We start from the raw sequence: 72,089 nt of genomic DNA on the forward strand, positions 1-72,089 counted from the left end.
TTCTTGTTCTTTGGAAACCGACTCTATGTTCCAAAGTCATCTGGGCTCAGGAGGCACCTTTTGAAGGAGTGCCACGATTCTCCGTGGGCTGGCCATCCAGGGCAGCATCGTTCTTTGGCATTATTGGAGAGAGGATTCTTTTGGGAGAAGATGCGGGAGGATGTAGAGGAGTATGTACATATGTGCATCATTTGTTAGTAGGACAAATCAGATACACAGAGGCAAGGAGGTCTGTTGCAGGCTTTACCAATTCCTGAGACCATGGATGAGTGTCTCGATGGACTTCATTACTCAGTTGCCACAGGTACGAGGGTATAATGGGATAATGGTCATGGTTGATCGTTTTTCCAAGTATGTTGTCTTTGTTCGAACAAAGATGCCATGTGGAGTCGAGCGGATTGTGGAGTTGTTCTTTAAGAACATAGTGAAGTATTGGGGGATGCCATTAAGCATCGTGTCAGACCAAGATCCGTGATTTACAAGCAGATTTTGGACCACATTGTTCAAGTTAGTCGGAACAGAGTCGTTGATGAGTTCGAGTTACCGTCCGCAGACAGATGGACAGATCGAGAGGATCAATGCATTGCTGGAGGATTACTTGAGAACAGTGATTAGGGTCTGTGGCCCAATCATACAAACCTCTCAGGGATAGTGAATAACCATAGGCTGCAAACTCTACAGTTCAACATTAACAAAGATAAGGGTATAACCGAGAACCAGGAAAATTACAAATGTGATTACATATGCTTGAACAGAAGTAGACCTGTGCAACCAGTATTTTACTCTCCTAGGAAAAACTCTTGCTAAAACTAAAGGAATGTTATCATGCGGTTAAGAGGACATAGTAATAAACTGGAATAAAATCATAAGCATTGGGGGGTCGACATACAAGCCCTGGAATCGTTATCGATTCTAGCTTGTGGTTAAAGCAAGCAAGAGACGCGAATGGGTTTTACTAAACTATCGATGGGTAGAAATTTCAACAGAGTCTAAATTAACAAACTGGGTGTATACAAGGTGGACAGCCGGAACCCCATCGTGGCCTAGGATAAAACCCTAGGTTCCATATGGGAGGTTGTGCGTCTTGAGTAAACCAAAGACAAACAAATTCAAAAAAAAAAGAAGCAATAAGAAGCACGCCACCAGAAAGGCAACACTCCGCCAAGGGAGACCGAGCCGTTAGGGAATTTCTTACCACTAGTTTTAGAATTGAACCCAAAGGGTTGTAAATGTTGAACATATTTCCAACCACGGGTAGACAACGGTGGTTGTCGGTGATTCGTTATAACCCTGAGGAAACTTGAAAGAATATCACTACAAGGAAAATGCTCTAATGATTAAAATGCACCAGTAACGACCTTTAAAATGGAATATTTCGGTGATAATTCGACAGAACAGAGTTTGCTGGTCCTAACATAAAACACGTATAATAAAACCCTGAATCTTGGAATAAACTTTAGCGTGAAACCATATATAAAATAAGTATTACAGCTCCGTCGTTGGAAATAGTAATACGATTGTTCATTACTTAAATTTGATACAGAATTTAGAAGTCAAGTCAAAAATCCATGCTGGAAACCATTATGGACTCGACTTATGCCGAGTAGAACTTGAATAAGGAAAAACATAGTTCTGAAACAAGTGCCATATAAACTAGAAGGGAAAACGTAACCCAAGTATACACCATAACAGTATACATAGATTTATTACAATTTACAAGGCAGATCTTAAAAGATGATCTATTAATACAATAGATTTCAATCAAGGCAACTTTCGCCTGAAAATACAATAGCACGGCCAAGCCTCGGCTAGGAGAGCCTATGGCTTCAAACTTTTATATTATCAAAGACCGCAGAGGAACTCTGTCCCAGACATGGTAAGAATCCCTCTCTGCAGCTAAACCGGAAGAATAGAGAAGTGTTTTTACAATCCTTGAAAATAGCAGACCTGAGAGCAATGAACTCTCCTCAGACAAGCCAAACCCGAGTTCGGGTGCTTACCCGACGTTCCACACTGGATGTGAGAAACCCAGGTAACCGCAGCCGTACTCCCATGCCAAATCGGCCTCCTCTGGCTCCACCCTCCATCTTCCATCAAGAAACCTGTAAAACCAGAGGGAAGACTGTTAAGGTTTGGACAAAGCATTGTAAGCATAGAAACCAAATTTACAGAGACAAGAGTAAGAAAATTGTTTAAGATGCTTTCAGAATAGTGTGAAAATTACCTGGAGGTGGGGTAGACCAGCTCCGGCACTCGAACCCTAGTTGCAAAAATTGGTTCGCGCACAAGCTAAACGTGGCGGGAAGCAGACGAAGCGAGAACGAGCATCCATGCAGAATGAAGGAAATGAGCCGTGTCACCGGATAAACCATCACAAAACCCCAAGTCAATGCTTGACCCTTAGATTCATCACCCACAATCCTGACCGTCGATGGCTGGAGGCACCCGAGGTACATGATCACCAATGGATGCCAGCCCTTGCCACGCCACCATGACCAAGCAGGAAATGAATGACGGGCCAGGTGGAAAGTGCAAGTGAAGCCAACTATGGGTGGAGTACCAACGTACCGGGGCGATGGTACCATAGAATATATGGGAGAAACAATACAAACAGTGGAGAAATAAATGCATAAGTCAAACTTATTGTTGGAAAGGGTTTCTCCAACTGCCGGTTTCGGCAGCTTGAAAAGAATTGTAATATGAACATTTTTACATAGTGCTATTACATTAAACCATTGGTCGAAGGTTCACACTGTAGGATTAACAGGTAAAAAAAAAAAATTACTACGACATATTATATAGAAGGGAGATGTGACAAGTGGTATCAGAGCCAAGTTACAAACACTGTGGCCTTTGGGAAAAACTGAAAGCTGAAAATTGAAAAAAACTGGAAACTGATAGATAAACAGAGTGTATACAATTATTCCATTTCTGTTGAGCAGTTTAAGAAGAATAGGTAGTGCACTGACCCTTTTGTTTTGTGAATTGTTGTTTCCTGACACTTTTCTTATGTTAAGTACAGAAACAGAGTACCGCCAGCATGCGAAGAACAGATAGTGCATCACGCAGGTTCGTGGGGGTCAGGGACCTACAATTGGTCCTGAGAGCAATCCCAAGCTATGGGTACAGCTCAGGGAGGAGGCTCGCAATACAAACCAGGCTATTTTGGAGACGGTGTAGGAATTGAAAAATGAAATGGCCCGGTTACGTGAAGATAATGCACGACTAACGATGGAACAAGAAAGAATTATAAAAAGCCTGTCTGACAGACAGAACCAGCCGCCAGCTAATCCCAGTGCGGAACAACAGAGAATGTCAGAAGAACAAAACCTGAAGGGTTGGAAGAGAGGGAGGAACGATTTGATAATGCATCTGAACAACAGACCTCAAAAAGGCAACAGATAGAGTTGCAAGGAGAGTTTCATAAGATTAAACCGCCACACTTCGACGGGGAACAGGAGGAAGCAGCTGAGGCATGGTTGATTAATATGAACAAATATTTCCAGTTATACGAATATGATCACAACCTTAAGGCACGGCTGGCCATTTTCCAACTGCAGGGAAAAGCTACCCTGTGGTGGGAAGAAGTTAAGATCGTAAAGGGAGTAAGCGAACAGACCATAACTTGGGAGAAATTTCAAAGGTACTTCAAAGAAAGATACCTGACCGAGCGTTTTTACGACGAAAAGGCAAGGGAATTCCATGACTTGTGGTTGGGGCAGCAGACCATGGACAAATTTATCACCCGTTTTACTTCCTTGCTTCATTATGTGCCTTATATTAGAGAAGAAAAAGCTAAGGTGCAAAGATTTGTTAGTAGTTTACCCCTATATATGCAGGAAAGGATTGAGTTTGACAATCCAAAGACAATGGACGAAGCTATCCGTAAAGCCAGGATTTGTTACCAGTAGAGTAAATAGAAAGGAGAAGTTCCAGGCAAAAGATGGAATGAGAAAAGAGGTAATAAGTCAGCTGGAAACAGTAAAGGAAATCGCAGTGGTGGAAGCAAGGGAATTGGCAAGGGGCAGAATAACAGAACTATACAGAAAAACTCATTCAAATCCAAGCCAACCAGTGAGTCCAGAGTCGGCGAACAGCCTGCAAGATTGGACAGCGAAGGGACAGCAAGACCCCCAGTATAGTGTTGGGGTTGTGGAGGGCCTCACTACGTCAAAAACTGTCCACAGCGAAAGGGAACCGAACAGTTATCCCAAATCCATGAAGCATCGACAGTTGGCGATGTAGGACGTAGCATACCAAGGATTAATGCAGCCCTGGACGATCGTCAAGTGGAGTACCAGCCGACCATGGTGGAATTTGAAGGTAAAATTTCAGACCTTACTGTAGCTGTTTTAATTGACCCTGGAGCCACATTAAGTTATATTAGTCCTAAGGTAGTAGAACATTGTAAACTGCAAACTGTTAAATTCAAGAATCTGTGGCTAGTACAGCTGGCTACAGGGGCCAAGAGGCGAGTGCTGGCAAAAGTCAATAACTGCTCTTTAACAATAGCAGGGCAGCCAGTAATGGCAGATTTAAATGTACTCCCCCTTGGTTCATATGATGTTCTAATCGGTATGGACTGGCTAGAAAAGCACTAGTCATTGGTCAATTGCAAGACAAAGACTATTTATTATAGGGATGAACTTGGAGCTAGGCAAGAGATGCAAGGAATTAAGCGGCCAGTACAGGTTCGGCCAATAACCGCATCTCAGTTAGCGAAATGCATCAGGAAGGGGTGTCAGATTTATGCCATCCAAGTGGGCTATGCTGACTCGAAGGATAAAACAGCCACATTGGATAACATCCCTGTGATACAAGAATTTGCGGATGTGTTTCCAGAAGAGATTCCCGGACTGCTGCCTAAGAGGGATATAGACTTTACCATCGAATTGGTACCAGGGGCAACACCGGTATCGCGAGTGCCCTATAGAATGAGTGTACCTAAGTTGACAGAGTTAAAAATGTAGTTACAGGAACTGTTAGATAAAAACTATATTCGCCCCAGTGTGTCTCTGTGGGGAGCCCCAGTGTTATTCGTTAAGAAAAAAGACGGGACCCTTCGCATGTGTATATATTATCGTCAGCTGAACAAGCTGACAATCAAAAACAAGTATCCTCTACCTCGGATTGATGAACTTTTCGATCAAGTGAAGGGTGCAACAGTATTCTCCAATATCGATTTGCAATTAGGTTACCACCAAATCAGGATTAAGGAAGAGGACATAGCTAAAACAAATTTTAGAACAAGGTATGGGCATTACGAGTTTGTGGTGCTACCCTTTGGGTTAACTAACGCCCCTGCAACTTTCATGTGCTTGATGAACAACATATTTCATCGATATTTGGACAGATTTGTGCTGATATTTATTGATGATATACTGATATACTCCCGCACTATGGAAGAGCACAAGGAGCACCTCAGATTGGTGCTACAAACCCTCCGAGAACACCAGTTATATGCTAAGTTCAGCAAGTGCGATTTCTTCAAGGAAGAAATAGAGTATCTGGGCCATATAATCACAAGGGAAGGGATCACAGTGGACCCTGAAAAGATAAGAACCATAATGGAGTGGCTTGTACCGAAAGATGTAGTAGACATCAGGTCCTTTATGGGGTTAGCCGGTTATTACAGACGATTTGTGGAAGGCTTCTCAAGAGTGGCATACCCCATCACTTCTTTACAGAAAAAGGGAAGAGCATTCAAATGGACCTCGGAATGTCAAAGAAGCTTTGAACAGCTTAAGCATCTGCTCACCACATCACCCATTTTGAGCATAGCTGATCCTAACAAGGACTATGTGGTGCGCACTGACGCAAGCAAGGAGGGCATGGGAGGTGTGTTGATGCAAGAAGGGAAAGTAATTGCTTATGAATCAAGGAAACTAAAAGAGCATGAGCAGAAGTATTCTGCTTATGACTTAGAGTTGGCAGCCGTCATACACGCCTTGAAGATGTGGCGACATTATCTTATGGGAAGGAAATTTTTGTTACTGACCGACCACCACAGCCTGACCAATTATTTTAGCCAGCCCACTTTAAACGCAAGGCAAGCACGGTGGGTAGATTTCTTAAGCGGTTTTGACTTTGAAATCAAACATCTGAAGGGGAAAGAAAACCGGGTGGCCAACGCCTTAAGTCGGAAAGTACAATGTTTGTATGAAATTTCCTTCAGCGAATGGAAAAGCCCCTTCGAGGAAATGATAAAAAAAGCAGCAGAACAAGATGCTGAATACCAGCAAATAAAACAGCAAGTACAACAGTCTACCAGTGAGAAGAATCAGCAAGGATATGAGATGGATGATGCTGGAATGATGTACTACAAAAAAAGGCTATATGTACCTAATCAAAAAAGCATTAAAAAACTGATTCTGGATGAATTTCACATCAGTCACTATGCAGGACACCCAGGGTATCAGAAAATGATCACTGCGCTTCGAAAAGAGTACTATTGGCTGGGTATGAAGAAGAATGTGGCCGAGTATTTAGTACGGTTTTTGGAGTGCCAACAAATTAAGGCAGAGCATCAGCATCCAGTAGGGTTATTACAACCCTAACCCATTCTGGAATGGAAGTGGGAAACCATTTCTATGGATTTTATAATAGGGCTGCCTAAGACAAAGAAGAATAACGATTCTATTATGGTGGTGGTAGACAAGTTGAGTAAAGCATCACATTTTATAACTGTGAAATCCACCTATAGAGCTATACAGATTGCCCATATTTTCATGCAGAATGTGTTTAAATTGCATGGACTCCCGAAGACGATAATTTCAGATCATGACGTGAAATTCACATCGGCCTTTTGGAAGACATTATTTGCAGAATTGGGAACACAGCTGAACTTCAGTACAGCGTATCAACCCCAGACTGATGGACAAACAGAGCGGGTGAACCGGTGGTAGAATACATGTTAAGAGCATATGTAATGCAGAAACCAATGCAGTGGGAGGAGTATTTTCACTTGGTTGAATTTGCATACAACAACGGGTATCATACCTCGTTACAAATGAGTCCCTTTGAGGTCCTGTACGGGCGGAAATGCCGCACACCCTCAAGCTGGGGTGGACCTGAAAACAAATTAAGGTTAGGGCTAGAAATGCTTCAGGAAATGGAGGAAATGGTGAAAAGGGTACGCTCTAATTTAAAAGCTGCTCGGGATAGGCAAAAGAGTTTTGCTGACCGGAAGAGGAGGTTTAAAGAATACCAAGTCGGTGACCATGTTTATGTGAGGATCTAAGCAAGGAGGAGTACATTGCAATGGAGTGGGTGTGCCAAGTTGGCACCCCGATATTGTGGACCATTCCAAGTCTTGGCAAGAATTGGGCCGGTGGCTTACCAGCTCGCCCTGCCAAGTCACATCCGAGTCCACAATGTCTTCCATGTCTCTGTATTAAAAAAATATGTTTATGATCCTAAACATGTGATCAAATGGCAGGATATACAGGTGAGGATTATTTCCAGTAGACCAGTCTAAAAGTTTACTTTAAAAGAGACTGATTTGGAATATTGCTTGTTGCAGGTCGAACCAGAAGGAGAAGTCTTGGTCGAGCCGCTGAGCATTCTCGATCGGAGAGAAGTACAGCTGCGGAAGCGAGCTATTACCCAAGCTAAAGTGCAGTGGTAGAACTTTGGGCCTGATGAGGCCACTTGGGAAGATGAAGAGCTCATGAAAAAGGCTTACCCAGAGCTGTTTATGAACATCAAACATCAGGACGATGTCCAATCTCAGGAGGGGGAGATGTGATGTCCCGGGAAAATGTAAATATTTGATTTTTCACTGTGGTAAAAGACAGAACTAAATATGACACTGTTAGCTATTTTAAAAATTAATAGTATTATTATTATAATTTTGTTCTTTATATATATATATATATATATATATATATATATATATATATATATATATATATATATATATATATATATATATATATATATATATATATATATATATATAAGAAATGTTTCTTGGAAATGCTGGCAACTTCTGAGGAGGAAGTTGGGAAAAAGACAGTTGTTGAAACTGCAATCAAACTACCTCCCCTAACGGGAAGGCTTCCAGAGAAAAGGAGGGGAGGAGGCAAAAATCTGCGCTGGAGGGACAAGAAGAGAGGAGAGAGGCTAAGTCTGGTGATGACCAGATAGCCAAGCACTGAGTGTGTTCTTGCTGAGGATAGTGATCCGACAAGAGAAAGCTAGGGGGAGACTCTAGTCTTGAAAGATGAGTCTCACGGTTGGGTGGTCAAAGAGAGAAGCAGCAGGAATCCAGGAAAACCTCTGAGGAGTCTTATTCGCCAGGAAGAGACCAAGTAAGTAGGAAAAATCCCTTGGATATCTGTTAAATAATTTGCTAAATTTCCCTGGTGGGAAATGTGTTAAATATTTTATATGTAACTGCTCAGGAAACGGATGAAGGGGTCTGGTTTACTTGATTACTAGCAGATAACTATACATAGACAACGTTCTCTTACCTCTATGTTAAATTCAAAAGAAGAAATTAGAAAATATGTAGTGGTAGAAATAACCTTGAGTGAAGGAATTCAAGAATAGTGATTAGGGTCTGTGGCCTAATCATACAAACCTCTCAAGGATAGTGAATAACCATAGGTTGCAAACACTACAGTTCAACAGTAACAAATATAAGGGTATAACCGAGAACCAGGAAAATTACAAATGTGATTACTTATGCTTGAACAGAAGTAGACCTGCGCAACCAATATTTTACTCTCCTAGGAAAAACTCTTGCTAAAACTAAAGGAATGTTATCATGCGGTTAAGAGGACATAGTAATAAACTAGAATAAAATCATAAGCATGGGGGGGTCAACATACAAGCCCTGGAATCGTTATCGATTCTAGCTTATGGTTAAAGCAAGGCAAGAGACCCGGATGGGTTTTATTAAACTATCGATGGGTAGAAATTTCAACAGAGTCTAAATTAACAAACTGGGTGTATACAAGGTGGACAGCCGGAACCCTATCGTGGCCTAGGATAAAACCCTAGGTTCCATATGGGAGGTTGTGCGTCTTGAGTAAACCAAAGACATAGAAATTCAAAAAAAAATAAGCAATAAGAAGCACGCCACCAGAATGGCAGCGCTCTGGCAAGGGAGACTGAGCCGTTAGGGAATTTCTTACTGCTAGTTTTAGAATTGAACCTGGAGAGTTGTCAATGTTGAACGTATTTCCAACCACAGGCAGACAACGGCGGTCGTCGGTGATTCGTTATAAACCTGAGGAAACTTGAAAGAATATCACTACAAAGAAAATGCTCTAATGATTAAAATGCACCAGTAACGACGTTTAAAATGGAATATTTCGGTGATAATTCGACAAAACAGAGTTTGCTAGTCCTAACATAAAACACGTATAATAAAACCTTGAACCTTGGAATAAACTTTAGCGTGAAACCATATATAAAATAAGTATTACAGAGCCGTCGTTGGAAACAGTAATATGATTTTTCATTACTTAAATTTGATACAGAATTCAGAAGTCAAGTAAAAAATCCATGCTGGAAACCATTATGGACTCGGCTTATGCCGAGTAGAACTTGAATAAGGAAAAACATAGCTTTGAAACAAGTGCCATATAAATTGGAAGGGAAAACGTAACCCAGGTATACACCATAACAATATACAGAGATTTATTACAATTTACAAGGCGGATCTTAAAAGATGATCTATTAATACAATAGATTTCAATCAAGGCAACTTTCGCCTGAAAATACAACAGCACGGCCAAGCCTCGGCCAAGAGAGCCTATGGCTTCAAACTTTTATATTATCAAAGACCGCAGAGGAACTCTGTCCCAGACATGGTAAGAATCCCTCTCTGCAGCTAAACCGGAAGAACAAAGAAGCGTTTTTACAATCATTGAAAATAGCAGACCTGAGAGCAATGAACTCTCCTCAGACAAGCCAAACCCGAGTTCTGGTTCTTACCGGGCGTTCCACGCTGGATGTGAGCAACCCAGGTAACCGTGGCCGTACTCCCATGCCAAATTGGCCTCCTCTAGCTCCACCCTCCATCTTCCATCAGGAAACCTGTAAAACCAGAGGGAAGACTGTTAGGGTTTGGATGAAGCATTGTAAGCATAGAAACTAAATTTACAGAGACAGGAGTAAGAAAATTGTTTAAGACGCTTTCACAATAGCGTGTAAATTACCTGGAGATGGGGTAGACCAACTCCGGCGCTCGAACCCTGGTTTCAAAAATTGGTTCGCGCACAAGCTGAACACGGCAGGAAGCAGACGGAGTGAGAACGAACATCCAAGCAGAATGAAGGAAATGAGTCGTGTCACCGGATAAACCATCACAAAACCCCAGGTCAATGCTCGACCCTTAGATTCATCACCCACAATCCTGACCGTCGATGGCTGGAGGCGCCCGAGGTACACGATCACCATTGCATGCCAACCCTTGCCACGCCACCATGACCAAGCAGGAAATGAATGATGGGCTAGGTGGAAAGTGCAAGTGAAGCCAACTGTGGGTGGAGTACCAACGTACCGGGGTGATGGTACCATAGAATAGATGGGAGAAACAGTCCAAAGAGCGGAGAAATAAATGCATAAGTCAGACTCATTGCTGGAAAGGGTTTCTCCGACTGCCGGTTCCGGCAGCTTGAAACAAGAATTGTAATATGAACATTTTTCACATAGTGCTATTACATTAAACCATAGGTTGAAGGTTCACACTGTAGGATTAACAGGTAAAAAAAAAATTACTACGACATATTATATAGAAGGGAGATGTGACAAGAAGTGAGGCTGAGTGAATTCTCGGAAAATTGTTCTATTAGAAGATGCCCTGTAGTCATATTTCCCACCTATAAAAAGTAAAAGATATTCAGTTACGATTAAACATTTGATAATCCTAAATTGTAAACCCTTTCAATAAAATTCAATAAAACAAGGAAGGCTTACCTGAGACACATGTGTCTACCGCAGAAGGAAAGACCTTTTAACCGAGATTTGTCACCAAGAAGAAGGAGAAGATGCACAAGGGGTTTCTTCCATAGTCGATCCCAAAAATCTTACACAGTTGGAACGAAACAAAAGTTAACAAAGGCACTGTAGAAGGAATGACATGGAAGGCCAGTAAGGGTTCAAAGAACGAGTAAATCCAACATAATTTTCAGAGCTTCATACCACCTTGAGACAGAGGAGGAATGAAGGCCACCAGCAACATTGCAATGGTTAGTTACCCTAACCCTACTTCGATGAAAGACGATCGTTGGATCAATATCTGGAGTTTCCTTCGTGGGATCACGACCAAGTGGCAGTTGGAAAGTTGGCTCATTTGGATGTGTGCCTCGGAGCATTGAAATCCATCCCGATCATGAGTTACATGCAACATTAAACCAAATCTGCTAAGATATTTACATTATTGGTATGAATCATATTTCATACTGTACCTAATGTCAAACAATTTAACTGCCATTACAACCTAGATGATTATATATATCGCATGTTGTATAATTGCCATTAATTATACATATCGCATGTTGTATAATTTATGGGTTAATATATTCGGATGGTCAAATGATTAATAGTTAAAGATTTTTTTTTTTTTTTGTTATATGTTACACCTCATGCATTTAATTTAGATGAGATTCCATGATGAAAAATTTAATATGTATATATATCGTTAATTTATAATTCATTTATGCATTTGTATATATTTTTAAATTTTTGGAACATAATTTGTTTCTTTATCGAATTAAATTTTCTTAATATTTTTGTAACTATGAATGTAATGATAGGTCTCTTGGTGGCCTACGGGGGACGATGGAACCGGCGCGCTCTGCAGCTAACCGCGAGGGTTTCGGTTAGGGCACTCTGAAACCCTACCTCTTCAACCTGCAGACCACTCTCAGCAACTGTTTCGTCCTGCTTACCTGGCCCGACTTTTCAGGTTACAACTGTCGTTTTCAACATGGATCCGGTTACTGTCGGTGATGTTATGGACACGGAGGAGGAAATCGATTTTACCGAAGACCCGCTCTCCTCTCAGGTTATTTTCGACCGCCCATCCTTCGCATCGTCGTCTGCTGGTCCTGGCCCTCTGCAATCCGAGGCGCACCTTTCCCCGGTGGTCTCTATCCCAGTCCCCCCCCCTACTTGTTTACCTGAAGGCGTTGTTCCCTCTGAATCCGCTGGTCTGGATCTTCCCCCTCTTTCTCCGGGGACCCTCCGCTTCTTATCATCGGTCATACCCCCATCGCCTCCCTTTGATTCGCGTCCCCTGTCATCCTCCATCCCGGCTCCATCCTCATCGGGACCGCCTCTTCCATCGACGGCTGGTTTTTCTGCGCTTCTCCATTCTCCCTCGGGATGTTTTGAAACCCCCGCTGTCAAAGTCAGCTCCTCCAGGTCGAACCCTCAAGACTGCTCCCCGGACCCCTTGGTAAATCACCCTTCTGCGCCGCGCACGGGGAAAAAAAGAACAAAGTGTGTCAAATCTACTTCCAAGGACATCACTATTCGGTTCGGAGAGACCACGGCCATAGGAGAGGCAGCAAATATGGCAAATACTATCCTTGTGGGTCATGTCCGAGGGCGAGCTTACTCTGCGACCCGGTTAACTCAGTGGGTGAAAGAGATCTGGGGTGGGGTTCTGATGGAACTCCCTGAAGTTCATATACTCCCTCGCAGCTGGTTTGCTCTACATTTTGCCAAGGAAAATTATACGGATCTTGTCTTGGCCAAATTCTGGCATATAGAGATGGCGCCGGTACTGCTCAAGCGTTGGAGTCCTCTGTTCGATCCCGAGCGAGAACAGATTGGAGCTGGGCCATTATGGGTGCGACTGCCTGGTCTCCCCCTCCAATACTGGAACGAAGAAGTCTTCATCCGCATTGGAAATGCTCTGGGGACCTATCTCGACCACGATCGCACCTTCGTGGAATCTAGGAATAGAACGCTCGCTCGGATCCTGGTTCACCTAGATACCCGCGAAGGCCTGGAGGAAAAGATCACTCTTCAATGGGGCAGATTCACTCGAGTACAGATTCTTGATTATGAAGGCGTTCCTTTCAGATGCCGACGCTGCCATAGGGTAGGGCATGTCTTCAAGGATTGTCCGCTCAACCAGAGGCACGCTGATGCACCAGAGTCCACCATCTTTACTCCGAGATCCATCTCTCCGGCTGCTCAACATGCTCCGGCCACGAGCATTCCCACATGTGCTACTCCTCAGGCACCGGGTGTTACTCTTGGTCGTGCAACAGCTCCGGTCACCAGATCTCGGGCAGCCTCAGCAGCCGCATCTGCAGCCCCTCCGGGTAATTCTCTCTTCCCTCCATTGTCTAATTTCACATCGACTTCATCTATTACTCCATCTTTGTCTGCTGCATTTTGTTCGATGCCATCCTCCTCTGTCATTGCCCCTGCTGCTACATCCTCTCAACAGCTCCTATCACCAGCATCTTCCCCCTCATCTTCCAGGGGCTCAAAACACTCATACTTCCTGCGCCCGCGCACTCACTCACAGGGATCTCACCCTACCTTTACCGGCTTGGGTATCATAACACCTGGGCTGTCCTCTCTGCCTACTCGAGGGAGAAAATCGGATCTTACTAAGGCTATCAGAAGAGCGGGGGCAGAGGTAGCCATTGGGCGTCAATCCACTATTGATGGGGTACTTAGAGCAAAGAACACCCCTGGCCATCCTCCCCCATGAAGTGTCTCTCCTTCAACTGCAGAGGCCTGGCTAGTGCCTCAAAGAAACTAGCCCTCAAGCGATTGATTGAATCCTCTCCTGTCGATATTATTCTTCTCCAAGAAACTCTTGGACCTGCAGACTCCATATCGGCCTCTCTATCATCTATCACCCCGGTTGGCAATTCTCGGCCATGGATGCCTCTGGTAGATCGGGTGGCTTAGCTATAGGATATAATCCTGTATCTATTAGGGCTCAAGGTACTTGGGGGGGTCCAGGCTTTCTGGGGCTCGATCTATTCTCTGCAGACTTGGGCACCACCCTCAGGGTTATCAACATATATGGACCGTGTCACCAGCGTGAAACTTTCTGGAACAACCTCCTGGGCCTATCCATTCTATCAGCAGAGAACTTAATCATTGGGGGGGATCTAAACTTTTCATTGGGTTACGGTGAATCATGGGGAGCCTCGGCACAAATTGACCCTATTACCGCATACATGACTGACCTTTTGGAACGTCATGACCTGAGTGATGTCCCCATGATTAAACCTCTTCCCACCTAGAGGAACAGAAGAATCGGTGATGCTGCCCTGGCTCGTAGACTAGATAGATTCATGATGAAAGGATCTCTGCTTCAAAGGCTTCATCACTACAAGCAATGGGTGGGATCTGGTGGCATATCAGATCACCATCCTATCTATCTGGAAATAAATGGGCCCAATAAAAAACCCAAAGCACCTTACAAGTTCAATCATGGCTGGTTACAGGATCCCTCCTACATCAAACTTGTAAAGGACTTCTGGCCCCTCAACTTGATAGATAGAGCTGACTCTCTGGCTAAGGGCTTTTGCTCGAATCTATCGCAGATCAAGGAACTCACTATCGAATGGGCCAGAAATAAGCACAGGCAGGAGAACTCAGCTCTCTTGCATATTGAAGCTGAGCTTACCTCTCTCACAGATGAAAGGGGTTTGGGTTTCTCATCAGAGGCAGATAAATCTCATTTAGTGGAGCTGGAAAATCAGAAGCAAAAAATCCTTAGGGAGAGGGAAGAATCTGCTCGACTGCGCAGTAGAGCAATCTGGCTTAAGGCTGGAGATGACAACTCTCGCTTCTTTCACAATTATGCCAAGGGCAGAAAGGTCAGCAATACTATATGGAATCTCCCTATGCCCGATGGTGGAGTGGCTGATACATTCAATAAACTCTCTCAGATGGGATCATCCCACTTCAGGAATCTATACAAGCAACCTCCGGGTTCCAACATTGCAGATATCATTAACATTGCTGGACACTTTCCCAGGTTTGTAAACGAGGAAGAAGCAGAGAATCTTTTCGATCCGGTGACCCCTGAAGAACTGGAATCCACCATTAAATGGTTTAAGAAGGAGCGTAGCCCGGGGCCGGATGGATGGACCATCGAATTCTACATTGCATTTTATGAGACGATCAATCAGGACCTTCTTCGGGTAGTAGAGGAATGTAGGATGACGGGATCCCTGTATAATGCTATCAACTCCACTTTCATTGCTCTGATCCCTAAAACTGACTCTCCCTCCTCTTTTGATGAATATCGTCCCATCTCACTCTGTAATGTACTCTATAAGATCATCTCAAAAATCATTGCAAACCGCATTCGCCCCATTCTGTCTCGCCACATCGCCCCTCAACAATTCGCCTTCCTGGAACACCGCCAGATTCATGAAGCTATTGGGGTTGCTCATGAGGCTTTTCACTCTATCTGGTCAAAACACCATAAAGCCATCATCTTAAAAATTGACCTAGCCAAAGCATTTGATCGGGTCAGCTGGCTCTATATCAAAATGCTCCTTATTCATTTGGGCTTCCCTCACCGATTTATCACTTGGATCATGGCTTGCATTACCACTCCCTCCTTCAGTGTGCTGATTAATGGATCTGCATCCCAGTTCTTCCACTCTGAACGTGGCCTCAGACAGGGGTGCCCTCTGTCTCCCCTTCTCTTCCTCATTGTCATGGATGGCCTCAGTCGTCTTATTGCCTCAGCCAAGAGAAATGGAGATATTTGTGGTCTCAAGATAACAGAGGACTGTTACCTCACCCACCTTTTATTTGTGGATGACGTTATGATCTTCCTTGATGGTAGTATCCGGGACTCCCGTTCATTCTCAAATATTATCTCCCTCTTCTCATCCGCCACTGGGATGCTGGCCAACCATTCAAAATCATCTATTATCCTATCCAGAACCTCTGTCCATGAATCTCAACTGGCACTTCAGCTTTTTCCTTACAGCATTCACCCCCTAGATCAGGGCCTTAAATACTTGGGATATTGGATCAAGCCTATTAGCCCAAAAATAGCGGACTGGATCTGGCTAGTTGCTAAATTGGAGAAGAGACTCAATATCTGGAGCCATCGATACCTCTCTCGAGCAGGAAGACTTGTCCTGATTAAATCTGTCTTGGAAGCTACCCCGGTCTTCTGGATGGCTTTGGCCTGGATCCCGCGCAGCATCCTGACCAGACTACAGCAAACCTGCAATAGGTACTTATGGAATGGGGCAAAAGAGAAACGCATTTTTGCATGGATTGGATGGAAGAGGATTGCCATTCCAAAGAAATGGGGTGGCTGGGGGCTCAAAGATCTCCCTTCCTTCGCACAGGCTCTGGCAGCAAAGATGGGATGGACCTTAATCACTGGAGACAACCTATGGACTCATATGGTATACCACAAATATATTTGGCCCCATCATTTAATGGATTGGATCCGGCTCCCGACCTGGCCTAAAGCAGGAATATCATCAGTTTGGAAAGCACTACTTCATGCTATACCTCTTATCAGAGATAACTTGATATGGAAAATCAATGATGGCACACAGGCCAGAATCGGCCTGGATCCTTGGAATGGAAGCGGAGGCAGGCATATATTGCCTGAAGCCCTCATCCGGTACCTGCACACACAAGGGATCACTTATATAGCTGATATAGCTGATCCACAGCGCACCACCATTTTCGAACAGCGATGGAAAACTGTAGATCAGATCAACATCCCACCTCTTTGGCACCAAGATTGGCTGTCTTATATCAGTGCCTTATCTGAATCGCACATTAGAATCAAGCAGGGACCTGATGAGCTTATTTGGTATCCTTCGGAGCACGGCATTTACACCCCTAAAACTGGATACCTATCTCTGATTTCACATAAGGTCCCGGATTTATTATCTTTCTGGTGGAACTCCATTTGGAAACTAACATCCCCACCCAGGCAGAAGCTATTCTTTTGGTGCATCCTTAAGGGTGTAGTCCCCACGGGGGAATACCTCATGAGACGTGCGGTCCATGGACCGTCTTGGTGCATCCTGTGTAAACAGTCAGCCGAATCGCGCACGCACTTATTTCTTCAATGCTCTGTACTGTCACACATTTGGCAAGCAATTTCCACTGATATACAATACACCGGTAAATGGGAGGGTGTTGATATAAATCAAACCTGGGAGACTTGGTTCCATCAGCACAGAAACTCAAAACTGCAAAGCTTGCCCAATATCACCTGTTGGTACCTCTGGCTGGCTCGAAACCGTTTGACTTTCGAGGATAAACCGGTTCATTGGCCGCATCTAATTGCTAAGATCATATCAGCCTACAATGAAACTCCTGAGCCACCGCAGCCAAAGGCCCGCCGACCCCGTGACCCTCCACAAATCAATCACAACAGCCCATGGGCTTATTTCGATGGTGCTGCCCAACAGCAGGGATGTGGAGGGGGCTTTCTCCTCTTCATAAACGAACAACATTTCTATAAAGCAAAGCTGGGTTTGGGAGCTGGTTCTAACAACTTCGCTGAGCTCATCACCCTCCGTCATCTTCTTCATTTTGCATTGAGCCACAATTGCTTGCACTTAAACATATATGGAGATTCAAAGATTGTCATAGATTGGTTCAATAATAATTCTGCTTGTCATTCACACACACTCAGCAGCATATTGGATGAAATTAAATTACTGAAGGATCAGTTTAATGACATCACTTGCACTCATATCTACAGGGAACACAACAACAGTGCCGACCAACTATCCAAGGAGGCTACGACACTTCCCAGAGGTGAGTGGATGATACAGGAGCAGCGAGGTACAAATGCATATCAGTACTACCACCGCCCATACATAGATGCACAGTATCATAGGGCAGCCAGCCCATGAAATCTGATATGAACAGATATTTTTTGAACAATTTTGTATATAGCTGATAAATATTATAACTGATAGCCCTGCGTGGCAATATGTATATATGACAATATAGAACATCCTGCGAGATGAATTTTTGCTTTTTGATAGACAGTAATAGAAACTACAGCTACCCACATGTGTGGTGGAAGAACATATAGCATATGCAAAACGCATCTACAACATGTAATTTTTCCAATCAATGAAAGATTACGATTTTTCCAGTGGAAAAAAAAAAAAAAATTAAATTTTTAAATTACATAATTATTATATTAAAAACAACTATAGTAATATTTTTTTTCAAAACTATATTCCACATGAATATCATGGGTCAATACCATGACATTTTTTCTTTAAGTTATTTTTTATTTTATTTTTTATTACGTTAAGAGACACTCTACAACCTAGCATGGGGTAGATGTCAAGGTTAAATTTTTAACATTTAACATTTAATCTAATTTCAACGTCGACAAGTATAGAGGTAGATGTCTAGGCATAATGTTTAACATTTATATATCGACTAATTAAAAAATAATAAAAGGTTAAATGGAAATGTTGTAGTGTAAAAATTTAAACCTTTGCTAAATTAATAATAAAATGTAAAAATAATAAAGTTCATTATTGTAATTTTATTTTGTAGGGTATGTTAGCCCCTCTAATAGGAAAAGATCCATAAATAATTATAAGTTACGTTGGTCATGCTAAATTAATAATGGTTGATAGACAAATCATGTGGAGTGGATAAGTAAATTGTTTGCATAAAAACTTGCATAAATTTTGTTGGGTAGTAACCACTTGTACGTCTACACACTTACCATTTTACTCCTATATAAGTGCACAAGAAAACATAAATAATGTTGACAAGTAACTCCTTTACATCTTATACCTATCCATTTTTTACGCAAAGACTTTCTTAAAAAATCACTACACAAATATCTAAAAATGATTCCATAACCATATTTAAATTTAATTAATAAGCCCATAAAAACTGAATACTTATAATAAACTTACAATATAACAAGTTTCTTAACCATGAATATCCACCCTTACTTTAGCATGGATATTTTGTTACAATACCATGGGTCAATACCACGGCTTACCAATACTACAAGTTAGAGAAACCATAACTCATTTACAATAAAATAAAATAAAATGTAAAATATTTTAGACATTACAGATAGCATTGATTGCATAGAATGAAAATTCTCCATCATATGGATGGATGGGGGAGAGACACTGAGAGAGCAGGGAGAGAGGGGGGGGAGAGAAGAAGAGAGGGGGGGAGATAATGACAAAGTTGGAGTATGGAGATAGAGAGAGAGGAGGGGAGGGAGAGGAAGAAAAAAAACATAAGGAGATAAAGGTAGAGAGAGAGGGAGAGAGGAGGAGAGAGAGGGGGAGACATAGAGATGGAGTGGGAGAGAAGGAAAGAGGGAGGGAGATAGTGATAGAGTTGGAGGGAGATAGTGATAAGAGTTGGAGGGTAGAGAAAGGGGGGATGGGGGGTGGAATATAGAGGGATGTGGGAAAGAAAGGGAGAGAAGGGAAGGAAAATATAGGGAGGGAGGGACAGACTAGAGTACCAGAGAGACAAATGGATCCAACCTAAATATGGTATGTGTGTATATAAAAATTAGGTTAGATCCATCTTAACACTAGATCTACCAAGGACCGAGAATGATCAAATCTCTTAACATACAAACCTATTTTAAAGTAAAAAGATATTTGATAGTGAGTAAAATAGTTCCAAACTAATTTATTTTACTAGAATTAAGATATTTATATTACATTATACTAATCTTTTGTTATTTTTATTTGTATTTTTAAATAATTTAACTTAATCAAAATATTTTTATTTTTATTTTCATTTATATTTTTAAGTAATTTAACTTAATAAAAATATTAAATATTGCATTACAATATATCTACCAAACTGAATTGGAAAGGGCATATAATACCATAAACTTTCATTATAACTAATTTGAAATCAACTTTATTTGTTTTCTTCCTAATTTAATTACACCAAATAATACTCTAGTTACGTGTTTTCCTTATATGTCGGGGGACGACGGGCACGTCAATCTCAGAAACCAAGTGGGCGTATTTGACATTTAAAATATCGCTGGGAAGTTTCTGAAGAAATTGCAAACTTTTGAGCTTTATTCAAAATGAAAAATGAAATCCGTGTAGAAATAAGAAGTTAACTACATTTTATAATGAATAGTTTAGTTTCGAAAATAATAAAATGAATTATATTCTCTATATTTGATGGGTAGCCGGTGAGAATATACGAGCATAATTATAAAGTGAAAAATCCAATTATAGTTCAATTATTATTAAAAATGTATCTATTAAAATCTAATTCATAAAAATTATTGTTTTGGATTGCCACTAGTTAGAAAAGAAGATAAATATTATTATGGTTCATTAAAAATAATATTTAGAAACAAAAAAAATCACTTTTATAGTAAAAATGAGAATCAGAAAATATTAAAAAATTAATTAATAAAATTTAAATGAAAATAGTATTTTATATATATATAGATAGATAGGTAGATGTAGATATAAATATAGATATAAATATTTTTCTGGAAGGTAAAATATTTTTTAATGTTCAAGGAATTATAATATTAAAGTTTAAAGTCATTGCATTAATATCTAGTTTATAGTTAGGGTAATATATTTTAAGATTGTCTTTAGAATGTAGTGCAATGGTTAGGTAGGGATGTTTGGTCTGCACAAGTCTTGTGATCTAATCTCATGCTAAAAAATTAGTTGATATATACCTCTTTTAAAATAAAATATATTCCAATAACTATTAAAAAAAGCAAAAATAAATAAATATACCCCAATAAAATTATATATATATATATATACTCCAATAACTATTAAAAAAAATGAATATACTCCCATAACTATTGATAAAGAAACAAAAATAAATGAATAAAACAAAAATGAATATACTTGTTTTTCAAAACAAAATATACTCCAATAACTATTAAAAACAAAAATGAATATACTTATTTGAAATAAAAGAGATATAATTAATATAATTATATTAATGTGATTACAATTAGAATAGATGGAAAGATTTGATCTCCACAAGCCTTGTGGTTTGAAAGAATATATTTCAATAATAATATTAATATAATTACAATTAAAATAGGTAGAAAAATTTGGTCCCCACAAATCTAATAATCTGAAGAAATATATTCCAATATCTATTAAAAAACAAAAATAAATATACATATTTACTTCAACAAAAATACTAACAAAAAAAACTTTCTTCAACAAAAATACTAACAAAAAAAACTTTAAAAAATTAAACTAAAAACAACTCGCTTGGGAATACATGTGGAAACTTATGCAATCCACGCCAGTGTGTGTCTAATATTTAACGTAACGTGGAGAGTGGATGGGCACTTGCCGAGGTACAGCTAGCCAATGTGAGCATACGGGTGCATAATTCATAAGAATACAGGAGAGCGCCTGTGGGCACTTCAAGGAATCCTCAGTGTTATGAGTCTCCTAATCACATACAAGTTTATCTGAACGCCTGGGCCATTTCGGCATTCTTTGGTTGGTATAAGTTTTCTCTCACGTCATTAGATATTTAAAAAAAAAAAAAAAAAATTGTCAGTGGATTGGAATATTTAATTTTTTTTTGAAATATTCAAAAATATTTTTAATATCAAAAAATAGAATTATTTTTAAAATAGTTATGTTATTTAATTTTTAATTTAAATTATTATAAAAAAGTAATATATGAAATGATTTATAGTTTTTTAGATAAGTAATATATAAAATGATTTATAGTTTTTTGGGATAAGTAGTATACAAAATGATTTATAGTTTTTTTGGGAATATGTTATTGATAAGTCATGATATTGTAATAAAATCTATTTACAACTTAAGAATATTCATGGTAAAATAGGGATAAATCTTTATGAATAAAAATCTTGTCCCATTTTTTTTTCAAATGTATGTAATATTTAACTTACTTATTTTTTTATAATTATTAATAATAATAATTTAAAAAATATATATATAAATGAGTTCATTGTAGTGATAAGTATGTCTATTTTGGAATATGATTTATAGAGTTTTAAGTCAATAATCAATAATTAATTATTAGGTGGATGGTAGGGAGTTAACTTTAGAATATTAGTATTCTACACAAATTAAAGGTTCAGATTTATCTCCAAATTAATTATGTTATTTTTGTCTTTTTAATTAAGTTGATAAATTTAAAAAAAATGTGATCGTATGAAGTGAGTTATGGTCTTTTGGGTATGTGGTATTAATAAGTCATTCAAATTTAACTTGTTTAATTTATAGAATTCATGTTCCCCGAGTTTTCACAACGCTGAATTTATTTATACATTCAAAAACATATTTAAAGAACAAAAAAATGGCAATTTTGCTTGACAATGTATTCCAAATTCCGGTAAAAAAGTTATATCTTCTATCAATTTAACTTTACCTTTATTTCAATGTATATATCTTTAACTTAAATATTAATTTTTTTATAATATTAATAATAAAAATATTTAAAATAAAACTATCATTTTTTATGACTTTTTATATTTTAATAAAATAGAATAAATTTTTAAATGTTTATTATGGATTGATATTTTTAATATATATGCTACCAGCATAATAAATAGTTGTAAATAGCTTGTAAATAGCTTGATTTATGTTAGATTTTTAACTTTTATTGACCAGAAAGGATATTTGATTAATATGTAGTATAGGAGAATAATATTTTTATATTATTATTCTTTTAAATATGGTATATAATGTAATATAATTTTATAAATATTATTAGATTCAAAATTGATTTATTTAAATTAAAATATTTTTATATATAATTTAGATTAAGATAATTATATTTTAATGCTCAAAATGAGAAATTTTATTTTTGGTATACTGAAATAGTGTTATACATTACTTTCCAAACATACTAATGATGTTGAGAGACTTTTTAATTGAAAATTCCTTTTTCCTTCTATTTTCAAATGATTTGTTATCATTATTTATTATTCATAACAAAAGTGTATCATTGAACAAAGGTGTATCATTGTTACTGTACTATTTTTTCATGTAGATTTTAGTTTATATTTTTTGTTGAAGATTGATTCTCTCATTTCTATTGTTGGCCAGGTATTAATTGAAAAGGAGAATTAGATAAAGTGGTTCAAAAAGATCAAAAAAGCATTGATCGTTAATGATTTGTGGGATGTCATTTGTGAAGAAGAGGATGATAGTGGTAAATGATAGGAGGATAGTGAACCTAACAAACCACCATGATACAAGGAGCTAGCCATATGAAGGAAGAAAGGCAATAAAGCATATGCCTTGATTGCCATGATAGTGCGTGAAGAGGCCATTCATCATATTGTTTCAATTAAAGATTCATGTGGTGCTCTAAAGAAGTTAAAGGACTAGTATGGCTTGTAATACCCTTACTTCAAACCCCTCTTTGTAGTGACAACTATTTTTATTATGATAGTGAACTAGGATGTTGGTCTTGTGTGCCCATGTATATGAGTTTTCAAGCTAGAATATCTATGTGGATTTAGGCCAAAGATCCTACGCATGGAAAGTCTAATAAGAATATTTTTTTTATATGTAATCAAAACAAATATAACAAAACCATTGTTGTATACCAAGTTAGTGTTGAATTTCGTAGATCGGGAGGTTATTGTTGAAGAAAACAACCATGTTTTAAATTAAATCATGATGCAAGAGGTGGAATAGGTAGTCATGGAATGCCTAAAGGTAAGGCTCCTAATACTAATGGATTTACTATTGATATTTTTAAAGCTTGCTGGAACATTATTAGATGTGATGTTTAGCGAATAGTGGAGAATTCACAATAGCCAGCCTACATTCTCATAGCTCTTGATTCCACTTTTATCTTTCTAATTGTGAAAATATCTCATTCTAAACCCCTTTATATTTCAGACCTATTTTTTATATGTAATGTATATATAAAATCATTAATGAAGTTATCACCAATCATTTTAATCCTCTCCTTCCCTCCCTCATCTCCATAGATAAAATGGGTTATATTGAAGGTAGACAAATGTTGGAAAACATTATCATTTCTCATCAAAATATTCATCCGCTCAAATACTCCAAGTATCAAGTTATGTTAATCGGTATTGACATGTCTAAAGCATTTGACAAACTCAATCAAAAATTCATATTTCATGTTCTCAATGCTTTTGGAATTATGGAAAGACGGATTCATTGGATAATGGTCCTCATTATGGAAACCTTCTTCTCCATTGTAATTAATGGCTCTCCATCTCTTATCTTTGTACCCTCTAGGGGCATTAGGTAAGGAGACCTCATCTCCCCTTACATCTTCCTTCTTATCGAGGAGGGGTTGGGAAGATTGATTAAATCTTCCTTTCATCTTAGACAGCTCAAAGGTCTTCCTCTGGGATCCCCTGATCTCTCATTGACTCATAAAAAATTTGTCGATGGAATTCTCATGCTTGGCATTCCCACTGTTAAAGAATATTCTTCGCACATTTTCTTATGCTTCTAGAACTTCCATAAACTTCAATAAATCCCATTTTTTTCCTTTAACACCCACCGTGTTGTTCAGATCCATATCTCCTATCTTCTTAGGAATCATAAGATCTCTCTTCCATCCAAATATATGCACCCCCCCCCCCGCACCACCAAGGGAAACCCAGTTAGGAAAAAATCTTGGTAAAACCTCCTAATGAAATTTGAAGCCAAGCTTTCGCTCAAACTTTCAGAGCTCTTAACCTTATTGGTTGTCCCACTCTTTTTAAGTTAGTTCTATAATAATTCCCTACCTATATTCTCTCTGCAATGACTACTCCCAAAATAATCATAAAAAAAATTAGAAACATACAACACAAATCCCTTTCGAGAAATGGGATCTTATTGCATGGGAAAAAAAATTGTCAACCAAAAAGGGATGGAGGTTTGGATTTCTCAATCAAGCTTTGAATCCAAAATTTGGTGGAAGATATATTAATAATTGAGATGCCTTGTCGAACAAGATATGGAAAAAAAAAATATGTAGCCCATAAGCCAAAATCTCAATTAACTTGAATAAATGGTAATATAAATGGTTTGCATATCTAGAATGCTACTTGTAACAACAATCATTTGGTTCAAAACCATTATTTTTGGGAGATAAGGAATAAAGAAAGAAATACGTTATTTTGGGAGGACTCATGGAATTAGTGGCAAAAACTAACCCAAAGCGCACACCTTCAAGCCATGAAGGACTCCATTATCTCTATGGGATATAATATTTTTTCTCATTACTAGGATCATTTTCCCTGTCCTTCCTCCCAATGACAACTTTGTAAGCCTTATGCTAATTGGGTTGTCCCTATTACCCAAAATGAAACTCATGCCATCTCACAGGGATTGGCCAACTGGGAAATTGTTAGTCATGATGGGGAGGAAAATTTAAGATGGGCTTATGGCCCCTCTAGCACCTTCAATATCCTTAAATCCTGCCACATTATTTCAGGTACAAGTTTCAAGAGGGATCAACATAACTGGAGTAATATCTGGAATCTCGAACGTTGGCCCAAAATCACCTTAACCTTGGCCCAAAGTCTCCAATTGCAAATTCTCCAGTTCCATATGGGACCATCTTGCCATGACCTTCAAACAATTAAACAAAATGCATAACAATGGCCTTCTAACTGTAAAAAAACTGGTAACTCTCCCCATTCTCCTATCTGGTAATCAATGCAGCCTAGAAACTATTTTTTTGTTCCATTGTTTGGGATATTTGGAAAGAAGGAAATATATTCATTTTCCAATGCATTGCTACTTCCATAGATTGCACTTGGTAAGATGTTCTTGACAAAACTAAATAAGCCATCATTATTTCTCATTACACTCCTCAAAACTAAGATTGCAATCCCTCTGAACATTCCATCCTCTCTACGATTTCCCTTTCATCTTTTATCCTTTCCATTCCCTTAGCTCCCCTTCCTTTCTTCCTCCATCCCCTCTTCTTCCTCCAGCCGCTCCTTCTAGTCTCCCTCACTTAATAATTTCATAAAGCTCAATTTTGATGGTGCATCAAAAGGAAATCCAGGAAAAGACAATTATGGAGGCATCTTTTGTGATGGCACAAGGAAAATCATTCATATACATGCAAGAGTCATTGGCTTCAATATTAACAACATGACCGAAATTTGGGCTTCAGAGCAAGGCCTTATCATTGACTATCGATGAAAATTCCACAAACACATCATTGAAAGAGACTCCAAAATATTAATCCACATAATTCACAATATTTAACGTGGCTTGGATCCTTCCAAATTTTCTAGCAGCTAGAGGTTGGAAGCTCATATTGTGTATATTTCCAAACTATCTCTTCTCTCATATTTTTGTATGGATCGAAACAAGATAGCCAATCGATTAGTTAATTTCAGCCTTAACATGGAAACATCATCACTTCAGTGAGAGTGAAGCCACAAAATCCCTAGCTTTTGGTTTTAGCTTCGAAGGATCTTGCTGCTCATGATGGGTGCCTAGATATGGACGATCAACCTTCGCCTTGAAATGAAAGCAGGGATCTCCATAGAGGTTGGATGCCAAGGCAAGCGATGTGGGTTAACCTTATAGTATGCAATATCCTCGAGATCAATCCGGTTGTTGGATTCTTGTTAGAATTCTATTGCTGACGGTTATTTTGATTTGGACAATTTTTAATTTAATTTAATTTTATTATTATTAATTTCTTTTTCAGCAAGAAAAAAATGATATATATATATATATATATATATATATATATATATATATATATATAATGGGATCGAATTACATATAGGGTGATTCCAGAGTCCATATCAGATACAACATATCAATCGTGAGCGAGATCTCACTACCCATCCAAATCATCATACATGATATAAATCCAACAGTTCTAGCTGAGATGGCCCAGAAAGTTTGGCCACATTATACAGTGAACAAAAAATATGTGACAATTATGTAACTGTATATTGATTCACATGAGGGAAAATCATATGTTCTACATACTCCATAATATAAAAATCAATGCCACAGTAGTAAGAAAAAGACCAGGGATATGTACAAACATATATAAGATAAGCATATAATGTCAAAAATATCAAAAAAACATAAGAGCAATAGTCACCCAGGGAATGGAAACATTCCCGCGTCAAATGTAGTGTCTCCCATCTTGACCATAATGTGAATACCATCCTGTTGTGCCATCAAACCCTCCTTTGAAAATCGATCAGCTTGTTGGTTGAATTCCCTACCTATATGCATAATTAAGGAATTCCGAAATAAAGTATATAGATTGTCAATTTTCGTGAGCCATCCCTTGAGTGTATGTTGTTCGATTTTAGCATCACCTAGAACATGCTGAACAATGGTGTTTGAGTTACGAAATATATGTATTTCAAGGATATTGAAAAAGTGTGAAAACCATAACAGACCCCATAAAGCCATTGCTTTTGCCTTTGTATTTGAACCAGTGCTCGCCTGCCAATGTACAGAAAATTCATGATATTTGGATATACCAATCCAAAATCGACATCCACATGTATTCCTTTGTGTTGCCCCGCAAAAAAACCACCCATGTATATCATTTCCAGGCATGGTTTCATACGGGGATCTCTATTGGGCCCATTATCATGAGAAAAACCCATAGCATGTGAAGAGATAGTACATTCATAAACCAAAATAAAGTTGACCCTTGAGTTCTCAATTTTTTTTCTATTTCTCCATTTCTAGATCATCCAAAATAGTGTAGGAGGAATACTTCTCCAATAAGTTTTCTGATAACTCCACCATATCATGCAATTCTGGACATTGGCAAAACTGATATTTGGAAAACCAATTGTATGTGCCATTTTTGCCATACCTAGACTGTGTAGAGGCATTTGAGAAACAAATGATCATTATTCTCCTTTGTGTTTCTACAAATCGTATAGATGGTCGGCCCACGCCAATTCCTCTTCTAAATATTATCCAAAGTGAAGATTATGACAATTTGTTGCATTTGTCACTGTCGGGGACAAATATTTCACTCTCAAAGTATTAATTTTGGCAATTCTTCACAATTCGAATCATGTCAAACTGAAAGCAATTTCCATGTTGCAACTAATCAGCTTCAATATTCTCTATTGCGCCTTCACCTTTAGTCAATCATCTACCCAATTGTTTGACATTTGACTTGGATTTTCATAGAAGTTCTTGATTTCTTTGTTTTATTTAAGATTCATGTTCTACTTGTTTTCTCAACATTGAGCCCTATTTTCGCTATATTTAGTTAGAGTTTGGCAGTCGATGTCCTTGTTTTCCTGGAGAGAAACACACATCATCTTCTCCTCAGAAAACAATGACGAAGCACAACAACAAATGAGCTACAATCCTCTGTCACATTTGTCATGTCCTTGGATTTATTTGTGCTTTTTCCTTATGTAGTTTGTCAACCAGTTAATTATTAATAGATTATTCACCAGTACAATAGCTAGTCTATATATATATATATATATATATTCTTTTTTTCGTAGCTATGCTATGAAGAGGTTTTAACAACCTCAAAATTTTATATCTCTTCCACAAGTTTACTTTTCTTTGTTGACTATGTTTTATTAATTAACTTCTTTTTGAAGTAATACAAAGTGTTTATATTTACCAAAAAAAATAGAAAAATAATGAATACTTCTTTATATTTATGAATTATTAATTAATTAAAAAAAAATTGTAGAGAGGCCCTCTCCAGCCTAGTGTGGAAGAAATATTCTTTTATAGTGTGTCATGTCTTGTCCCGGCATGTCCTATAGTATTATGTTATGTAAACAAAACATTTTAACTTGATAAAAGTACATAAAATAAAAATAAAATATTTAAAATAAATAAATAAAAATATTAACTATAATTATTAATTGAAACGTTTTCTCTTGGTCAAATTACATTAAAAAAAAAAGTTAAAATAGAATAAAATAATTAATCTAATTAATAATTAATCCAGCCTATATTAATCTTCATTCTCAATCTACACTCTCAAATCTCTTTTTACTCTAATATTAACGGTATATTTTTATATGTATTTCTCAGTATTACGTTTTCAGTTTCAATGTGTGAAATTCAATCCTCACTTAACTCCCTTTGGAAAATGTCAAGAAAATGTGAGAATTGTAATAGGTAATTCTCTGTAAATAAATAGGACAAGGTAGAAGATTGATCTTTATATTGTGTAAATATATGTCTAGATTTGTGTGCTTGTGTGCTTTGTTTGGAAATATGTATGCAATGAAAACCCAGTGTTGAGAATATTCCTCTCTCTTCCCGGGGCCACTGATTGGAGCCTAAGTCAGATTAACATTCCCAATGTCGATTTCTGTACTGTATCCGTCGTCAAAAGATTGGAAATCGACTGCAACAAGGAACTATTTCCAGATAAAAATTCGCCCAGAATTATTGCCACCTCTACAATTTCTCTGTAGCATTCCTCGCCAGAATCATAGAAAATGGGAGCTGATGTCGAGACATTGTTATTCAAGGCAAGGGCATGCCATCACTGCATTATCTGCTCCACCTACACAATCAGCCAGATTTTATTAATTCAAAGTGCCGCGGATTTGGTTTGCTCGAGGTTATGCACTCATCCACGCCATTTCCATAAATTTTAAGACCAGCAACGTAATCATTGAATACAATGTAACCGTGCTCCATTGCTAACCCTTCCGTAGTCCTGTCTGTCTGAGCACGGAAAATTTTCTTTCCAATTCAAGTTTTATTGCAGTAAACACTTTTTCATGTAGCGAAGGAATACTGCAAGTGATACTTTGGCCAAATTTACAGAGAAAGTGGCAGCTTCATTGTTTTGGAAAGCAACATAAGGCTGGCAGTTTTATTGAAATTCTTTATGCTGCTGCATCCACTCATGGGAGATATTTCAATTATTTTTGGAGGACTCACGAATCTGGTTTGAAATTGTCATTCTCCTATCCTCTTCTCCCTAGTCACATGCTTTTCGAAGAGAGAATTGAAGACTGAATAGAATAAACAGGCCCCTACCAGATTGTGTATTCCAGGGGAAAAAACTGGGAAATTGATTATTTATCTATTATTTAACATGAGGAGTAGAGTTGTTACTCGACAGATCCTTCACCTATGAAGATTGTTCATTACAGAGAGCAATGATGATGTAATCAATGCTTGCGAAGGAGCAAAGGGAACTTTCAAAAGGACCATGCTGGGCTCCATTCCCAAGGTTTTGAATTAACCATCAAAGGATTCGATATTGTAGAGGTTTCGTCAGCTAGGTCCATATTCAGGTCGGTTAGTGGGAAGAACTACTTTGAAGATGGTGGTTGATGTAAAAAAATTGCTATTAAGTTAGTTTATTTTGATATTTAGTGGTGTGCATATTATTATTATTTCATTCATAAAGTTATATTATGAAGATCAATTAATGAATCAAGTGACATAGTTCAAGTCAATGGTTCTCAACCGTTCGTTTTTGGTGTTAAGAAAATATATGTGAATCTGTTAGAGAATGATGGGTCTCGTCATTTTTTTCAAGAGCATCAGTTTTTAGTTTTTTTTTTTGGGGTATGTAAGTGTGTATATGTTAAAAATGTGAGTTGAATGATTGATTTTTGGATAAGTTTAGTATCTAGACAACTTATTTATATTTTTGGAAGTATGTGTTTAGATGTATTGTAGTAAGATGAAAGTTATATGATTGACTATTGGATAACCTTAGTACTTAGACAACTTACTTATATAATTGGAAGTACGTGTTTAGACGAATACTACTAGGATGAAAGCATGTCCATAGAGATACTCAGTTCTAGGTTATTCTTTTGGGTAGTCAAGAAGCATAAATTCTACAAAATTCCTCAACGATGGTCAGAGTTAGTTATGTTTTAAATGGAGGTCAAGTGGTACCTCAAAGTGGTATCTTCAAATTTTTGGTGGATATAAGATCAAAACTTTGTTGTAATTTGTATTTCTGGCACGTAGGCATTAAGGGAGGGGCTTGGAGATAATGCTTCCATGTTAAGTTTAGAAGTAGTTTGGGATTTTGCTGAAAAAATATCTCAATCTCCATATCTATGATTTGCATCTAAAAGTAAGTATATAATTGTAATGTAATTAAATCAAGCGTGCAATAAAGAATATAATTTTGTGTGTGTATTTCTCAGTACTATGTCGTCAATTTCAATTTCTTTGTTTTATAAATGCATTACCATACAAGCAGAGATGTCTAATAATGTTACTTTATGATAAATCATTAAAACCTCTTTTTTATTTTATTAAATATAAAATAAATATTTAAATAAATTCAATTAGTAGTTTATATTTTTGTATTATTCATAGAATAAGTATTAAAAGTTCAATTTCAAATATTTTTAAATAATTTTTTAAAAACTCTTTTTTTTTACTATAATGACCCAATGACTAAGTCGTGCCCTACAGGTGAAAATGATAGAAGGAAAAGCTCTGGGCAGCTTATTCCTTGAGCCTAATGAATACAGGCTAAACATGTCATTTCGAGCAATAGAACCTGAGAGTTAAAGAGTTAACAACCCTCCTCAACCACTTTCTCTAGCCTTACTTGCCATAAACATAAAAATATTAAACAATATTATATTAATTGTGAAATAAAATTGATCATTGCACCCAGAGACACTCTCCAATCCAATATGGTAGAGAAATAAGATAAAAATACCCTATTTTAAACATTTTTACAAGATAAAATCAAATAAAATTTGACTTGGATGGTTTTTGAGCATCTAGAGGGATCGAATCCCTTCTCATTCTAAAAAACGTTTTGCATCTCAAAAGATTTGATCCCTCTACGGGCTTAGTAAATCCAAAATTAAAATACATCTAAACTCATAATTATTAAATAATTCTCAAATATACCACTAAAAAATTAGGATTTATAATCTCTCACTTTTCCAAAAAAACTCTAAAACTTAAACCAATCCTCTATTCTTTTTAATATTTAATCAATTCATATTATGAGTATCTATTATTTTTAATATTTAATCAATTCATATTTAACTTTTATTTTTTTATTTTTTTTTATCAAAAGTTCAAATTTTAAATTACATATCACCTCATTTATCATCAATGAGAGATGAGATGCAACAATAAATTAATTATTATTTTAAAAAAAAAAATTAAATTACATGATTATTTTATATTAAAATATTTTTTATAAATAAGTATAAATATTGTTGTTACTTATTTCTTTAATTTATAATTAGCCTAGATCTTTAAATGTTACCAAGTATGATGGAAATGTTGTAACTTGTAAAAATTTAAAGCTTTGCTCAATTAAGAATAAAATGTTAAAATTTAAATCTTTGCTCAATTAATAATAAAATGTTAAAAATAATAAAATTCAATTTGTTATATTGTAATTTTGTTTATAATGATTCCATAATCATATTTAAATTTAATTAATAAACACGTAAAAACTGAATACTTATAATAAAATTACAATATAAGAAGTTTCTTAACCGTGATATCCACTTCCACATTACCATGGATACTATTAAATGGTAAAAAAGTTTTGTTACAATACCATGGCTTACCAATACTACAAGTTAGGAAAACCATAACTTATTTCACAATAAAAAATTAAGATGTAAAATATTTTAGACATTATAGATAACATTGACTACATAGAGTGAAAATTCTCCATCATAACATTTGGTTCTAACGCTTTTGCACACATTCCTAAGGAAGATGCAAAGAAATTGGACGCTAAAGCTATAAAATGCATATTTTTAGGGTATTGTTCTAATTTCAAAGCATATAAGATGTTTAATCCATCTACTCACAAGGTATTCGGGAGTAGAGATGTTATCTTCCATGAACAGGTTGATGAAGGGAATAAGGAAAGAATTTATGAGGAGTGGCACATGCCTTTACTGATTGATGACAACAATGATGAAGCTAAAGCAAAAAGAGGAAGCTAGCGATGTGGATACATTCAGTAGTCGAAGTCCATTCAAAGGTGAGAAAGAAATCACATAGGACAGAATTGAGGCATGTCCGCTACAGACTCACTTATCGACAAGGTACACATATTATGCTCTTATGACTAATATTTTAAATTTTGTTGATCCTGTGAATTATGATGAAGAAAATCAGTATGATGAGTGGAGGTCAACTATGAAAGAAGAGTATGAGTCTATAATTAAAAATAAAACCTGGGAATTAGTTGAATTTCCAAAAAGAAAAGAGCGCAGTAAATGGCTATATAAAGCTAAGTTCAAGGAAAATAGTAGTGTAGACAAGTATAAAGCTAGGTTGGTGGCCAAAGGGTACTCACAAAAGGAAGGGATTGATTATGAGGAGAATTTTTCTCCCGTAACTAAGTTAAATACTATTAGGATGTTGATAGCTCTAGCTACAAAGTACCATTGGAGTCTACACTAGTTTGATGTAAAATCTACTTTTCTAAATGGTGAGTTGAAGGAAGAAGTATATTTAACACAACCAGAAGGGTTCATTAAAAAGGGGCAGGATCACTTGGTCTGTAAATTAAAGAAGGAATTGTATGGGTTGAAATAGGATCCCAGATCTTGGTATGAGAAAATAGACTCTTTCTTCTTATAACATGGTTATAAGAGAAGTAAAAATGATCCAAATATGTATACCTCATTTGATTCAAAGGGGCAGATTTTGTTGATTTCCGTATATGTTGATGATTTAATTGTTACTGGAAATTCTAATGAATTGGTTGAAGAAATCAAAGTGAATAACTCACACGTATTTGAAATGATGGACCGTGGAGAAATGCATTATTTTTTGGGTCTTGAAGTCTGGAGGGATTCTGGCTAGACTTTCGTTACTCAAGTAAAGTATGTCACGAAATTGTTGAAGAAATTCATAATGGATCAATGTAAAGTTGCTTCAGTACCTATATAACAGAATGTTAAATTTCAAAGTGATGATGGTTATAAAGAGGTGGCTACTACATTGTAGGGACAATTGGTTGGAAGTTTGATTTATTTGACTAAAACCATACCTGATTTAGCATATTTAGCCAGTGTGTTGAGTCAGTTTATGACAAATCCTCTTGAAAATCATTGGGTGGTAGAAAAAAGTGTCCTAAGGTATCTTCAAGGAACCATAAATTTTGGCATTAAATACATTGATTTTTTTTATGTTAAACGGATAGGCTATTCAGATTCATATTGGGCTAGAGATCTGGATGATAGAAGATCTATAACTGGATATGCTTTCAATATTGGTTATGGGGTCATTTCTTGGAGCAATAAAAAGAGGAGTATTGTATCTTTATCATGAGCAGAAGCAAAGTATCAAGTTGCATGTGAAGCCACTTATGAAGCAATTTGGTTGAGAAGACTTCTTCATGATACAGGAGAAGAACAAAAGGATGCTAAAGTGATGAAATGTGATAACCAAAGTTCAATCAAGCTCGAAAATAATCTCATTTTTTATAAAAACACAAAACATATATATACTCAATTTCATTTTGTTAGAGAAAAGGTTCAGTCCATAGAATGTTTTCTTGAATATTGTAACACCTGTGAAAATGTAGTTGATATCTTCACCAAGCCTCTTGGGAAGATCAAATTTGAATTGTTTACAGAGATTTTAGGCATGCAAGTGAATACTTTCTCCATTAAGAGTGAGAGTTGAAAATAATGGAGAAATTTTATTTCACGGTTGTGTGTGTGTCTTAGTTCCTATTTTTTAAGAGATAGTTTTGATCTCCCTAAATTGAACGTAAACTTATTTATTTCTGATTTTATGATCAATGGAATAGAGAGGTACTGCTTGGGTAGTCTCCAGGTGTAGCTTGTTCACTTGTGAGCTGCTAGTTTTAGTTTGTAAGTTTATTTCTAATTTGTATTTCCATTTTTTAACATCCAGATCGTGTATTCTACCACAAAAGCTGGGGAATTTGATTATTTATATGCTATCTAACATGAGGAGGAGAGTTGTTACTTGATGGATCCTTCACCCGTGAAGATTGTTCATTACAGAGAGCAGCAGTGATGCAGTCAATGCTTGTGAAGGAGAAAAGTGAACTTCGAGAATAGTAGCAGGACCATGTTGCACTCCATTCCCAAGGTTTTGAATCAACCATCAAAGGATCCAATATTGTAGAGGTTTTGTTGGCTAGGTTCATATTCAACTTGGCCAATGGGATGATTTTCTTTGAAGATGGTGGTTATTGTAAAATAATGGTTATTAAGTTTGTTCATTTCAATATTTTGTGGTGTGGATAATTATTATTATTATATTTATAAATCTCTATTGTGAAGATTAATTAATGAATAGAATGACATAGTTGGAGTAAATGGTTCTCAACATTTTTTTGTGCTAAGAGAACATATCGTTGAATCGTTTATTTTAATCTATTAGAAAATGATGGATCTTGTTGTTCTTCGGTGCTTCAAGAGCATCAATTATGGGTTATTTTTTGTGTGTATGTAAGTGTGTTTATGTCAAAAAGGTTAGCTGTCTGATTGATTGTTGGATAAGCTCGGTACCGAGACAACTTACTTATATAACCGGAAGTATGTGTTTCGATGCATGCTACTAGGATGAAAGCATGCCCATAGAGATATTCAATATCTAGGTTATTCTTCGCGGTAGTCAAGAAGCATCAATTCTACAAAATTATTCAATGATAGTCAGAGGTAGTTATGTTTTAAATGGAGGTCAAGTGGTATCTCAAAGTTTTTGTGGTGAAGAAAGAGCGATGTATACGAGATTCTGAAGTGGATGTGAATGCTGATGAAGGTCAGCCTGTTATGAAACCAACTCAAGAAAAGATAGAAAAGATAGATCAACGCCTTAGAATTCAGCCTCTTCGAGGGGGCAACCTCCTTTACATTACATAAATGAACAATTCTTGGATGATACAAATGACAAAACCTCCTTTCTATATATAGGAGTCTAAAGAGTCACAATATAATCCAGCCGACCTAACAATAATAATATAAAGCCACAAAAATAACAATAGAGGGATTCTATGGGGCACAGAAATAACAATATGGGGGTAATAGGGGCACAACAATATAAATAAGGGGTATAACTACAATAGTAATGGGGTAATCACTAGTATTATAGGGACCCAACATGCCCCTCTCCTTCAAAAAAGTGTTGTCCTCAACGCTTGAGTAGTTCTGGATACTTCTGCATAAAATTCTCATCCTCCCATGTGGAATCTTCAGCGGATAAGTTCTTCCACTTGATAAGATACTCTGAAATTGATCGATTTCGTAGCTGTCGAGTTCTTGTTTTTGTGACTGCTTCCGGTTCCAATATAATTTTTCCTTCCTCATCAAGTTCTGGCAATATTGTTTGAATTGGGAGCTTGTCACCTATAACCTTCTTTAAACATGAAACATGGAAAACTGGGTGCAATCGAGAAGCTGCAGGAAGCTCCAATTTGTATGCCATAGTACCAATCTTTTGCAACACCTTGTACGGACCATAATACTTTGGTGATAATTTATTATCCTTCTTAGCTTGCTTTAGGGACATTTGCTTATATGGTTGTAGCCGTAGGAATACCCAATCACCTACATCAAAACTTCTTTCACTGCGATGTTGATCTGCCTGTTGTTTCATTCTATTTTGTGCCAACACGAGGTTATCCTTTAAGAGTTGGAGGACTTGTTGTTGATGTTCGATGTGATGTTCCACTGCCTGAAACTTAGAATTTTCTCTTAAATATGATGTGATGGATGGTGGTTGATACCCATAAAGTGCCATAAATGGGGTCATTTTTGTTGCTGTATGGAAGGAAGTGTTATACCACCATTCAGCCAGAGGCAACCATTTGACCCATTGTGTCTGTTTATCAGATACAAAGCAACGAAGATATCCTTCCAAACATTTGTTTACTATCTCAGTTTTCCCATCAGATTGAGGATGATAAGATGAGCTATGAGCTAACTGAGTACCAAGACAAGAAAATAATTCTGTCCAAAAATTTCCAGTGAAAATGGGATCTCTGTCACTTACAATAATCTTTGGGTTTCCATGTAGCTTTTGAACTGTTTCCATAAATGCAGTAGAAACTGTACTGGCTTTAAATGGATGTGATAATGCACAAAAGTGTGCATACTTGGTAAGTCTGTCAACTACCACCATGATGACACTCTTTCCCTCAGACTTGGGTAAACCTGTGATAAAATCCATTGAAACCTCCTCCCAACGTTGGCTTGGAATGGATAAAGGTTGTAATAGACCCGGTGTCTTAATTGTTTCAACTTTATTTTGCTGGCAAACCAAACATTCCGCCACAAACTTTTGAATATCTGATTTAAGGCCATCCCAAAAAAATTCCTTCTTAACCCTGTGGTAAGTTTTTAAAAATCCTGAGTGCCCTCCTAAGGGAGAAGTGTGCAATTCCATAAGAATCTTTTGTTTTAGCTGGGAATTCTTACAGAGGTATAAGCGATCTTTGTACCATAATGAATCATTTTGCCAGCTAAATGTATCAGAAGTACTGGAATCTTGTTGTAGCTTTCGAATAAGTGCCCACACTTCTTCGTCATTCTTCCATTCCTCCCTTGCTTCGTTTATCCAATCTGGTTGGATAATAGAAATGGCACACAACAATGCTTCCACATCCTCATCCTTTCTTGAGAGTGCATCTGCCACCACATTTTTCTTCCCTTTTTTGTAGATGATTTCAAAGTCATAACCCAACATCTTTGTGACCCACTTTTGTTGCTCTTCAGAGGATAATCTTTGTTCTAAAAAGTATTTAAGGCTATCATGATCCGTTTTTACCTTGAAGTGTCTTCCCATTAGGTAGGGTCGCCATTTCTTAAGTGCATGGAGTATTGCCAACATTTCCTTCTCATAAATAGCTTTGCTTAAAAACTTTCCCTTGATTGGACGACTTTCAAAAGCAATGGGTCTTTCATCTTGCATTAGAACAGCACCAATTCCATTTCCTGAAGCATCACATTCCACAATAAAGGTTTTTGTGAAGTCCGGTGTAGCTAAGACCGGTGCTTGGCACATTGCCTCTTTAAGATGTTCAAAGGCCTTTGTTCTTCCGGAGTCCATGAAAATGAATCTTTCTTCAATAATGTTGTTAGAGGTGCTGCTATTCTCCCATAATTCTTAACAAACTTGCGATAATACCCTGTCAACCCAAGAAATCCTCGCAGATGCTTTATGGATGTGGGGATTTTCCATTCCTTAATGGCTTTAATTTTGCTAGGGTCTACCTTAACTCCTTCATGAGATACAATATGACCCAAATATTCCACCTCCTGGACTCCAAAGAAACATTTGGATCTTTTTGCATATAATTGTTTCTCCTCCAATAGTTGTAGCACCCTGTCAACATGTTCAACATGATCCTTCCAAGACTTGCTGTAGATTAGTATATCATCAAAAAATACTAACACAAATTTTCTAAGGAATGGTTTGAAAATTGAATTCATCAAACCTTGAAATGTTGAAGGTGCATTGGTAAGGCCAAAAGGCATGACCAAAAATTCATAATGACCCTCATGAGTTCTAAATGCCGTTTTCGGAATGTCTTCAATCTTCATTCTGATTTGATGATATCCCGAACGAAGATCCAACTTGGTGAAGTAAATTGATCCATGCAATTCATCCAGTAATTCATCAATAACAGGAATGGGGAACTTATCTTTAATAGTGAGCTTGTTGAGCTCCCTATAATCCGGACACATGCGCCATGATCCATCCTTCTTGTGCACCAATACTACTGGAGCTGAGAAACTTTGACTCGGTTGAATTATACCAGCCTCTAGCATTTCTGCAACCATACGTTCAATTTCACTTTATTGGACATAGGGATATCTGTACGGCCTGATGTTTGGAGGAACACTTCCTGGAATCAGATGAATAGCATGATCATGATCACGCATAGGTGGGAGACCTTTTGGAGTCTCAAATACCTTGGAATGATTGTCCAGGACTTTTTGGAGATCTGGAGAAATAGATGATTCCAATGTGGAAACATCTAGCGAACATAATTGTGCAATTACACCTCTTTGCTCCTTTTTTAGAAGCTTTGTCATGCCATTAGAGCTGATTATCTTTCCTGGTTTCCCTGCAATACCCCTTAATTCAACTTCCTTTCCTTCCGTAGAAAATTTGATGAAAAGTTCTTGAAAATTAAAAGCTATTGTACCCAAGGATTGTAGCCATTGGACTCCTAGTACAACATCAGCACCTCCCATTGGAATGGAAAGCATTGGGCTAGTCAATACATATTCTCCCATGGATAGCTTGATATTATGGCACTTTCCAGAGCAATTTATTGTTCCTCCATTTGCAATCATCACTTGACACTCTGGTGCTGGATATAGGAAGCAATTCAATTCTTTTGCTACCCTACAATGAATAAAATTGTGGGTGCTTCCTGAATCAATCAACACTATTACCTTTTTCTTCTTGATTTGTCCTTCTATCTTGATGGTTTGAGGAGTGGTAATTCCCGCCAATGCATTACAAGATATGGTCGGATTTATTTGTTCTTCATCTAGGCTTTGTTCCTGGAGTATATCTTCTTCTTTTGACCTTTCTTGCTCCTTTTCTTCTTCCTCTTCACAATCTATGTAGAATAATTTCTTCTCAGCACACTTATGACCTTTAGTGTATTTGTATCACAACTGTAACAAAGCCCTTTTGCTCTTTTTTCTTCCAATTGTTGTGGTGTCAACCTTATAGGTTGTGGAAGACTAGGGGCAACAACACTTCCGTCTTTATAGTTGTGAGTGGTATGCTTCCTGGTTGCCATAATTTGCTTTCCATTTTTCTTGCTAACCTGAATGCCTTCTCTAATGAATCAGGTTCCCAAAGGCGAACATCATGTTGGATATTATCCTTTAAAGACCCTATGAACACATCAATCCTATGCTCCTCTGGAATATCTTTTACCCTTATGTTCAATTTTTGGAACTCCTAAATGTGCTCCATTACTGAACCCTTTTGTTTGAGACTTATCAATTGGCTAAAAAATGTGTTGCTTTTTGTATCCTCATAATGTGCTATCAATTCTTCCGTAAAAATTTCCCAAGTGATAAATTGTTTACGAGAGCAAAGCCATTGATACCATACAAACTGATTTGGTTCCAAATATACAGTTGCCATACGTACCTTTTGTGCGTTTTGCACATTATTGAGATCGAAGAATTGCTCCATCTGTAATATCCATGTGGCGGGTCCTTGCCATCAAACTTCCTCATATCGATTTTTGGAATATGGTGATTCTTCGATCCAACATTAGCGTCTATGGAATCATGATTAACATTTCTTTTGTTCTCATCATGAGTTTCCTTTACTACCTTTTCACCATTAGTGACCCTTTCTTGTAGCAAGTTCTTCAATTCTTCCATGTCTGTCTTCAAATCTATCTTCAAATCTGCCATGTCTCTCTTCAAATCTGTCTTCGAATCATCCATCTTAGCTTCCATGCCCTTTATCTTAGATTCCACGCCACTTATCTTAGCTTCTGTTAGCTTTTGTGAGCGTGACATTTGTTGCACTTGTTCTTGTAATTTTGATATATCATGTAGCATTTCTTCCTCTTCTTCATGAGTCATGCTAGAGCTTTCAGGTTCCTTACTAGGTGTTTGCATTTTCTTTCCTCGGGACATCAGTTACCGATAATAATTCTTTACTATGCCCTTTGAATTCCATTAAACCAAGCTTACACAAAAATTTAAGAAAAAGCTACACACCTTTTTTCACTTTATAGAAGCCTGATATTGAATCTGATGTATCTCTGTAATTTCGGATCATCCAGTTCTGAAATTGCTACCTGTAGTAGCCTTCTATGTCCTCTTTCCAATGCCACAAGTCTGAGCCAAATTGGATTCTCCAAGGAAGAGTTATGTGAAATCTCCCACAGTGACTTTCTTTTAGATTGGTTCAGTAGAGCGAACTTGTACGACGTACCACGAGTCACTGTTTCAACCATTGAATCTGAAACACATACACAAGAAACTACAGTTCATCCTCTTTTTGTACCTTCTGACGAAATTTCAATCCTATCCCCAGAGAGAAAGTTATGACGATTTTCCCCAGGTCACCTGTTTTGAATGTAATTCAGGAGTCTGCAAAAAGACCAACTTCCTCAGATCATATCTCCGCAAATATCACGCGAAAATCTCTAAAATTCAGACCCAAGGTTCAGCACGATTTCTTCTCAAATGGATTTTTTTTGCGACTTTTGAAACATCACAGAAAAAAAGTTATAGCGAAAATGCCACGATGACCTATTTGGAGCAGCAAAACCCTAGAACCCAAAGCTCTGATACCAAATGTTATGAAACCAACTCAAGAAAAGATAGAAAAGATAGATCAACGCCTTAGAATTCAGCCTCTTCGAGGGGGAAACCTCCTTTACATTACATAAATGAACAATTCTTGGATGATACAAATGACAAAACCTCCTTTCTATATATAGGAGTCTAAGGAGTCACAATATAATCCAGCCGACCTAACAATAATAATATAAAGCCACAAAAATAACAATATAGGGATTCTATGGGGCACAGAAATAACAATATGGGGGTAACAGGGGCACAACAATATAAATAAGGGGTATAACTACAATAGTAGTGGGGTAATCACTAGTATTATAGGGACCCAACACAGCCAAACAAAGATCAATATTTTTGTTGTAATGTGTATTTTTGGCATGTAAGCATTAAGGGAGGGACTTGGAGATAATGATTCCATGTTAAGTTTAGAAGTAGTTTGGGATTTTTTTGAAAAAGTATCTAAACCTCCATATCTATGATTTGCATCTGAGAGTAATTGAATCAAGTGTGAAATAAAGAATATAATTTTGTGTGTATTAATGAGTAGTGTGTCTTCAATTTCAATTTATTTGTTTTACAAAGACTTCACCATACAACCGGAGAGGTATAATAATGCCACTTTATGATAAATTATTAAAACCTCTTTTTTATTTTATTAAATATTTAAAAAAAAAATCAATTAATGATTTATATTTGTGTCATTATAAACCCAATAATAATATAATAATTTTTCAATAAAAATTATATTCATTCAAAAATAAAATTATTACAAATTAAAATATCATTCATGTAAGAAATATACATAATTATAAATGACCTAACAATAATAATGTATGTTAGAACACAATCTTTTTTGACAATAATGACCTAATGACTAAGCAAGAGTTGAGACGTCCCCTATTGACCATAGACCAAGTGAAAACCCCTAGTGTCGCCTTCTCCTTGAGCCTAATCAATACAAGTTAAGCATGTCATTTCAAAGAATCAAACATGAGAGATGAGGGAGTTAACAACCCTCCTCAACCACTTGGTCTAACCTTACTTCAACATAAACATAAAAATATTAAACATCATACTAATTGTGAAATAAAATTGATCATTGGACCGAGAGAAACTCTCCAATCCAATATGGTAGAGAAATAAAATAAAAATACCCTACTTTAAACATTTTAACAAGATAAAAATAAAAATAAAATTTTACTTTGGTTTTTGACCTTCAAGTTTATGAGAACCTATGGTATTCATGTGGAATAGTCTATTTAAAGGAGGAAATTTAAGCCAACTAAGATCCATCTTAACTCTGACTTGCCATGCTTCGAGAGAGATCAAATTTATTCTCACTCTTAAAGAAGTTTTGCATCTCAAGAGATCTGATCCCTCTACATGCTTAGTAAATCCAGAATTAAAATATATCTAAACTCATAATTATTAAATATTTTTCAAATATATCACTAAAAAATTAGCATTTATAATCTCTCACTTTTCCTAAAAAAAACTCGAAAACTTAAACCAATCTAAAATCATTTATGCTACTCATATATATCTGCTGGTTTAATATTTAAAAAATCCATATTTGACTTTAATTTTTTCCTATCCTTTTATTAAAAAATTAAATTTTAAATCATATATCCACATTTCTATCTTTAATCAAAAAATCAAATTTTAAATTACATATCACCTCACTCACACACACACACACACATATATCATTAATTTTATAAATTATTTATATAATTATTTCTTATTATATTTTAAAAATATATAAATCAATTGGATGATTTTTGGCATGATTTCGTCTGCAACAAAAAACTAATGGCGGCAAGGCGGTGAAACGCTTGGGGCGGCGTGAAGGAAGGGCCAGAAGACCGTCAATAGCCCGGACCAGCTGAAATTGGCAGAGAACCAAGCAACAAAGGTATGACAGAAGATGTCAGGAGGGGAGAGATCCCCTCCTATCGGGATACGGTGGCAGGAGAGGGATAGAGTAGCCAGGAGACAGAGGAACGGAAGAGCGCAGGGCCAGTGCTAGGAACTTCCTGGCAAACAGGCCGCAGAGGAAAGTGCCTGCCATGTGCAGTGGAGAGACCCAGATTCGTGATTCCAGCGAATAAACTGGAAAAGTACAGAAGCTATATGAGGGATCATGCCCTTATCTGCAAGTTCGTAGGAGTCTAGCCGTCGAAAAGAGATCTTACCAAGTGGATTCAGCAAAAATGGCAACCCCAAGGCCACACCGAGCTCAAGCTGGGAGCAAAAGGCTTCTTCACGGTAATCTTCTTTAACATGCAAGATAAGGAAAAGGTATTTGAAAATGGCCCATATTTCTATTACAATCCCTGTTTGTTCATGCGTTTCGGGGAAGAATGCTACAACCCTGATAAAGAAACCTTTCTAGTTGCGCCTGTCTGGGTTCGCTTATTCGGGCTCCCCACAGACTTCTGGGACCCGAAAATCTTGGAGGGGATAGGAAACTCAATAGGGAGTTTTGCAAAAATAGCAAAAACCACGAAGAAAGGAAGATACACCTTGTACGCTAGGATCTGTGTTTATATGAACCTAGCAAACCCCATCCCAGACACAATAGAACTTGAATATCATGAAGATGTTTGGCAGCAGAACATAGACTACGAACACATCCCATTTAGGTGCCGTAGGTGCCATGTCCAAGGACATATGGCAAACAAATGCCCGATAACAAGGGAGGAAGAAGAAAGTAGAAGCCCCCTGCAAAAAAAGAAAGAGCCAACAGATCAGGAGGAATACCAAGAGGTGAAAAACAAAAGGAAAGTAAACAAGGAAACCCCCCAGAAAGGAAGGAAGGAAAAACAAAAAACCCTAGAGAAACCAAACAACTTTGCAGTTCTGTAGGTAGAGGATGAATAGGAAGACCAACCCATGGAAAATCAAGAGGATAAGGGTCAGACGGTAGTGAGAGCTGCGAAAGAAACCACTCAAAAAGAAAAGCCCCGAGCGAGCCAACAAAGAAAGGCAAGGAACAAGACGAACAAGCCGAACAGATGGAGACAGACCAAGAGACCAGCAGGGAAGATCTATGTCAAGAGGAAGAAGTCTTAAGAAAACTTCTGAACGAATGGAAGAACCTGGATGAGAGGTTTATTCCAGAACAACAAAAGAGGTTGTATGCAGAAACCTTCCAGCAATATAAAGCAAAATTTGGAAAAGGCAAAGCCTCACCAGAAGAATTCCAAGAGACCCAACAGGAAAGCAGACCTGATCAGCAAGGACAAGGTAAAGGGGGGGGAAAAAGAGGAAGAAAAAACCTTAACGACTCTATCCAACACATGGGTGAAATGTTAGTCAACACAGAGAGAGTGGTCCCGCTATCAGCGGTACTCCAAAACCTATCCCAAGTTAACCAATGATTTTGACATCTTGGAATATTAGAGGCTTCAACAGTAAAGGAAAATAGAGACATCTGGCGGCAAGACTGAAAAAGGACAAACCCCAAATTATGCTTATCCAAGAAACTAAAATCTCAGGCCAGAAGATGGAGGAAATCGTTGGGTGTGGAGCCTGATTATCTTCTATATTCAAAGGTATAACCACATAGGACCCTAGTTCGAAATGGGGGCGGCAACGCCGCCCATGATATATTCGCTGCAGGGGGGTCCAGGGGGGGCGGCTGCGACCTTTGGGAGCCCCCCCCTGGCGGGGGGTTTTGGGGGCAGCGCCCCCGAAGCTAAAAACAGCTGTAAAATTGCCTTGTAAAAGTATAGTAATTTCTAGTCAATCTGGGCCGTTCATTAGGCGGATGATCTGACGGTAGAACTTATGTTTAGTTTAGGGTTTTTTGCCCTAGAAGGCAACCCCTCTCTTTGTATGAGGGCATTGTATTTGAGGCTGTGTGATAGATGTGTGTTCTGTGAGCGAGAAATAGAGAGGTGAGACTGTGAGGAAGAAATGCAGGTTGAAAGTAGGAAGAAGTGGGAGGTAGCCATGGAAGAAGAAATGGACTCCTTAATGCATAACCAGACTTGGGATTTAGTCAGGTTGCCTGTAGGAAAAACTAGATTGAAGAATAAATGGGTTTACAGGTTTCCATATGCATCAGCAGTTGGAAGCTTAATGTATGCAATGGTCTGCACAAGGCCTGATATTGCACATGCAATGGGAGTTGTAAGCAGGTACATGAACAATCCAGGAAAGGAACATTGGATGGCAGTGAAATGGATTCTCAGATATTTGAAAGGTACCACAAATCAAGCATTATGCTTTGGTGGTTCAAACATCTCCCTACAAGGATATGTTGATGCAGATATGGCAGGTGACAGAGATAACAGGAGGAGCACTACAGGATATGTATTTACTGTTGGAGGAACAACTGTCAGTTGGGTTTCAAAAATCCAAAGTGTTGTTGCACTTTCAACAACAGAAGCAGAGTATGTTGCTGCTACAGAGGCTAGTAAAGTAATGATTTGGTTACAAAGGTTCATGGGTGAATTGGGTAAGGAGCATGATATGGGCATGTTATATAGTGATAGCCAAAGTTCCATTCATCTTGCAAAGAACTCAGCATTTCATTCCAAGACTAAACACATACAGCTCAAGTACCATTTCATACGATCAGTGTTGGAAGATGGAGAGTTGAAGCTGGAAAAGATACACACTAGCCAGAATCCTGCAGATATGCTAACAAAAGTTGTAACCAGGGAGAAACTGAGAATATGCTCAGTTTCAATTGGTCTTCAAGGATGACGATGAAGATGAGAAACAGCCAGGTCCAAAGAGGAGTCATTGTCCAGCAAATGGAGCAGTGGTGGAGTTGCTACAATCAGTCTCCAAGTGGGAGATTGTTGGGTGTGGAGCCTGATTATCTTCTATATTCAAAGGTATCGCCACATAGGACCCCAGTTCAAAATGGGAGCGGCAACGCCGCCCGTGATATATTCGCTGCAGGGGGGGTCCAAAGGGGGGCGGCTGCGACCTTTGGGAGCCCCTCCTTGGCGAGGGGTTTCGGGGGCAGCGCCCCTGAAGCTAAAAACAGCTGCAAAATTGCCTTGTAAAAGTATAGTAATTTCTAGTCAATCTGGGCCGTTCATTAGGCGGATGATCTGACGGTAGAACTTATGTTTAGTTTAGGGTTTTTTGCCCTAGAAGGCAACCCCTCTCTTTGTATGAGGGCATTGTCTTTGAGGCTGTGTGATGGATGTGTATTCTGTGAGCGAGAAATAGAGAGGTGAAACTGTGAGAGAAAACAGAGGATATTATAGCGGATTTGCTATAGGTTGTGTCTCTTCATTTTGCTGGATAATAGAAAGGAAGGACTGGCTGTTCAGGGTGGACGTAGTCCAAACTGGGTGAACCACGTATATATGTGTCTCTCTTGTTTTGTTCGTTTTCTGTGTTTATATTTCTGCAATATTTTATGTGTTCCATTGCTCCGTAATATACAATTTTCTAACAGAAATTCTCAATAAAATAAAACCGAGATATGAACATGTAACTATAGATGCCAAAGGGAGTGTAGGAGGGATAGCAATTATTTGGAATCCAGCAGAAGTCCTAACCGACTGGTGGATAGGAATGCCAAGAATCCTAATAGGGAGATTCAAGCTCATAGGGAAAAGTGAATGGGTGGCAATCTCGGTTGTTTATGGGCCCCATACCCGTGTTGATAGAGGCCTTTTTCTCAATCAGTTGGCAAAGCTCAAAAATATGCACCAGGAGCAGAGATGGATCCTGGCAGGCGACTTTAACTTAATCACTTCTAGAGAAGAGAAAAAAGGTGGAATAAGCAGAGAAGACCCGGAGATGGAAAGATTCAGAGACGTTCAAGCAGAATTAAGGGTGGTTGATATCCCAACTATAAATGGGAAATTCACCTGGAATAACAGAAGAGGCGGGACAAAACAAATTGCATCAATATTGGACAGATTTTTAATCTCAGAGCACATAATTGGGCTGGACATCTTCTACGAAGCCTCTATCCTACCCATAATAGGGTCCGACCACTGGCCAATAAAGCTCGAAATAGCCTTGAACAATCCGATTAAAAAGAGGCCCTTCTGGTTCGAGTCCTTCTGGCTCAGAGCTCCTGATTTCCTCGACAAAGTAAGGAGTTGGTGGCAGGATAGCAAGAGTGGAAAGGAAGGCCGCAGAAAAATGCACTCTTTTCAGCTCAGACTCAAAGAAATCAAGAGCAAAATCAAGAAGTGGAACAGGGAAGAATTCGGCAATATTCAGCAGGAGCAAGGCAAACTCCAGTCCAGATTGGAAAGAATACAACAGCAAATCATCTCGGAAGGATGAAATGAAGAGCTGGCTGAGGAGGAAGGCAGGGTAATCACTCAAATAGAAGAAAGGCGAAAGCAGGAGGAAATTCTGTGGAAGCAGAAATCTCGGGTCCAATGGTTAAAGGAGGGGGAAAAACTCCAAATTCTTCCATAAAGCAATGCTGAGTCATCGCCAGAACAACAAAATCTTCTCCTTGAAAGACAGTCAGGGAAATAGAGTGACGCAACAGATAGAAATAGAAAAACTCTTGGTGGATCACTTCAAAGGCATTCTCACTGAACCAAATGCCAACAGATCTGAGGACATAGACAAGGTTTGCCAACATATCCCTAAGAAAGTTTCTAGAGATCAAAATTTGGCTCTGCTCAGGGTAATCACCAAGGAAGAACTTGAAGAGGTAGTTAACAAAATTCTGAAAAATAAAGCCCCGGGTCCTGATGGCTTCACCATTGAGTTTTACTAGGCGGCCTGGAGTTTTATGGGGAATGACCTGCTAGACATAGTGGAGGAATCCAGGTGTTCAAAGCGCATGCACCAGGGCCTGAATGCCACTTTCCTGGCTCTAATCCCAAAGAATGGCTGCTCGGAGGAACCGCAGGGTTTCAGGCCCATATCCCTATGTAATGTTGTTTACAAAATTTTAGCAACAGTCATGGTAAACAGGCTCAAGCCGATCCTGCCAGATCTCATTGCCCGGGGCAAACAGGATTTGTCAAAGGGCGACAGATCACAGATGGCATCATAGTGGCCCAGGAAGTGATTCACACCTTGAAAAACTCCTGCACCCCAGGCATGCTTATCAAACTTGATTTGGCTAAGGCGTTTGACTGCCTTAGCTGGGGATATCTGGAAGGCATTCTTAAAGCCTATGGATTTGACCAAAGATGGATAAACTGGATCTTATCCATGGTTGGCACTCCCGTGATGTCAATTCTGTTAAATGGCACCCCCACCGAAGCCTTCACTCCCTCCCGCGGGCTCAGGCAGGGAGACCCCCTGTCTCCTTTTCTCTTCATCCTAGCTGCAGAAGGCTTGGGTCGATTGGTTAAGGCTCAAGTCTCCAGGTATCAGCTAAATGGCCTTCGAATCTGCGAGAATTATATACCGGTTTCACACCAGCAATTCGTAGACGATGTGATGTTATATGGTCAAGACACTCTGAAGGAGGCCCAAAGAGTCATCAAAACTTTATCTGAATTCAGCAAAGCTTCTGGGACGGAGATTAATAAGGACAAATCGGATGTGTTTTTTTTCAACACCCCGCAGGTTGCCCAAAGATTCTTAGAGCGCACTCTGGGCTTCAACATCAGAACCTTCCTGTCAAAATACCTTGGCATTATGTTGCATGAGCATTAATACAAGATGGCTAACTGGGAACTTTTAATCAAAAAAATCCAAAATAAGATGGAAAACTGGATATTTCGCTCGTTGAATACCCCAAGCCAGCTAATCCTTCGGAAAGCTATTCTGCAGGCTATACCAATTTACCAGATCTCGTGCCAAGCTATCCCAAAGACAGCAAGCGAAAAGATGGTCGCTTTGTTTAAGAAATTCCTCTGGCAGGGCACCAGCAAGTCCAGAAAGTGGGCCTTAATTTCATGGGAGTGGCTAAGTCGGCTCCCCAAAGATGGCGATTTAGGGCTTCGATACCCCTTAATCCTCAACCAAGTCATGGGTGCAAAGCTCTGGTGGAGGTGGACTCAGGGTGGCCTTGACCTGTGGAAGGTGATATGGGAAAGAAAATATGATGCGGCAGGGGAACCCGAAGGAAGACTGAGAAGTGAGATGGAGATTAGAGGTTCAGCAATCTGGAACCTGGTGAGGGGCAACAAAGACCTGATAAGGAATCACAGTTTTTGGGAAATACGAGTAGGGGACAAGGCCAGGTTCTGGGAGGAATCATGGCAGCAACGCGAAAGACTCATCCATAAGGACAACCTTCATGACATCCACGCTTTCACGTCCCAGGCTAAGGCAATAACCGTCGGTAATTTCTGGAAATCAGGCGAAGAAGGATATTTGCGCAATTGGAAGCAGAAAGAGGATTGGGAAGGAGCCCCAGAAACTGATAGATGGAATGAGTATTACACAGAGATGGCGTCTCATAAAGTAGCAAGGAAAACAGGGTCTGACATTCTTAGATGGGGTAAACGAATTCAAGGTAATTTCTCAATAGTAGAAGTCTACTACCAAAAATTCAAGCAAAATCAACAGCCGGAAACCAAACAATGGAAAAATATATGGAAAATCAAACACTGGCCGAATGTTTCATTATTTTTTTGGACTATACTCCACGGCAGAGCGCTTACGTGGGACTAGATGCAGAGGAAGGGGCGCCAAGGTCCATCCCGCTGCGCACTCTGCAATTCCCAAGAGCAGACTATGGAACATTTGATGAACCAATGCACAGTCAGCAATTCCCTGTGGGAAAGTCACTTCAGATTGTTTGAGCGCTGCCACAGAAATTACCGGAACATTGTAAACACCATAGCAAATTGGGCGAGAAAACCTTACCAAAATCTGGTGGTCAATCGTGCATGGCTCCTTTCTACCGGGTTCCTACTATGGAACATCTGGAAAGCACGGAATAGGGGCAATCTTCAAAGCGGAATCCAGATCCCCAACAGCCATATGGGAACAAACCACCAGGAATATACGTGAAACAATACTAATGGAAAGCTGGAAGGACGAAGACTGGCAGGCGTCACAAATGGAGGAGACAATCCTGAAAAGACTTGAGGTAAACCAGTGTATGTTAAATGGGGGTGTCAAAAGAAAAGACCAGATAAGGGAAGTGGCTGAAAGAAACCAGTATCGGCATTCCCCACAGGGATTCATAAAGCTTAATTTTGATGGCGCCGCAAAACATAACCCGGGAGAGGCTGGCATTGGGGGAGTCTTTAGAGATGCCGCGGGCAAAACCCTGCGAACCTTCGCGATGGACTGTGGGGAAGCCTCAAATAAGGAAGCCGAACTACATGCCTTGAAGCGAGGCCTGGAAATTGCACTACAGGCTAATTTCAAGAGACTCCAAATTGACGGAGACTCGAAGTTGGTGGTAGACATGGTCAAGAAACTATAGCAGCAACAACTAGCAGACAAAATCAGTAAGAGCTAGAGAATGGCATGGCTTGTAGGAGAAATCAGGAAACTCCTGCCCAGAATCGACTACCTAATTCCATCTCACATTAGACGTTCTGGAAACAAACCGGTGGACTGGCTCGCGAACTGGGGCAGTCGGAATCGAGGCAAAGAGATCGACAGTGAAGGTCTGTCTCAACTACTCCCGGAGGAGAGAGACCGCCTCCAATAATTGCTTGACGTCGATAAGGGTGGTAATGGCAAGCCCGAGGCGAATGGCCAGGATCAGGCAGCACGCAATAGTTGTGGGGAAAGATCGCAGCGGATGGGAGCAGACAGAACATCCGTGGGAAAGGACAGCAGTAATAGGAATGATAGAATCGGGCAGATGACATGGCAAGGTAGGACAGGTCGAGGGGATGGAGAAGAAGTGAGCAACGAAACATCATCAAGGAAGGTTCTGGAATTAGCTTAGGAAGTCGGGATAATTGACAGAGGAAGGACGACAGGTGGCACAAGGAGTAAAGAAAGGTTATGGAAGCAGCAGCCGGGAGAATACTGGAGTAATGACGCATAAAGCAAGTCGGTCAAGTCACGCCTCATCCCGAGATAGGGATATAGGGTTGTTAGTCTGAAAATTAAAGGGCCAAGTGGAGGCTCGGTTGGTAGGACAGCGGGTAGATAACAACCATATGCCTGAGGAGGTAGAGGGAATGCTCATACAGTTTGGTAAGAACCATGAAAAAAAGCTGAAAGGTGATAGTGCGACCCTGCGACTAGGCCCCTTCCCCGACTCCGGTAAGAAAAGGTGGTATGTTTACTATCATCCCTATCCTCCAGCCGTTATGTTAGCTAGAAATTACATTATCCTTTTTCGACCAGAAATGTTCCGCCCTAGTGAGCAGAATATCAGTAGTAGAACTGATAGTGGCCTTCCCGGCACTCGGTCGTATCTCCTCTTTCCCTCCAGAGCAGGGGAGGCCTTGCATGGCGATAGTTCTGGTTCCTATTTAGAGAGATGGGAGGCGAGGGGGGCTTTGTTGGGTCTTGTCGTGCTCCAAGCTGGGTACCGCAGCCCCGACCATATCTGTTCCCTGGATTTCTTCCGTGGCTCTCAACACGGAAGCTATCCTCACCAGATGGCTTGGTTTGCTGCGCTTTGCCACGCTGTCTGGCGCGGATTTTCTTGGGCTAATGAGAGAGGGAGGCGGGTCCTAAGCCGCTTTGCTGGGAGTGTTGTTTTAAGGGTGCAGACTACCAGCCATCCTGAAGCCGGGATGGTCAGTGAGTGGATTATGAGAGCGTTTCATCTCAATAGCACTGACTTGTGGTTTTCTGTTGTGATAGGTAGAAAAGCTCATACAATTTCAAAGTCCCAGGTCCGTGGCAAGATGGCACCGAGGAAGGCTAAATCTTCAAAGAACCGGGAAGATGGCACCAGTAGCCATCCGAGCAAAAGGGGCAGGAAGCCCGACTCTGAAAAGACCATGCACACGATAAATGCGTACATGGTCGGGATTCCTCTGGAGATCCACACCCAAATCAATGGGTGGGAGCGAGAGCTATAGGATATCAGTGATAACAAAGAAATCCCCGCGAAGATTGGGAGGATCTGATCTCGGACCCAGGAACCACAAGAGGCAGAAACTCCCTGTTCAATAAAACGCTTCAGCATTACTGGATTATGAAACATGTGGTTGGCCGGGCTATGGAGGTGAATCAGGCCATCCGTGAAGAGGAGGATGAGGAACGCAAGCAAGCTGAGGAGCATCTCAAAAGCCAGCTGGTAGAAGAAGCGGATAATATCAAGAATACTCTCCTGAAAGAGATCGCGTCCGTCCAAGTCTAGGCAACAAGAAACCATCTGTTGCTGAAGAACATGGAACAAATGTTGCTAGAACTAAAATGGGCCATAGAGCAGAAGCAACTGAAGCCTGGTACCAGTGCCTCAAAGCCTGCCCCGGTCAACTTGTCGGATAAGGATTAACTGAGCTGAGTCTTTTATTTTGTTTTGAATGTTGATAAAACATAACTGTGTCTGGTTGTTAATTCATGCTCCTATCGTTAGCTTAGTTAGTAATAGACAAAAACATGGTTATGACAGGGAAAAGCAACAAAACATTTTCAAATTTGGTCAGGTTTTAAGGCCGAAAGGTGGCGGTCTGGTTTCCTATGGGCAAACCTCCCACCTGAACTTTAGTATGTTGTAATTTTGTTTTGTCATCTGGAATGAAGAATGCCTAACATTATATATATATATATATATATATATATATATATATATATATATATATATATAGATATATATATATATATATATATATCAATTTAATATATATATTTTTTCAATTTTTAAATTACAACATTATCATATTAAAATATTTGTATAAATAGAATATATTCCACATGGATACTATAGCCCAATTTCATAGTTTGTCAATATCATGGGTCAATACCATGAGATTTTTATTTTTATTTTATTTTTATCGAGTTATTGTTGTTTTTTATTTTTTATTGCACCGAAGCACTCAAAGCCTAGTATGGGGTAGATGTCAAGTGTAAATGTTTAGCATTTTTAATATTTAACAAATTTAATCTAATGTCAATGTCGATGAGTATAGGGGTATATGTGTAGGCATAAATGTTTAACATTTAAGATAAATATTTAACATTTATATGTAGACTCGATTAAAAAATAATTTTGGGAAGTAACTCCTTTACATCTTATTCTTATCCATATTTTACACAAAGACTTTCCTAAATTATGATGGGAAGTAATTGATGGTAGATATGTTATTTACTTGAGTATAATTTATTTTCAAGTATTTTATTTTTTATGGTTTTCCTACCATTATCTCTTAGAGGAAACCCGATTGGCGAAAACGTATAAGGTAACCTCAAACCTCTTTGAGGTTGAAAGCTGGCCCTTCAACCTGGAGAGGGATCTCTGAATAAAAACTCAACTACTCAAGGTCATTGTAGTAGAAGTCCTACAATTGAGTCTTATGGTGAGATTTATTAAAAAATGATCAAATTTTGGTTGAGTTATGTGAAAATACTACCATTGGGGGGTTTCGGGGGCAGCGCCCCCGAAGCTAAAAACAATTGTAAAATTGCCTTGTAAAAGTATAGTAATTTCTAGTCAATCTGGGCCGTTCATTAGGCGGATGATCTGACGGTAGAACTTATGTTTAGTTTAGGGTTTTTTGCCCTAGAAGGCAACCCCTCTCTTTGTATGAGGGCATTGTATTTGAGGCTGTGTGATAGATGTGTATTCTGTGAGCGAGAAATAGAGAGGTGAGACTGTGAGAGAAAACAGAGGATATTACATCGGATTTGCTGTAGGTTGTGTCTCTTCATTTTGCTAGATAATAGAAAGGAAGGACTGGTTGTTCGAGGTGGACGTAGCCCAAACTGGGTGAACCACGTATATCTATGTCTCTCTTGTTTTGTGCGTTTTCTGTGTTTATATTTCTGCAATATTTTATGTGTTCCATTGCTCTGTAATATACAATTTTGTAACAACTGGTATCAGAGCCGAAGGTCTATTTGGCTGATAAACTCGCAGGAAAGAAGGGTTCCTGGTTCGAGTGGGAGCAATGGCGGAAGATGGTAAGTTTAGGGTCAAGAAATTTAACGGCCAAAACTTCTTGCTGTGGAAGATGCAGATGGAAGATTATCTGTATCAGAAAGATCTATACCTACCATTGGGCGGAAAAACAAAGATGCCGACGGGTATGAAAGACGAAGAATGGAACCTTCTCGATAGAAAGGCACTTGGAACAATACGGTTGTGCCTTCCTGCGTCAGTCGCCTTTAACATTTCGAAGGAAACCACGACAGAGGGTTTGATGCAGACGTTGTCGAAACTATATGAAAAATCCTCGGCCTCAAACAAGGTATTTCTTATGAAACGGTTATTTAATATGAATATGTCGGAAGGTGGATCTGTTGCAAACCATTTAAATAATTTTAATACAGTTACAAGTCAGTTAAGTTCTGTAGGGGTAAACTTTGATGATGAAGTTAGAGCTCTGTTATTCTTGTGCTCATTACCAGAAAGTTGGAATGGTTTGGTAATGGCCATTAGTAACTCCGTTTTTGGATCTAGTACTTTAAAGTTTGATGATGTTGTCGGTGCTATCCTTAGTGAGGAAAGAAAAGAAGAATGAAAAATTAGAGCTTGTGCATACAGATGTATGGGGACCTGCTCAGGTATCATCTCTCGGTGGCTCTCGTTATTATGTTACTTTTATTGATGATGCAACTAGAAAAACTTGGATTTATTGTATTAAGAATAAATCTGATGTATTTGATACTTTCAAGAAATGGAAAGCTTTGGTTGAGATTGAGACAGGAAAGAAATTGAAGTGTCTTAGATCAGATAATGGAGGTGAATATTGCAGCAAAGAGTTTGATAGGTACTGTTCAGAGCATGGAATTCGTAGAGAGAAGACAGTTCCAAGAACACCACAAGAAAATGGTGTGTTAGAAAGGATGAACAGAACAATCATGGAGCGTGCAAGGTGCATGAGATTGCATGCAGGATTGCCTTTACAGTTTTGGGCAGATGCTGTAGATACTGCTGTTTATCTAATAAACAGAGGGCCTTCAAGTTCCTTGGATGGTGGTGTTCCAGAGGAAGCATGGACAAGTAAAAATGTAAACTATCTATTTTAAAGCCTTTTGGTTGTGAGGCCTTTGTCCATATTGATAAAGAAAATAGGACAAAGCTTGAGGCAAAGTCAAAGAAATGTACCTTTATTGGATATGGTGTTAATGATTTTGGTTATTGCTTATATGATTACGAAAATCACAAAATCATTAGGAGCAAAGATGTAATATTCAATGAAAAGGTCTTGTATAAGAATCAGTTGCAGGAAAAGAAACAGGAAAAGGAAAACAAGGAATACATAGTTCTTGATGAAATCACTGAAAAAGGAAAGGTACCTGAAAATAATAATAATCAACAACCACAACAACAGAAACCACCACAACAACAACAGGCACCCCAAACACCTGAAAGTGGTGTTAGAAGATCTACCAGGATAAGTAGACCCCCTGAACGATACTCTCCTTCATTATATTATTTATTGTTGACTGATTCCCGTGAACCCGAATGTTATGAAGAAGCAATGCAGGTTGAAAGCAGGAAGAAGTGGGAGGTAGCCATGGAAGAAGAAATGGACTCCTTAATGCATAACCAGACTTGGGATTTAGTCAGGTTGTCTGTAGGAAAAACTAGATTGAAGAATAAATGGGTTTACAGGCTGAAGGAAGAAGATGGAGGAAAACAGAGGTATAAAGCTAGACTTGTGGTGAAGGGGTTTGCACAGAAGAAAGGTATTGATTTTGATGAAATATTTTCTCCTGTTGTTAAAATGACTTCAATCAGAACCATTTTAAGTCTTGTAGCAGCTGAAGATTTGCATCTTGAGCAGTTAGATGTAAAGACAGCCTTTCTCCATGGGGATTTGGAGGAAGAGATATATATGCAGCAGCCACAAGAATATGAGGTGAAAGGGAAGGAGAAACTAGTGTGCAGGTTGAAGAAGAGCTTGTATGGCTTAAAACAGGCTCCAAGGCAGTGGTATCTAAAATTTGACAAGTTTATGTCTGAACAAGGTTATACTAGATGTCACTCTGATCATTGTGTTTATTTGAAAAAGCAAAATGATGGCTGCTATATTATATTGTTATTGTATGTAGATGACATGCTTGTTGCAGGATCTAACATGCAGGAAATAAATGTGCTCAAAAGAAAATTGGCAAATTTATTTGCAATGAAGGATTTGGGAGCTGCAAAACAAATCCTTGGTATGAGAATAACTAGAGACAGGAAAAATCGTAAATTAACATTGTCTCAGAATGAGTACATACAAAAGGTGTTGAAAAGATTTAACATGCACAATGCAAAACTAGTTAGTACACCTTTTGCTAGCCATTTCAAACTTAGCAAGGAAATGTGCCCAAAGACCCAAGAAGACATGGATTATATGTCTAAAGTTCCATATGCATTAGCAGTTGGAAGCTTAATGTATGTAATGGTCTGCACAAGGCCTGATATTGCACATGCAGTGGGAGTTGTAAGCAGGTACATGAACAATCCAGGAAAGGAACATTGGATGGCAGTGAAATGGATTCTCAGATATTTGAAAGGTACCACAAATCAAGCATTATGCTTTGGTGGTTCAAACATCTCCCTACAAGGATATGTTGATGCAGATATGGCAGGTGACAGAGATAACAGGAGGAGCACTACAGGATATGTATTTACTGTTGGAGGAACAGCTGTTAGTTGGGTTTCAAAAATCCAAAGTGTTGTTGCACTTTCAACAACAGAAGCAGAGTATGTTGCTGCTACAGAGGCTAGAAAAGAAATGATTTGGTTACAAAGGTTCATGGGTGAATTGGGTAAGGAGCATGATATGGGCACGTTATTCAGTGATAGCCAAATTGCCATTCATCTTGCAAAGAACTCAGCATTTCATTCCAGGACTAAACACATACAACTCAAGTACCATTTCATACGATCAGTGTTGGAAGATGGAGAGTTGAAGCTGGAAAAGATACACACTAGCCAGAATCCTACAGATATGCTAACAAAAGTTGTAAACAGGGAGAAACTGAGAATATGCTCAGTTTCAATTGGTCTTCAAGGATGACGATGAAGATGAGAAATAGCCAAGTCCAAAGAGGAGTCATTGTCCAGCAAATGGAGCAGTGGTGGAGTTGCTACAATCAGTCTCCAAGTGGGAGATTGTTGGGTGTGGAGCCTGATTATCTTCTATATTCAAAGTTATCGCCACATAGGACCCCAGTTCAAAATGGGAGCAGCAACGCCGCCTGTGATATATTCGCTGCAGGAGGGGTCTAAGGGGCGGTGGCTGCGACCTTTGGGAGCCCCCCCCTGGCGAGGGGTTTCGGGGGCAGCGCCCCCGAAGCTAAAAACAGCTGTAAAATTGCCTTGTAAAAGTATAGTAATTCCTAGTCAATCTGGGCCGTTCATTAGGCGGATGATCTGACGGTAGAACTTATGTTTAGTTTAGGATTTTTTGCCCTAGAAGGCAACCCCTCTCTTTGTATGAGGGCATTGTATTTGAGGTTGTGTGATAGATGTGTATTCTGTGAGCGAGAAATAGAGAGGTGAGACTATGAGAGAAAACAGAGGATATTATAGCGAATTTGCTGTAGGTTGTGTCTCTTCATTTTGCTGGATAATAGAAAGGAAGGACTGGCTGTTCGGGGTGGACGTAGCCCAAACTGGGTGAACCACGTATATCTGTGTCTCTCTTGTTTTGTGCGTTTTCTGTGTTTATATTTCTGCAATATTTTATGTGTTCCATTGCTCCGTAATATACAATTTTCTAACAGAAATTCTCAATAAAATAAAACCGAGATATGAACATGTAACTATAGATGCCAAAGGGAGTGCAGGAGGGATAGCAATTATTTGGAATCCAGCATAAGTCCTAACCGACTGGTGGATAGGAATGCCAAGAATCCTAATAGGGAGATTCAAGCTCATAGGGAAAAGTGAATGGGTGGCAATCTCGGTTGTTTATGGGCCCCATACCCGTGTTGATAGAAGCCTATTTCTCAATCAGTTGGCAAAGCTCAGAAATATGCACCAGAAGCAGAGATGGATCCTGGCAGGTGACTTTAACTTAATCACTTCTAGAGAAGAGAAAAAAGGTGGAATAAGCATAGAAGACCCGAAGATGGAAAGATTCAGAGACGTTCAAACAGAATTAAGGGTGGTTGATATCCCAACTATAAATGGGAAATTCACCTGGAATAACCGAAGAGGCGGGACTAAACAAATTGCATCAAGACTGGACAGATTTTTAATCTCAGAGCACATAATTGGGCTGGATATCTTCTACAAAGCCTCTATCCTACCCTCAATAGGGTCCGACCAGTGGCCAAGAAAGCTTGAAATAGCCTTGAACAATCCGAATATAAAGAGGCCCTTCTGGTTCGAGTCCTTCTGGCTTAGAGCTCCTGATTTCCTAGACAAAGTAAGGAGCTGGTGGCAGTATAGAAAGAGTGGAAAGGAAGGCCGTAGAAAAATGCACTCTTTTTAGCTCAGACTCAAAGAAATCAAGAGCAAAATCAAGAAGTGGAACAGGGAAGAATTCGGCAATATTCAGCAGGAGCAAGGAAAACTCCAGTCCATATTGGAAAAAAAACAACAGCAAATCATCTCGGAAGGATGAAATGAAGAGCTGGCTGAGGAGGAAGGCAGGGTAATCACTCAAATGGAAGAAAGGCAAAAGCAGGAGGAAATTTTGTGGAAGTAGAAATCTCGGGTCCAATGGTTAAAAGAGGGGGAAAAAACTCCAAATTCTTCCATAAAGCAATGCTGAGTCATCGCCAACACAACAAAATCTTCTCCTTGAAAGACAGTCAGGGAAACAGAGTGACGCAGCAGACAAAAATAGAACAAGTCTTGGTGGAACACTTCAAAGGCATTCTCACTGAACCAAATGCCAAGAGATCTGAGGACATAGACAAGGTTTGCCATCATATCCCTAAGAAAGTTTCCAGAGATCAAAATATGGCTCTGCTCAGGGTAATCACCAAGGAAGAACTTGAAGAGGTAGTTAACAAAATGCTGAAAAATAAGGCCCCGGGTCCTGATGTCTTCACCATTGAGTTTTACCAGGCGGCCTGGAGTTTTATGGGGAATGACCTGCTAGACATAGTGGAGGAATCCAGGTGTTCAAAGCACATGCACCAGGGCCTGAATGCCACTTTCCTGGCTCTAATCCCGAAGAATGGCTGCTCGGAGGAACCGCAGGGTTTCAGGCCCATTTCCCTATGTAATGTTGTTTACAAAATTTTAGCAACAGTCATGGTAAACAGGCTCAAGCCGATCCTGCTGGATCTCATTGCCCCGGAGCAAACAGGCTTTGTCAAAGGGCGGCAGATCACAGATGGCATCATAGTGGCCCAGGAAGTGATTCACTCCTTGAAAATCTCCCGCACCCCAGGCATGCTTATCAAACTTGATTTCGCTAAGGCGTTTGACCGCCTTAGCTGGGGATATCTAGAAGGCATTCTTAAAGCCTATGGATTTGACCAAAATGGATAAACTGGATCTTATCCATGGTTGGCACCCCCGTGATGTCAATTCTGTTAAATGGCACCCCCACCGAAGCCTTCACTCCCTCTCGCGGGCTCAGGCAGGGAGACCCCCTGTCTCCTTTCCTCTTCATCCTAGCTGCGGAAGGCTTGGGTCGGTTGGTTAAGGCTCAAGTCTCCAGGGATCAGCTAAAGGGACTTCGAATCTGCGGGAATGATATCCCAGTTTCGCACCAGAAATTTGTAGACGATGTGATGCTATATGGTCAAGACACGCTGAAGGAGGCCCAAAGAGTCATCAAAACTTTATCTGAATTCAGCAAAGCTTCTGGGACAGAGATTAATAAGGACAAATCGGATGTGTTTTTTTTCAACACCCCGCAGGCTGCCCAAAGATTCTTAGCGCGTACTCTGGGCTTCAACATCGGAACCTTCCTGTCAAAATACCTGGGCATTATGTTGCATGAGCATCAATACAAGATGGCTAACTGGGAACTTTTAATCAAAAAAATACAAAATAAGATGGAAAACTGGACATTTCACTAGTTGAATACCCAAAGCCAGCTAATCCTTCTGAAAGCTATTCTGCAGGCTATACCAATTTACCAGATCTTGTGCCAAGCTATCCCAAAGACAGCAAGCCAAAAGATGGTCGCTATGTTCAAGAAATTCCTCTGGCAGGGCACCAGCAAGTCCAGAAAGTGGGCCTTAATTTCATGGGAGTGGCTAAGTCGGCTCCCCAAAGATGGCGGTTTAGGGCTTCGAGACCCCTTCATCCTCAACCAAGTCATGGGTGCAAAGCTCTGGTGGAGGTGGACTCAGGGTGGCCTTGACCTGTGGAAGGTGATATGGGAAAGAAAATATGATGCGGCAAGGGAACCCGAAGGAAGACTGAGAAGTGAGACGGAGATTAGAGGTTCAGCAATCTGGAACTTGGGGAGGGGCAACAAAGACCTGATAAGGAATCACAGTTTTTGGGAAATACGAGTAGGGGACAAGGCCAGGTTCTGGGAGGAATCATGGCAGCAACGCGAAAGACTCATCCATAAGGACAACCTTCATGACATCCACGCTTTCACGTCCCAAGCTGAGGCAATAATCGTCGGTAATTTCTGGAAATCTGGCGAAGAAAGATATTGGCGCAATTGGAAACAGAAAGAGGATTGGGAAGGAGCCCTAGAAACTGACAAATGGAATGAGTATTACACAGAGATGGCATCTCGTAAAGTAGCAAGGAAAACAGGGTCCGACATTCTTAGATGGGGTAAACGAATTCAAGGTAATTTCTCAATAGGAGAAGCCTACTACCAAAAATTCAATCAAAATCAATAGCCGGAAACCAAACAATGGAAAAATCTATGGAAAATCAAACACTGGCTCAATGTTTCATTATTTTTTTGGACTATACTCCACGGCAGAGCGCTTACCTGGGACTAGATGCAGAGGAAGGGGCGCCAAGGTCCATCCCGCTACACACTCTACAATTCCCAAGAGGAGACTATGGAACATTTGATGAACCAATGCACAGTCAGCAATTCCCTGTGGGAAAGTCACTTCAGATTGTTTGAGCGCCACCATAGAAATTACCGAAACATTGTAAACACCATAGCAAATTGGCTGAGAAAACCTTACCAAAATTTGGTGGTCAATCGTGCATGGCTCCTTTCTACCGAGTTCCTACTCTGGAACATCTGGAAAGCACGGAATGGGGCAATCTTCAAAGCTGAATCCAGATCCCCAAGAGGCATATGGGAACAAACCACCAGGAACATACGTGAAACAATCCTAATGGAAAGCTGGAAGGACGAAGACTAGCAGGCATCACAAATTGAGGAGGAAATCCTGAAAAGACTTGAGGTAAACCAGTGTATGTTAAATGGGGGTGTCAAAAGAAAAGACCAGATAAGGGAAGTGGCTGAAAGAAACCAGTATCGCCATCCCCCACAGGGATTCATAAAGCTTAATTTTGATGGTGCCGCAAAACATAACACGGGAGAGGCTGGCATTGGGGGAGTCTTTAGAGATGCCGGGGGCAAAACCCTGCGAACCTTCGCAATGGACTGTGGGGAAGCCTCAAATAAGGAAGCCAAACTACATGCCTTGAAACAAGGCCTGGAAATTGCACTACAGGCTAATTTCAAGAGACTCCAAATTGACGGAGACTCGAAGTTGGTGGTAGACATGGTCAGGAAACTATAGCAGCAACAACCAGCAGACAAAATCAGTAAGAGCTAGAGAATGGCATGGCTTGTAGGAGAAATCGGGAAACTCCTGCCGAGAATCGACTACCTAATTCCGTCTCACATTAGACGATCTGGAAACAAATCGGTGAACTGGCTCGCGAACTGGGGCAGTCGGAATCGAGGCAAAGAGATCAACAGTGAAGGTCTGTCTCAACTACTCCCGGAGGAGAGAGACCGCCTCCAACAATTGCTTGACGTCGATAAGGGTGGTAATGGCAAGCCCAAGGCGAATGGCCAGGATCAGGCAGCACGCAACAGTTGTGGGGAAAGATCGCAGCGGATGGGAACAGACAACACATCCTTGGGAAAGGACAGCAGTAATAGGAATGATAGAATCGGGCAGATGATGTGGCAAGGTAGGACAGGTCGAGGGGACTGAGAAGAAGTGAGCAATGAAACATCATCAAGGAAGGTTCTGGAGTTAGCTTGGGAAGTCGGGATAATTGACAGAGGAAGGACGACAGGTGGCACAAGGAGTACAGAAAGGTTACGGAAGGAGCAGCCGGGAGAATACTGGAGTAATGACGCATAAAGCAGGTCGGTCAAGTGACGCCTCATCCCGAGATAGGGATATAGGGCTGTTAGTCCGAAAATTAAACGTCCAAGTGGAGGCTCGGTTGGTAGGACAGCGGGTAGATAACAACCATATGCCCAAGGAGGCAGAGGGAATGCTCATACAGTTTGGTAAGAACCATGAAAAAAAGCTGAAAGGTGATAGTGCGACCCTGCGACTAGGCCCCTTCCCCGACTCCGCTAAGAAAAGGTGGTATGTTTACTATCATCCCTATCCTCCAGCCGTTATGTTAGCTAGCAATTACATTATCCTTGTTCGACCAAAAATGTTCCACCCTAGTGAGAAGAATATCAATAGTAGAACTGATAGTGGCCTTCCCGGCACTCGGTCGAATCTCCTCTTTCCCTCCAGAGCAGGGGAGGCCTTGCATGGCGATAGTTCTGGTTCCTATTTCGAGAGATGGGAGGCGAGGGGGGCATTGTTGGGTCTCGTCGTGCTCCAAGATGGGTACCGCAGCCCCGGCCATATCTGTTCCCTGGATTTCTTCCGTGGCTCTCAACACGGAAGTTATCCTCACCAGATGGCTCGGTTTGCTGCGCTTTGCCACACTGTCTGGCGCGGGTTTTCTTGGGCTAATGAGAGAGGGGGGCGGGTCTTAAGCCGCTTCGCTAGGAGTGTTGTTTTAAGGGTGCAGACTACTAGCCATTCTGAAGCCGGGATGGTCAGTGAGTGATTATGATAGCATTTCAACTCAATAACACTGACTTGTGGTTTTCTATTGTGATAGGTAGAAAAGCTCATACAATTTCAAGGTCCCAGGTCCGTGGCAAGATGGCACCGAGGAAGGCTAAATTTGCAAAGAACCGGGAAGATGGCACCAGTAGCCATCTGAGAAAAAGGGGCAGGAAGCCCGACTCTGAAAAGACCATGCACACGATAAACGCGTACATGGTCGGGATTCCTCTGGAGATCCACACCCAAATCAATGGGTGGGAGCGAGAGCTGCAGGATATCAGTGATAACAAAGAAATCCCCGTGAAGATTGGGAGGATCTGATCCTGGACCCAGGAACCACAAGAGGCAGAAACTCCCTGTTCAATAAAACGCTTCAGCATTACTGGATTATGAAACATGCGGTTGGCCGGGCTATGGAGGTGAATCAGGCCGTCCGTGAAGAGGAGGACGAGGAACGCAAGCAGGCTGAGGAGCATCTCAAAAGCCAGCTGGTATAAGAAGCGGATAATATCAAGAATACTCTCCTAAAAGAGATCGCGGTCGTCCAAGTCTAGGCAGCAAGAAACCATCTGTTGCTGAAGAACATGGAACAAATGTTGCTAGACCTAAAATGGGCCATAGTGCAGAAGTAGCTGAAGCCTGGTACAAGTGCCTCAAAGCCTGCCCCGGTCAACTCGTCGGATGAGGATTAGCTGAGCTGAGTCTTTTCTTTTGTTTTGAATGTTGATAAAACATAACTGTGTCTTGTTGTTAAGTCATGCTCCTATCGTTATCTTAGTCAGTAATAGACAAAAGCATGGTTATGACAGGGAAAAGCAACAAAACATTTTCAAATTTTGGTCAAGTTTTAAGGCCGAAAGGTGGCGGTCTGGTTTCCTGTGGGCAGACCCGCCACCTGAACTTTAGTATGTTTTAATTTTGTTTTGTCATCTGGAATGAAGAATGCCTAACTTTACAAATATATATATATATATATATATATATCTATATATATATATATAGATATATATATATATATCAATTTAATATATATATTTTTTTAATTTTTAAATTACAACATTATCATATTAAAATATTTTTATAAATAGAATATATTCCACATGGATACTATAGCCCAATTTCATAGTTTGTCAATATCATGGGTCAATACCATCAGATTTTTATTTTTATTTTATTTTTATAGAGTTATTGTTGTTTTTTATTGCACCGAAGCACTCTAAGCCTATTATGTGGTAGATGTCATGTGTAAATGTTTAGCATTTTTAATATTTAACAAATTTAATCTAATGTCAATGTCGGTGAGTATAGGGGTATATGTGTAGGCATAAATGTTTAACATTTAAGATAAATATTTAACATTTATATGTAGACTCAATTAAAAAATAATTTTGGGAAGTAACTCCTTTACATCTTATTCTTATCCATATTTTACGCAAAGACTTTCCTAAATTATGATGGGAAGTAATTGATGGTAGATATGTTATTTACTTGAGTATAATTTATTTTCAAGTATTTTATTTTTTATGGTTTTCCTACCATTATCTCTTAGAGGAAACCCGATTGGGGAAAATGTATAAGGTAACCTCAAACCTCTTTGAGGTTGAAAGCTGGCCCTTCAACCTGGAGAGGGATCTCTCAATAAAAACTCAATTACTCAAGGTCATTGTAGTAGAAGTCCTACAATTGAGTCTTATGGCGAGATTTATTAAAAAATGATCAAAATTTGGTTGAGTTATGTGAAAATACTACCATTGGGGGTTTTCGGGGGCAGCGCCCCCTAAGCTAAAAACAGTTGTAAAATTGCCTTGTAAAAGTATAGTAATTTCTAATCAATCTGGGTCGTTCATTAGGCGGATGATCTGACGGTAGAACTTATGTTTAGTTTAGGGTTTTTTTGCCCTAGAAGGCAACCCCTCTCTTTGTATGAGGGCATTGTATTTGAGGCTGTGTGATAGATGTGTATTCTGTGAGCGAGAAATAGAGAGGTGAGACTGTGAGAGAAAACAGAGGATATTACAGCGGATTTGCTGTAGGTTGTGTCTCTTCATTTTGCTGGATAATAGAAAGGAAGGACTGGCTGTTCGAGGTGGATGTAGCCCAAACTAGGTGAACCACGTATATCTGTGTCTCTCTTGTTTTGTGCATTTTCTGTGTTTATATTTCTGCAATATTTTATGTGTTCCATTGCTCCGTAATATACAATTTTGTAACAACTGGTATCAGAGCCGAAGGTCTATTTGGCTGATAAACTCGCAGGAAAGAAGGGTTCCTGGTTCGAGTGGGAGCAATGGCGAAAGATGGTAAGTTTAGGGTCGAGAAATTTAACGGCCAAAACTTCTTGCTGTGGAAGATGCAGATGGAAGATTATCTGTATCAGAAAGATCTATACCTACCATTGGGCGGAAAAACAAAGATGTCGATGGGTATGAAAGACGAAGAATGGAACCTTCTCGATAGAAAGGCACTCGGAACAATACGGTTGTGCCTTCCTGCGTCAGTCGCCTTTAACATTTCGAAGGAAACCACGACAGAGGGTTTGATGCAGACGTTGTCGAAACTATATGAAAAACCCTCGGCCTCAAACAAGGTATTTCTTATGAAAAGGTTATTTAATATGAATATGTCAGAAGGTGGATCTGTTGCAAACCATTTAAATGATTTTAATACAGTTACAAGTCAGTTAAGTTCTGTAGGGGTAAACTTTGATGATGAAGTTAGAGCTCTGTTATTCTTGTGCTCATTACCAGAAAGTTGGAATGGTTTGGTAATGGCCATTAGTAACTCCGTTTCTGGATCTAGTACTTTAAAGTTTGATGATGTTGTCGGTGCTATCCTTAGCGAGGAAATGCGACGAAAAAGCTCCGATGAGACATTGGGAAATGCTTTGAGTGCAGAGTCTAGAGGAAGAAAAATGGAAAGAGGAAAGAGCTTAGGATATCGCAGTAAATCAAGGAAAGGCAGATCCAAGTCCAGATCGGGGACAGTGTGCTGGAAATGTGGAAAGAAAGGACACCTAAAGAAAGACTATAGATCTCGGAAGGGAAAAGAAGGAGATGCACAACAAGAAAACAATCATGAAGCAAATGTGACAGGTGAGGTGTTACAAGATGCTTTGATTCTTTCTTTCGAAAATATTACTGATTCCTGGGTGGTAGATTCAGGGGCTTCATTCCATGCCACACCTGATAAGAAATACTTTCATGACTATGTTCAAGGAGATTTTGGACAAGTTCGTCTAGGTGATGATAAACCCTGTAAAATTGTTGGAATGGGTAAGGTTCTTGTAAAACAGCAGAATGGAAACCAATGGCTATTAAAGGAGGTAAGGCATGTTCCAGATCTAAAGAAAAATCTGATTTCAACAGGGAAGTTAGGCAGTGAAGGTTGTGTGACAACTTTCACAGATAAAGCTTGGAAGGTCACCAAAGGTGCCCTGGTAATAGCAAAAGGCGAAAAGGTTGGTACATTGTATTTATGCAATGGTATTTCTAACTTTGTTAATGCTTTAACTTCCAAAGGAGTAGATGCAGCATTATGGCATCATAGGCTCGAACACATGAGTGAAAAGGGGATGAAGATTCTTCACTCAAGGAATATGTTGACGGGTTTGAAGAATGTTGATTTGGACTTCTGTGAGAATTGCATTTATGAAGAACAGAAGAGAGTCAGATTTCTCAGAGTTGGGAAAGAAAAGAAGAATGAAAAATTAGAGCTTGTGCATACAGATGTATGGGGACCTGCTCAGGTATCATCTCTCGGTGGCTCTCGTTATTATGTTACTTTTATTGATGATGCAACTAGAAAAACTTGGATTTATTGTATTAAGAATAAATCTGATGTATTTGATACTTTCAAGAAATGGAAAGCTTTGGTTGAGATTGAGACAGGAAAGAAATTGAAGTGTCTTAGATCAGATAATGGAGGTGAATATTGCAGCAAAGAGTTTGATAGGTACTGTTCAGAGCATGGAATTCGTAGAAAGAAGACAGTTCCAAGAACACCACAAGAAAATGGTGTGTCAGAAAGGATGAACAGAACAATCATGGAGCGTGCAAGGTGCATGAGATTGCATGCAGGATTGCCTTTACAGTTTTGGGCAGATGCTGTAGATACTGTTGTTTATCTAATAAACAGAGGGCCTTCAAGTTCCTTGGATGGTGGTGTTCCAGAGGAAGCATGGACAGGTAAAAAGGTAAACTATCTATTTTAAAGCCTTTTGGTTGTGAGGCCTTTGTCCATATTGATAAAGAAAATAGAACAAAGCTTGAGGCAAAGTCAAAGAAATGTACCTTTATTGGATATGGTGTTAATGATTTTGGTTATCGCTTATATGATTACGAAAATCACAAAATCATTAGGAGCAGAGATGTAATATTCAATGAAAATGTCTTGTATAAGAATCAGTTGCAGGAAAAGGAACAGGAAAGGAAAACAAGGAATAAACAGTTCTTGATGAAATCACTGAAAAAGGAAAGGTGCCTGAAAATAATAATAATCAACAACCACAACAACAGCAACCACCACAACAACAACAGGCACCCCAAACACCTGAAAGTGGTGTTAGAAGATCTACCAGGATAAGTAGACCCCCTGAACGATACTCTCCTTCATTATATTATTTATTGTTGACTGATTCCGGTGAACCCGAATGTTATGAAGAAGCAATGCAGGTTGAAAGCAGGAAGAAGTGGGAGGTAGCCATGGAAGAAGAAATGGACTCCTTAATGCATAACCAGACTTGGGATTTAGTCAGGTTGCCTGTAGGAAAAACTAGATTGAAGAATAAATGGGTTTACAGGCTGAAGGAAGAAGATGGAGGAAAACAGAGGTATAAAGCTAGACTTGTGGTGAAGGGGTTTGCACAGAAGAAAGGTATTGATTTTGATGAAATATTTTCTCCTGTTGTTAAAATGACTTCAATCAGAACCATTTTAAGTCTTGTAGCAGCTGAAGATTTGCATCTTGAGCAGTTAGATGTAAAGACAGCCTTTCTCCATGGGGATTTGGAGGAAGAGATATATATGCAGCAGCCACAAGAATATGAGGTGAAAGGGAAGGAGAAACTAGTGTGCAGGTTGAAGAAGAGCTTGTATGGCTTAAAACAGGCTCCAAGGCAGTGGTATCTAAAATTTGACAAGTTTATGTCTGAACAAGGTTATACTAGATGTCACTCTGATCATTGTGTTTATTTGAAAAAGCAAAATGATGGCAGCTATATTATATTGTTATTCTATGTAGATGACATGCTTGTTGCAGGATCTAACATGCAGGAAATAAATGTGCTCAAAAGAAAATTGGCAAATTCATTTGCAATGAAGGATTTGGGAGCTGCAAAACAAATCCTTGGTATGAGAATAACTAGAGACAGGAAAAATCGTAAATTAACATTGTCTCAGAATGAGTACATACAAAAGGTGTTGAAAAGATTTAACATGCACAATGCAAAACTAGTTAGTACACCTTTTGCTAGCCATTTCAAACTTAGCAAGGAAATGTGCCCAAAGACCCAAGAAGACATGGATTATATGTCTAAAGTTCCATATGCATCAGCAGTTGGAAGCTTAATGTATGCAATGGTCTGCACAAGGCCTGATATTGCACATGCAGTGGGAGTTGTAAGCAGGTACATGAACAATCCAGGAAAGGAACATTGGATGGCAGTGAAATGGATTCTCAGATATTTCAAAGGTACCACAAATCAAGCATTATGCTTTGGTGGTTCAAACATCTCCCTACAAGGATATGTTGATGCAGATATGGCAGGTGACAGAGATAACAGGAGGAGCACTACAGGGTATGTATTTACTGTTGGAGGAACAGCTGTCAGTTGGGTTTCAAAAATCCAAAGTGTTGTTGCACTTTCAACAACAGAAGCAGAGTATGTTGCTGCTACAGAGGCTAGTAAAGAAATGATTTGGTTACAAAGGTTCATGGGTGAATTGGGTAAGGAGCATGATATGGGCACGTTATACAGTGATAGCCAAACTGCCATTCATCTTGCAAATAACTCAGCATTTCATTCTAGGACTAAACACATACAACTCAAGTACCATTTCATACGATCAGTGTTGGAAGATGGAGAGTTGAAGCTGGGAAAGATACACACTAGCCAAAATCCTGCAGATATGCTAACAAAAGTTGTAACCATGGAGAAACTGAGAATATGCTCAGTTTCAATTGGTCTTCAAGGATGACGATGAAGATGAGAAACAGCCAGGTCCAAAGAGGAGTCATTGTCCAGCAAATGGAGCAGTGGTGGAGTTGCTACAATCAGTCTCCAAGTGGGAGATTGTTGGGTGTGGAGCCTGATTATCTTCTATATTCAAAGGTATCGCCACATAGGACCCTAGTTCGAAATGGGAGCGGCAACGCCGCCTGTGATATATTCGCTGCAGGGGGGGTCCAAGGGGGGGCGACTGCGACCTTTGGGAGCCCCCCCCTGGCGAGGCGTTTCGGGGGCAGCGCCCCCGAAGCTAAAATCAACTGTAAAATTGCCTTGTAAAAGTATAGTAATTTCTAGTCAATCTGGGCCGTTCATTAGGCGGATGATCTGACGGTAGAACTTATGTTTAGTTTAGGGTTTTTTGCCCTAGAAGGCAACCCCTCTCTTTGTATGAGGGCATTGTATTTGAGGCTGTGTGATAGATGTGTATTCTGTGAGCGAGAAATAGAGAGGTGAGACTGTGAGAGAAAACAGAGGATATTATAGCAGATTTGCTGTAGGTTGTGTCTCTTCATTTTGCTAGATAATAGAAAGGAAGGACTAGCTGTTCGGGGTGGACGTAGCCCAAACTGGGTGAACCACGTATATCTGTGTCTCTCTTTTTTTGTGCGTTTTCTGTGTTTATATTTCTGCAATATTTTATGTGTTCCATTGCTCCGTAATATACAATTTTGTAACAGAAATTCTCAATAAAGTAAAACCAACATGTAACTATAGATGCCAAAGGGAGTGCAGGAGGGATAACAATTATTTGGAATCCAGCAGAAGTCCTAACCGACTGGTGGATAGGAATGCCAAGAATCCTGACAGGGAGATTCAGGCTCATAGGGCAAAGTGAATGGGTGGCAATCTCGGCTGTCTACGGGCCCCATACCCGTGTTGATAGAGGCCTATTTCTCAATCAGTTGGCAAAGCTCAGAAATATGCACCAGGAGCAGAGATGGATCCTGGCAGGTGACTTTAACTTAATCACTTCTAGAGAAGAGAAAAAAGGTGGAATAAGCATAGAAGACCCGGAGATGGAAAGATTCAGAGACGTTCAAACAAAATTAAGGGTGGTTGATATCCCAACTATAAACGGGAAATTCACCTGGAATAATAGAAGAGGCGGGACAAAACAAATTGCATCAAGACTGGACAGATTTTTAATCTCAGAGCACATAATTGGGCTGGACATCTTCTACAAAGCCTCTATCCTACCCACAATAGGGTCCGACCACTGGCCAATAAAGCTCGAAATAGCCTTGAACAATCCGATTAAAAAGAGGCCCTTCTGGTTCGAGTCCTTTTGGCTTAGAGCTCCTGATTTCCTAGACAAAGTAAGGAGCTGGTGGCAGGATAGCAAGAGTGGAAAGGAAGGCCGTAGAAAAATGCACTCTTTTTAGCTCAAACTCAAAGAAATCAAGAGAAAAATCAAGAAGTGGAACAGGGAAGAATTCAGCAATATTCAGCAGGAGCAAGGAAAACTCCAGTCCATATTGGAAAGAATACAGTAGCAAATCATCTTGGAAGGTCGAAATGAAGAGCTGGCTGAGGAGGAAGGCAGGGTAATCACTCAAATAGAAGAAAGGCGAAAGCAGGAGGAAATTCTGTGGAAGCAGAAATCTCAAGTCCAATGGCTAAAAGAGGGGGAAAAAACTCCAAATTCTTCCATAAAGCAATGCTGAGTCATCGCCAACACAACAGAATCTTCTCCTTGAAAGACAGTCAGGGAAACAGAGTGACGCAGCAGACAGAAATAGAACAACTCTTGGTGGATCACTTCAAAGGCATTCTCACTGAACCAAATGCCAACAGATCTGAGGACATAGACAAGGTTTGCCATCATATCCCTAAGAAAGTTTCCAGAGATCAAAATCTGGCTCTGCTCAGGGTAATCACCAAGGAAGAACTTGAAGAGGTAGTTAACAAAATGCTGAAAAATAAGGCCCCGGGTCCTGATGGCTTCACCATTGAGTTTTACCAGGCGGCCTGGAGTTTTATGGGGAATGACCTGCTAGACATAGTGGAGGAATCCAGGTGTTCAAAGCGCATGCACCAGGGCCTGAATGCCACTTTCCTGGCTCTAATCCCGAAGAATGGCTGCTCGGAGGAACCGCAGGGTTTCAAGCCCATTTCCCTATGTAATGTTGTTTACAAAATTTTAGCAACAGTCATGGTAAACAGGCTAAAGCCGATCCTGCCGGATCTCATTGCCCCGGAGCAAACAGGCTTTGTCAAAGGGCGGCAGATCACAGATGGCATCATAGTGGCCCAGGAAGTGATTCACTCCTTGAAAATCTCCTGCACCCTAGGCATGCTTATGAAACTTGATTTCGCTAAGACGTTTGACCGCCTTAGCTGGGGATATCTAGAAGGCATTTTTAAAGCATATGGATTTGACCAAAGATGAATAAACTGGATCTTATCCATGGTTGGCACCCCCGTGATGTCAATTCTGTTAAATGGCACCCCCACCGAAGTCTTCACTCCTTGCCGCGGGCTTAGGCAGGGAGACCCCCTGTCTCCTTTCCTCTTCATCCTAGCTGCGGAAGGCCTGGGTCGGTTGGTTAAGGTTCAAGTCTCCAGGGATCAGATAAAGGGACTTCGAATCTGTGGGAATGATATCCCGGTTTCGTACCAGCAATTCGTAGACGATGTGATGCTATATGGTCAATACATGCTGAAGGAGGCCCAAAGAGTCATCAAAACTTTATCTGAATTTAGCAAAGCTTCTGGGACGGATATTAATAAGGACAAATCCGATGTGTTTTTTTTCAACAC

The 72,089-nt window shown here is 39.4% G+C and overlaps 1 protein-coding gene across 1 annotated transcript; it reads left to right on the forward strand.

Annotated features, from left to right (window-relative positions):
• Positions 1–14,285: 14,285 nt before the first annotated feature.
• LOC149255520 (uncharacterized) lies at positions 14,286–47,458 on the forward strand. The gene is made up of 2 exons (XM_089455066.1): positions 14,286–17,472; positions 46,614–47,458. The coding sequence occupies exons 1-2, from the start codon at positions 14,286–14,288 to the stop codon at positions 47,456–47,458; spliced, it is 4,032 nt and encodes a 1,343-aa protein (XP_089311192.1).
• The last annotated feature ends 24,631 nt before the right edge of the window (positions 47,459–72,089 follow it).

Source organism: Pinus tabuliformis, chromosome 7, assembly GCF_031772625.1.
Source record: "Pinus tabuliformis cultivar Carrire ecotype Pingquan chromosome 7, CPIR1, whole genome shotgun sequence".
Taxonomy (NCBI): domain Eukaryota; kingdom Viridiplantae; phylum Streptophyta; class Pinopsida; order Pinales; family Pinaceae; genus Pinus; species Pinus tabuliformis.

What these genes read in the sequence shown, in the direction of transcription:
- LOC149255520 (XM_089455066.1), top strand. Translation starts at nt 14,286, where the DNA reads ATGAAAGGATCTCTGCTTCAAAGGCTTCATCACTACAAGCAATGGGTG. An exon ending in AAAGCTGGGTTTGGGAGCTG is followed by an intron (nt 17,473 to 46,613) that starts GTTCTAACAACT and finishes ATTTTCTAACAG; the next exon opens with AAATTCTCAATAAAATAAAA.